The sequence below is a fragment of the Cavia porcellus genome, unplaced genomic scaffold (genome assembly GCF_034190915.1).
Source record: "Cavia porcellus strain 051 isolate PalLab524CR breed Dunkin Hartley unplaced genomic scaffold, mCavPor4.1 scaffold_21, whole genome shotgun sequence".
NCBI lineage: Eukaryota > Metazoa > Chordata > Mammalia > Rodentia > Caviidae > Cavia > Cavia porcellus.
Genome location: NW_026947504.1, coordinates 61,021,018 through 61,093,106, shown reverse-complemented (window position 1 = coordinate 61,093,106; position 72,089 = coordinate 61,021,018). Strand labels below are relative to the sequence as shown.

Sequence of the window (72,089 nt, the reverse complement as noted above, 5' to 3'; positions counted from 1 at the left end):
TTTAGGCAGTGGCATCAGAGCTGAAAGTTTATATGTGATATTTAATTTTCCAAATTTCTCATCAGTGACTATTAAGTGAAACATGAGAAAAAAATGTTTCACTCAGGGACAGTGCAGAGGAAGCTCTCCATGAATATGCATTCCTTCCCACTTTCTTAACACTCTTGGCTATGCAAGGGACAGCGAGGGTGTGAGCTGGCTGGGCTTCCCAGGCTGACACACCAGAAGATGCCAGTGTGGCGCCTGGCCATGCTTCTGCCAATGCACACTCCAAGCATTACCCTTAAATGCTTCCTCAAATGTTAAACAAGGCTGATGGCTGCTTCTGCTCATCAAATCTGAGGTACAAAACACACTGAGAATGCTCAGGGCAATGCACCAAACCCAGAAGGACCCAGGCAATAAGATTTATTCTGTTTCCAGCCTTCCTTCCTCCCTCTCCATCATCACTGTTTCTCCTGGGTAAAACAGTGTGGATAATGTGCTCAAAGAATCATGAAGGCAGTGAAGTAAAGCAAGGAACAAGAAAAGGAAACAGTGCCAAGGGTACGCCATAAAGAAGAGAGCGAGAAAATTGCTTCCTTGATGCGCAGGAAAGAGAAAGTCCTACAGCATTCCCCCCAAAACAGTGTGAATGGCAACGTGGCAGATATAATTTTGATTCATACACTTTAGCTCATACTAAACCTGCAGACCTTAATAGATTGTGAACTCACAAAAGTCTACTATGTTGCTGGATAATTGTGTCCTGGTGGCATTCAGACTACTCTGGGGCACTTAAAATTCTCACATTTCAGAGACAAGTAAAGACCACTGAGTCTTAACACTCAGAGACCTGGAAATAAAGGATCTAAGGAGGAGATGGTCTCAAATCCTTACAGGCTAGGAGCTGAAACAGCTCTTCATACAAAGTCCTCTGTGATGGTTTCCCTTCTCTTTTACTGGCTTAAGCTGTCATCTTTCTAACAAGATGTGGGGAGTTAGCCCCTGGGGCTTCAGATGAAATTTCAGCTTGCCCAGGAGTCCACTGTACTCAGTATTTATGTTTAGCATTAAATACCTCACGCAAAAATAATGACCTTGGCTTGTGGGTTCTGCTGTTTCAGAAACAACTCAGGCCAAAGCTTCAGGGCACCCATGCTACCATGGGACAGAGATGCAGATAAATAAGCCCAGAGGTAATTATTCCTGGCTTCTATGAAACTTGATGCTTTTCTTCATCTAATTAGCTTGGCCAAGTAAAAGCTGAGTTGTTTAGAATTCTTTATAACCTCCTAATGGAAAAGTTAAATGTTTAGAAAACAGAATCATTATTTGGGAGTCTTGAAGTTACATTTCTGATTGAAACAAAATATAGGCTATGATTCATCTTAGGAAATGCCAGCTTTCTCAGTAAGCTCGGATTCTAAAAGTACTGTAAAAGTGATGTGTGAAAACTCACAGACAAGATCAAATAATTTCTTTGTGAACAATGAATGAAATCTATCATTGAGACCTTGTGGACAGGAACATAGATTTAGGAGGTCAAAATTTCAAGCATTCCCATTCATGAACCCTCTACACTAACCCCTAATTAATTACAGGTGGCTTAATGTGAAAAATATTTCCATAACAGAAGGGTGACATTCATAAGCAGACCACAAATCAGTCATAATTCCCTAAACACCATGAAGGAGCTGTTCAATTTGTATCTGTGTTGAACTTCAAGTGTTGCATAATTTATATCGAAAATCCACTCTCATACATCTACTAAAATACCTACTCTGACCTTCGCTCCCAATCCCAACTGCATTAAAAGAGACTATAAATCACTAGAGCACAGGCACCCAATCAAAGCCCAGCTCTCTCAAAGCCAGGCAATGTTCCTCACTTGATGAGTTCATCATCCCCTAGCACAGGTTATAAAAATTGTTGGCATTTTGAGATAATAACTCAAAGGCTCTTCATTTTGCACTGAAGTTCATTGTTCATCCAGGTGAACCAAGTAACCATGTAGGCAAACAGTGCACCCAAAATCCATGAGACTCTACTTACCCCTAACTTAAGAACTCCACCCTCAGGCCCATGCTTCCATCCTGCAATGGACCTGCCCTCAAGCCAACGGAACTTTATTTTCATCATTAGAGACTTCCTATCTAAGGACAGCCTTGGCCAATGGGTAGCTCATATTGTCCTTTCGTGAGAGCAAAGCTTTGCCTTGAAGTCCAAACATTTCTTGATTCCCAAAAGAAAAGGTTCTGTATGCTCAGTTTTCCCAGGAGAATTTTAAAATTCTCAAATCAGCTGTGTGATAATGACAATGAAGTCCACCTACACTCCAAGCCATTGTGCATGTGGAGCTCAGAAACCCTGCAACAACAGGTGCAGCGGTTTCCAGGGATGCATTTAAAAGAGATCCAGGAAGAACTGTGAGAAAGGCTTGCTACACTCTGAAGTGGAACAGCTGAGGACTGTCAGCCATTCTGGTGTCATCCGAGCGTTTGTCCATCCAGGGAGGGATAGAGGGCTCTTAAACTGGAACAATGCGTGAGCTGGCTACAGACCAGGCATCCTATGTGTATGTCAAGAAAGTGTTGTTAGGGTTGATTTTCACCTTTCCTGTTCAAGGGACTCATATGTCTCTACAAGCCACAAGGAACATGTGCTTGGCTCCCGACAAAGGCAGATGCAACTTGCGAGTGTCATAAACACAAGCTGGTCACCTGCTAAAAATAACACGATGGGCTCAGTACATACCTCTTTACCTCCAGTTATTAAAAATTTAGATTTCCCAGGCAGGATATAAAACAAGAAGAAAAAAGATCTATGTGGGACACCTCCTACAACAGGATTAGATCTGCTCTACACCTAAAAAGATAGTATAACGAGAGAGACTCAGGAGGGTTCCTGCTCTCTCTCATTTCATTTTTGTTTTGTTTGGGGCTGGTGCTGAAGTGTGATGGCAGACAACACCCAGAGCCTGCTACACACGAAGCAAGGGTTCTACCACTAGCCGATCTCCAGCCTATTCAAATGTGGTTAAAGGTTCTTAACATTACAGCCGAGTCGGCAAAGAACCAATATATTCCTTCTTCCTGCATTTCTGAGCCTGAAAAACATCCCTTGCCTGTTACCCTGGAGTACAATTCCTTATGGTTGGGCAGGGCCTATACCCGGTGGCGCATAAAAGACCCATCCAAAGCCAAAAGTGTTCTTCCCATCTTCAACCAGAGAAAGAAAGGCAAAGTTTTCAAAGTGCTTTTTTTTTTTTTTTTTACTCCAGTGTTTTAGAAAAAATAAAAAAAGTCCTCCAAGTTTTGGTTATCAGAGCAGCCACCTTTGGGAAAGAAAAGTGGAAATCCAAATGAGAAGCACTAGGCAGGATGCAATGCACACAACTGATTATGATCAAGCAAGCTCTGGGAAGGGTTTAAGCAAAGCTCTGCATCTGGACTCAAAAGGAGAATGAAGAGAAAATGCCAGGGTTTTGAGAAGAGACAAGGTGCCCTGGCCAGCAGGGAGTGCTACAGTCAAAACCTAATCTCTGAAAGATGTTTAAATGGATTCACTGTGGGTCCATTTGCAGTCACCCGGAACAATATGCAGCAAAGAGAAGCCACCAGCATAATTTTATGAAAGCAAATTGTTATCAGCCTAACTTCATTTGTCTGTGTGCCACAGTGACAGGTAGGCACCACAAAGCAATAGATATTATCTTCAGGAACTTCACCTAGGCCCCCAGTTCTCTTGTTGCCACCAGCAACTCAGGGAATTGACCTCCGAATGAGTGACTGGGGGCTAGGGAATTGGAGATGACAGAAAGGTCCGATTTGGGAATGAAGGAGACAGAAAGTGGGGGAAGAAGAGAGGTCTGTTCACATCTGTCCTCCTGAAGGCGCAGACACACAGTGACCTGGCTCTGAGGGCCTGGGAATTGGTGGTGCTGCCGATGGGAAGCTGCAGGATTTGTTTACTTTAGGGAATAACTCTCTAGTAGACTCCAGTTTGTCCCTATTTTTCAGATTTGAAAATGGCTTTGCAAAAATTAATGCTGAAAAGGAAATAACCAAAGTTAGTCTGCTTACTTAACTTTTCTACCAGAAGGAATAGGTTTTCACTAGGTACTGATCGTGGCTCACAGTGACTTTGTTTATTCTAACAATGGAATCTGTTTTCCTTATGGTTACTTCTCTGAATTTGAGTACAAAGAATAGTTTAAAATCCATTCTGAGTTGCTAATAAACCCTGAATAAGGTTTGTGAATGCAAAACTCTAAGTAAACAGGACTATGGATCAAAAGTGACAATAAATTTCATTATTACTGATAAATATTAACCATGGCTAAAGTGACCATCTGTCATAGTTTGCTGAGGATAGTTCCAGTTTGTGCCTATAACCTGAGAAAAATCATTTCTATCTCCCTTCTGCCTTATATAGGGGACCCAAGGTGAATGACAAATCATATGCTCACCTAGCCATGAACCACATATAAAGCTTCTTTTCCTATTGCCTCTCCACTCCTAGTAACCTTCTATCTTTTCAAACCCATTATTTTTCTACCATACAGTATGTAGATAATTAATAACATTATTTGTATTCCAATTACCTCCAAAGAGGATTAAAGTTATATACAAGACATTCACTTGACAAATATTTGTTGGAAGTTGAAAGTTTCCAAGCATACAACCTGAAGATATAGATAGACAGACAGACAGACAGACAGACAAGATACACAAATGAAAGTTTAAAGGACAAAAAAATGATACAGAAGAGGAAGATTATTGACATATTGATCATGCATGAGAGTAATCTAACACCTTCTATATTTGCCTTTGGATTTTCTGATAGTAAAACCAAAAAGTAAATTATACATATGCAGCACTGATCATGTTGCCTGAAGACATGCAACTTTTATACAAAAGATTCTTTTTCTCTTAACATTAAATTCTAGATATTTAGATGTATATTCAGCAAATATGCATTGAATATCTGCAATGTCTCAGATGCTTTTCTAGGTACCAAGATAAAAACAGAACAGACAAAAATTCCTTGCCTGCAAGAAGCTTCCATTCCAGTAGGGTAAGAGAGACAATAAATAAAACACAGGATATGTCATATTAGTCAGCTTTTCTATTACTGATACTCAATATCCAGCAGCTACAAATTAAAGGAGGAGGGGTTTAAACTGGCTCACAGTTTCAGGGAATTCATTAGATAGCTGGCTGGCTCCAAGGCAGAAACATCACAGTGGAAGGCATAGCAGACCAAACATGCCTGATTCATGACGGCTAGGAAGCAGAAGAGAGGAACAGTGTCAGAGAGAAAAAGGTTGGGGACCAGATAAAATGCTATTAGTATGACTCACTAATTCCCTAGGCAGCTACTAAGCCAATCAAGTTGACCATTAATCTTAGCTATCACATCACCCTTTGCCAACTTGACACCCAACACATCTCCTTAAACTATATTTAATATCCAAATAAACACAATACTAATAAATAATTCCACCTAGTATGATGCAACTATCTTTTGGACATCTGAAAATACAATAATCCCTTCTCCAAAATCTTAACAGTATTTTTCAAAAATCAAAGTGAAAGTCTCTTCTGAGCCATGAACCACTGTAAAAATCAAACTCAAGTTTCACATTTCCAAGGTACAATATCACAGGGCAAATATTCCCTTTACAAAAAGGATAAATAAGCAAATAGAAAAAAATAGGATCAAAAGACAACCCAAACTTACCAGGGCAAATATTAAGTCCTGTAGCTCCATGTCTAGCATCCAGAGCACATGATGTGCTAAGATGTGAATTCTGGAGGATCTTAGGTGGCCCATGCCTATGGCCTTCCTGTTTAGAGCCTACAGAGCATCTCTCTTGGGCTGGATTGACTCACAGTATCCAGCTTTTCTTGGCAGATGGCTCTTCATCCCGACATCTCCAATTTCCTGACATCTCCATGGCAACTTTGGCTTCATTCCCATAACTGTACATATTGTCATCTCAGAGGATTCTTGCCTGGCCAATCAGGCCTTCCTCTGAAATGCAAGTGGAAACCACCTGGCCCCAGAATTCTTGCATTCTGCATGCAAGTAAAACCAGCATTACATGAACCACACCAAAATCTACTAATAGCAAAAGTAGGAGCCAGGCCCACTTGGACCATAGCTGTAGGGCAAGGATGGCTGAGCACCGTGGAATAAATCTCAGGGAAATTTTAGGTACTCTAGTAGGTACTCTATTTGTATATGAAAGGTTGACAATTTTGTACCATTGAGCCTGGGATGGGTGAGGTCTTTTGATTTCTGAGATTCCTTTAAGACATTTTTCTTCTCACCCCAGGACAAAGTACATGTTTTTAAAGAAATTATATTAATCTTTTTAGCAACACCTCCCATGGACCCAACTTTACATATGGTTCCTTTGAAATCAAAATTTAAGTTTTTCAAATTTTTCTTGTCTGTTTTTTGCTCTAGATTCTTACTACAAATCTGGTTAAAACAGCCAGCAATACCCATCCCACCACCACCCCTTAAAATTCCTTCTTCAATTAGTCCACTGTCCTTAAATTCAGCCTTAAGAGTACAGTCTTAAGAGTAAAATGAAGATAAGATCCTTGCCAGAAACTAACACAAATAGCCGCCAATCCATTTCCTAACAGAGTCCTATTTTTTAACCTCAGGCCTCCTGCACTTGGTCTTCTCTGTACTCCTATCAGCCTTCTGGTCTTCTGATTTCCTATCAGAATCACCCATTATGCTGCATTTACATATTCTGAGGATTGTGAAGCCTGAATGTTCAATCTTGCCAAACTTCTCCTTCAAAGCAGTTCCACTAGTTTCTGAATACATGTTCAGGTATAGTCCCAGAAGATACCACTTCTGGTATCATTTTTCTATAATATCTTTCCTTCACCAAAAAACAATACCTGACACCCACAATTTGAAGACATAGGATTCAAAGGGGGAAAAATTTAATTTGGCTTATTCAGTACAGGGCCAGCTGGCTTCAAATCAGAAACACCATGGTGAAAGAGCATATCAGAGCAAAACTGCTTAATGGCAGTTTTGGCTCATGGCAGCCAAAAAGCAGAACATGGGAATGGTGCTAAAGAAGAAGGGAACCACAAGTAGTACTTGGGCTTCCACTAACCACACCTAGAAATGTGCTTCATTAATCCCCAAGGCAGCTGCCAAACCAATCAAAGTGACAATTAATCTTAATCAGCACAGTGCTATGGAGAAAAATAAAACTGAAATAAGAAAGGAAACACAGAAAGCCTACATTAGAAATAGGGTAGTTTAGGGGAGAAGCAAAGATGGTGGATAGATAACAGCTGGCTACAGAGGCTCCCTGAGATAGTCAACTTAGAATTCAACATAATACACTGGGGGAGTCCCAAACAGAGGGAGACGAATTCTCTCAACCCAAGAAGAAACTAAGGTGAGAAGAACCAACCAAACATACAGTCCTGGTGCTACTATTGGAATAGCTGAAGGTCAGTGCTCCGGCTGCAGAGCCCAAATCCAAGTGGCGGCGACTTACTGAGCCATCCGAAATCCCACCACTTTGACTCACTAGAAAGGCAGTCACACTGAGGTCGGGGGTCAGTGAGCCAGAGAGCTGAGCTAGTGGGGAACCTGTGGTGAGTGACGGGAATAAAACCATTCCACAGAGAAAAGGGATCCAACAGATGACATTGTGGGACCAGGCAGGACTGGTCCTGGTAGGACCAAGGGGCAGCTGTATCCTCAGTCAGTTGTTCCCTTCCTGAACAGGATTGGTGGAGTGAGCTTGGCCTGGGTCACACGACCTGGCTGAGACCCAATAGGTTATCCAAAATCAATACTCTACGCAGCAGCACACACTAACACAGTGAAGGCCTCAGCTGGTTGACTAACCCAGAAGGGAGGAGCCAGTATATGCTGCCTCTGTTTGCAACTCACTAGCACACTGCAGTGGGAAGGGTCACCTAGCCAGCATACTTCAGAAGAATTGTAATCAACAAAGAAAGAAACTGGGGCTTCCTGGAAGAAATTAAAAAGATGGGAAGAGGAAGTAACAACAAAAAGTCCCCAGATCCAAACCCTCAGAATATTGACCCAGGACAGGTAAATACAAAGGAGACTGAGGACAGAAAACATGCAATATCAGATATGGCACCAGTGGACATAAAGAAATATTTTTGGGACCTCTTAGAAGAGTTCAAAAGGGAAATATTTAGCCAAGTAAAGCAAGATATAAGAAGATTAATAAAAGAAATGTTAAACACCCCTCAAGAAGACACAGATGGAAGAACGGAGGAAATCAAACAAAGGAGAGAACCATTTGATGAAGAATATAAAGAAAATATAGAATACATGAAGCAGATTCAAAGAGATTACCAGAAAATTAAAAACTCTATGGAAAGATGGCAAATCTGCTTTAAAGAAACTAAGGATAGATTATCCAAACTGGAGGACAGGTTTGCAATGTGGGATTATGAAAAGAAAAACTTTTTAAAAATAACAAGGAAACAAGCTGTAACAATACAAAGGCTAGAAGATGACAAGAGGATCTATAACTTGAGAATAAAGAATATGAATGAAGAAGCAGGGGCACAAACAAAGGAACTACAAAGGCTATTCACAGAAATAATTAAGGAAAACTTCCCAAACATAGGAAAAGGAAATGATATGCAGATGTATGAGGCATACAGAACTCCAGCTACCTACAAGCAAAACAGAGCTACACCCAGGCATATAATAATCAAGATCCAGGGGCTGGGGATTTAGCTTAGCAGCATAAGCACCTGCCTTGCAAGCAGGCAGTCATGAATTCGATTCCTGGTACCTATAAAAAAAAAATCAAGATCCCAGAAATTCAACATAAGAACAGAATATTAAAAGCTGTTAGAGACAAGAAACAGATCACCTATAAAGGAAGGCCCATCAGAATCATGGCAGACTTCTCAACACAAACCATCAAGTCAAGAAGAGCCGGTAGGGAAATATTCCAAGCTCTGAAAGAAAATAACCTCCAGACCAGATTGATATACCCCGCAAATCTGTCTCTAGAAATTAATGCAGAAACAGGATGCTTCCAAGACAAAGAAGAACTTGGGAAATTCGCAACCACCAATCCAACTCTAAGAGAATACTACAGGGCATTCTATAGAGAGAGAGATTCCAGGAACAGTGGCAGAGAGGCCTCAATGAATGGAGTAGAAAACAGAATGAAGAAGACAAGCAGACAACTGATGGCAAAAAAAAAAGAGCATAACAGAAATGAGGCAGAGAAGGTTGATTATAATCTCTAATATAGATGGCCTTGATACACTAAATTTAAAAAAAAAAAAGAACCACATGTAGAGTCGATCTGCAGGTAGGGTCCACTGAGATGCTATCTATACGAAATATAATTAACATGAAAAAGAGAACATGGAATGAAAATAAAATATGAGAAAACAATGCTCTATGTGACAGAGAACCAGAGAGTAATAGGGGCAACTAGACCGGTGTTTGTGGATAGGTTGGAAAAACAGACTTTAATAGGTAAAGGAATACAATTAGAGATCAAGTCTCGGAGAGAGAAGGTTCGGAACCACTTAGGTAAATAACAGGTTGTCCCCCCTCCCCCAGTTTAAAACCATGGGTTGTGGTGAGACCCAAAAATGCACAGTGTACCCTGGGGAAGTGAAAGGGGAGGGAGAGTCTTAAAAAACACGGAAGAAGATATTGTTAATAGTGTATCAGGATTTAAAACCCACATTATTTGTGCCACTCTGCTTAGACAGATTTTATTCTGTCCCCGTTTGTCTACTTGCATTAGATTTGAGGGCACAGACAGCTATCCCAAAAACATCAGGATATAGCACAGTAATCATCTTTTAATTTCCTATTAACTTAATCTGGGGCCCTGTATGACTTATACTGTTTTATCATGACTGATCTTAGTTAAATCTGGTTGTTTGATTGCTGTTTGGTATCGACAGATTTTATTCAAAATTGATATAATTGATAGTATCAAGTCTGAGAGTATAGGCAACTACACTGAAGATGACAAGACTCACTATGATACACATTGTGGTTTGATTACTGCCTGTTTACAAAGTTGTGTTTTTATTAATACTGTTATATACTGATATATTCAATTATACTATGGCTGATGATATAGCCAATTCTATTGAAAATAACAAGAGACAACACAGGAACTATGGTAGAACTCCTTGTACAATGGTCTTATATGTCTTTTTCGTTTCATGTGTTTATAGGAATGTTTTGTTTTGTCTTGCTTTGTTTCTTCCTCTAATATAGAAAGGATAGACTCACATGTGTACAACCTATAAACAGTTTATGAGAACTGATCTATGACACATGATGAAATGAACAAATACTTTGAAGAAAAAGAGACACTAAAGTACCCAGAGTTGATCCTGGAATGTCATAATGTGACACCCAGCAATACTATTATTGTTTATTCAGAGTGATATTAACTTGCTTGGGTTTGTTCAATCTCAACATAACTGAAGATATGGATAACTGCAGTTATGTTTAAGTGTATAGGGTTGATAACTAGATTTCTAAGTTTTTGTTGGATAGTTGAACAGAACTGGTTGCAGTCTCACTGTTTGAATCCCCACTTTATATGCTCCACTTTAGTATATTGAACAACTATTTGTAAGAGGACAATCTGTAATCATCAACTAGTGATTTCTTACTGTTTATTTTTTCTTTGAAAGTATGTATTATTTCTACCCATTTTTTGTTTTATCTTTCTTTAAATTTTTTTTAAAAGGCACTACAGTACCCAGGGCTGATGCCAGAGTGTCATGATGTGAAATCCAGCAATACTATTATTCTTTGTTCAGAATGATTTTAACCTGCTTTAGTTTGTTCAGTCTCAACATAATTGACAATATGGATAACTGCATGCATGTTATAAAAAATTCCTTTTAAGCAAATGTATTTAGAGTTAGTTTTCCTGACAATGTATGACTTAATTCAATGTATGTAACCAATCATGTAATGCCCTGTACTTCCTGCTTGTAAGCTATATTTAAGCTGAACTCAAAGCCAGCGCTCTGCTGGTGATTTGGACACTGTTAATTGTCCCTTAGCCCACTGGAACTATGATCAAAAACATTGCCTCTAGATTCCTTGGTGCAAAGAGTCTTCCATCTGGTTTGCTATTGGTTTTTCTGAAATATTATGATCATTTTCCTGTCAGTCTTCAAAAAAATCAAGGACATATTCTTGAACCACAGCTAAGTGAAGGAATTTTTGGAGATAGTCAAGCAGTGCAGTAAAATGTCCTAAAAGATTTTGCCTTCAGGCAGCTAACTTGAACTAGCTGGAACCGCCATAGTGGGCAGATCACATGGTCCTCAACCAGCCTTTTACTCCTCAATTTCAAGCTTGCCTTTGGCAAGAGTTCATGCTTTGATTGTACTACTTCTTGGGGCAGTGATCAGGTAGCAGAGCTAACGTTTTGCTAGGAAAGGAAAGGAGTTTGATAAATTCTCACTCAGATCAAAGTCTATCTCTTTACATGGAGCCTGATCACTGGGATACCAAAAGACCTAACAGAATTTTCCTTGAAGTAGCACCATGAATTTATTCAAATGGACAGACAAATCCAGAGTTTTAGCCCTAAAAACAATGGCCTGGTGCTCAGCAATAATTTGGAATTATCCTAGGTAAGATCTGGTGCTTTTCTGGCAAAAGGACGAATTTGGACAGTGGTTTACACAGATAATGTTGGTTCCTTCTCCAGCCACTGAAAGGGCCCAAGCCATACCAGTCTAGACTAAAAAAATGAAATGTGCAGTTGTCAGAAATGTAATAGAAGTATCAAAAGTATGTATCAAGGCCAGGGATTTAGCTCAGTGGCCTAAGTGCCTGCCTGGATTGTGAATTCGAATCCTGGTACAAAAACAAACAAACAAAAAAGTATATATCAGCAGCAATATAAATGGAAAAACACACTGGTGTTCACTTTTGCCTCTGAAAGTATAAAACTCAGAGTATTTTCATTTGAAACAGGAACTTGGCCTGTCTTGCTCAGTCTGTAACTCCAACACCTTCTAGAAAAATATGTCACATAGTAAGTGTTCAATAAAGTCGGCAAAGGAATGAATCCAACATAAAAATCTAAAAAACAAAACCCATGAGCACCATCTTGTGGAAGGCCTTACTATGACAATAGCCCAGTTCCAGTAACCAGGCCTGGAGTGGACACTGAAACTTCTGTGCCACAGTAAAAGGCCACGGACTCCAGAAAGGAGTGGTCTAGAAACTTCCTGAAGCTGTGTTTACAGATCAAGCACACTACTTGCTTAGATTCAGATTAGGTCAACAGAGATTACAGACCACAAACGTTCCCCAAGCCAACCCATTGCACAACCCCTAAGTGTAATTAAGAACACAGATCTCAAAAGTAATCTTTAACCAGTTCCCCACTCCTGTTTCCACAAAACTTGCTACGACCTAGCCTCAACTCTTCCTTTGTGCTTCAAAGATCCTTATGATATGGTCCAAAGAGCTTCCCTACACCATAGCCATGCCCCGTGTGTCTCTGCACTCCGCCCCTGTGCTGTTTGCTTGTTTGTTTGTTTGTTTGTTTGTTTTTGTTTTGGGGGGGTTATCTGGTCACCTTCCACTTGCAACCCCGTTCCCTCGCTTCACCAGAAGCACACTTGGACTCCAGTAGGGCCTGTCACAGTGGCCAGAGCTCATGACCCCAGATCAAGCTCCTGCAGGTGGACTCTATCCCTTCTTAGCAGTTGTTGCCTTCTGCAGGCAAAAGGGCGCTCGGCCAGGCAGCTAAGGGCTCTCTAGACCGGCTCAAGTGAGTCCATCTCTTCACCTTAGGAGCCACCCACAAGCCCGCCAGCCCCAGGAATCTAGAGTCGCGGTACTGGCAGTCTGACTTGTAGAGTTCGCATTCCCGGAACTGCAGCTTTCACCCTGATGCAAGCAATGAAACTTCCTGGCCAGACACTGACGCTTGGCGCAAACATTTCCTCGAGCTTCGAGACGAGACGCTGGGAAAGCGGGTCTGGGTGGGAGAGAACGCTTAGATGTCCCCAGCCAGCAAAGGAGAGCTCTGAGGAGCTAGGCAAGGAGCGTCGTCTCCTTGGTAACCGAGCGAAAACAGGCGTGGGCGGAGCGAGCGCCGCTGCCGCGCGCAGGCGCAGAGCTCCGATGGGGCGCGCGCTCCGCGTTTCCGCCCTCCGCGGACGGCGCCGGGTCCGGGGCTGGGAGCGGGCCGGGGAGGGGAGGCGGGTCCGGGAGTAAAGACACCTCCAGAACGCGGACCTCTTCGCTTCTAACTTCCCTCTGCCTCTCCGCTGCCTTGGCCTTGCTGTCCCTGGCTTGGCCTGTTTTCGATTATGGCACTTGTACTAAAAAATGAGGACTCCTGGACGAGTTTAAAGGACAGTGTGGATGCGCGGGTGGAAGCCACCTTCTTCGCTGTGGTCTGCGGAGCCCGCATCGATCTCCAAGGGAAATACGCCCCAGACCTGAACTGACACCCTTGCCCAGGCCTACCTCGGTGACCTGAGGCGGGTCACTCAGCCTCTGCCAACCGCGAGGGAAGCTGCAGCCCAGGGGGCCTTCCAGGGCCGGGAAGCAGCGAGGAGCAGACTTAAAGGCTCCTCCCTGGAAGTGCAAACCTGAATACATTTGAAATTTTATTTAAAAAAAAAAAAGCCCTGGGAGATAATGTTTTAACAAGTGCACCGGTGTCTGTTTATACGGCTCAAAACCGCAGTCCAAGGGGGCTCAGCAGAACTTTTTGACTTCAGTGTTTGCCCCTGGCTTGTTTTAATGTAGATCCAAACTGTCACCAGGTCTCAGCTCTCATGGGACAGCAGCTTCCTTTGGCCAAGAATCCTGCCAGTGAAGTCAGTAGCTGTTTACAGCAACAAAACTGACAACAGCAACAAGATGCCTGTCTTTGGGGAGCACTGAGCTTTCCCCCCCTTGATCTTTTTCATGACGTGAAATGTTTCCTTTTTCATTTTACAGTTGAGTACAGAGTCAACCCAAGGCCTTCACACTGAACTACATCCCACCCCCCTTTTTAATTTTCTTTTTTCTCCCCCCCCCCTCCCTTTACACGACTTCACTTAGTTGCCCTTGTTGGGCTCAAATAAATGATCCCTCACCTCAGCCTCCCAGAGTGCTGAGATAACCGGGGTGCCCTACCATGCCCAGCTCAAAAATGAGTGTTTACCCTTTGCCCCAGCATCTGCTGGCGGAACCTCAGGACACCAAGAATACTGTGCCCCTCCTCCATCTCTCCCCTAGCTCCCCCTTGCTGTCTGAGTCCACCCACCACCACCCATCCCTTTGGTCTTTCCTAATCAAGGATAAGTTAAATGGATGCGCCCTGAAACTTGAAATACTCAAACTCCATACTTGGTTTGCAAGTTGTTTCCTGTGAGCTTCTTCCTATGGGTCTCCATTCAGACCACAGACTTCTGTTGAAATCCCTCTGTATGCCAGTCTGGGGCTGGGTTACCACCTTATGGGTGAGAGAGACAGCAAGTGAATGTGAACTGTGCAGTTAGAGAACTGGGGGCAGGAAGGGCTTTCCCACAGTAGCCACCATGTCTGCTTAGAAGAGGTGACTTGAGTTTTAAAGAGCAAATAGGTTTGCTTCAAAATGATAAGGAAACTCAAAGTAAGTCTGAGACCTCAAAAGAAGTCACCATGGAAGAATTGCCTGGAAATTACATGTACTACATCTCCCAGAAAATGAAGCAGCTTGGGATAGAAATGCCAGGGGAACCTGCAAAACGTGAGCTAAGAGGATGCCCAGGCAAGAAAACTGTCCAGGAGACTCAGCTGTCACTGGTAGCTCTGAAGAGGCAGTGTCCCTGTGATCCAGGTGAACACAGAGCCAGCCCAAAGGCCTGGCCCCTTCTAGACTACATCACTAGGAAATTTCAGTCTCATTCTTTGCTTTCTCCTTACCTCCCCTGTCCACTCTCTTCCAGCTGCCTGAATTCACTGTATAATAAATGTCCTCTTATATCTATTCTATTGATTCTGTTCCTCTGGAGAACTCTAATACACACTCTAAACTCCAAAAGTGAAACCAAGTATCTGTGCTTTTCTGTGTTGATGCCTTGGCCTTTTAGCAAAAAGAGATGCTTTAGCAGTCCTGAGCCTGCCTCTCGGCTCCAAATCCATAGATTTTCAGTACTGCCTTGGTGGTAGTTATGACACATTCCTGTTTCACAGCTTCCAGCCATGCTTTCCGAGCTCAGCTATGTGTGTGTCTGTACTCACAGATGGCCAGGCAATCACTGCCCCAGGGCTACCCCTGACCATGTTCATGGACACACTATAAGAAAATACACTGTCAGACCTTCTCACCCAACTCTATATTTCTAATCTCCTAAAGACAGGTGCAGCTCAGCAGCCCTAATTAAGTCAGTCTGTCCAACCAGCTTTCCACAGGCCTCTGGGACCCTAGCAGGCACTTGGAAGACAGCAAGACACCAGGCCCAGAACCCACCAGTGCTGTGAATGCTGTAACCTCTTAAATGTAGACATTTATTTCTTTAGAAAAGTCTTACTGCCACAAAGCAGTCTTTCAAAAATGTGGGTCAACAAGAGATAATGATTCTACCAAGGTTGTCTATTCTCACAAAATTCCTAGCTCCTGGTAGCCTATAGTGTCATGGCAAACAAATCATCCTACCTGAATTTCTGAGGATTCCAGTCTTCACACTGAGGACGACTTCTAACATGGGCAATTTGCTTTGAAGAAACCCGCAAGCAGCCGTAACCTGAAAGTCCCTTTGCCCTTGATCCTCCCGGCATTTGTAATAACTATCTGGGCATATTCAGGTCATAAAATACCTACTTCCTCTATGATTCTGTCCCTTGTTGCTCTCTAATTGCAATCTAGAATCATCTCTGCCTCTCTGGTACAGCATGTCAAAACCTAGACCCTCCCAGACAAGGTAGCTACACCTGATTCTTTAGAGAGGCAGCAGGACAGGAAGAGCTCAATGGTCAGGCAGATGGCAGCGGGGGCAGGGGCTGTTTGACACTGGGTAGTAACAGCAGAGCCTCCTTCCATAAATAAGGCCCCCCAACAGCCTCTGGCTACCTTTTAATCAAGTGGGCACCGCCCTTTCCCTCTTGGTATCCAGGTGTCATAGGTAGTGCTTTCACCTCATATTAAAACCCTCCCCCGTTTTCATTCATTGCATAATCATACTACCTGGTATTTTAATTTCTGTGTCTGTCCTCCCTGCTTAAGCTAGAAGTCTTCTCAAAACCCACAGGCGTGCCCCATGCAAATGTGCCACCTCAATACTTGACACAGTGTCTAGCACATGAAAAGTCTGCAATAAATATTTGCGTCAGGAAAGAAGAAAGGGGAAAGGGATCAGAGAAAGCAGAAGCTTATAATGTTCAAGAGCACATTAAGGTCTGTGAATGATAGAATCAGGATTTGCAAATATTTGAGCAGCCTGGAAAAGTGAAGCAAAGCCAGCAAGATGAAATTTAATACCAATCCGTGTAAATACCTGTATCTACTTCAAACATAAATTTAGCACAAGAAAGAAAACAGATAAAGAACATGAAAGCTATCTTCAAATACTTGCCGCTCACTGCAGAGTAAGTCTGTTGTTTGTAGCTTAAAAGACTAGAGGGCTGGTGGTAAGCCCAGGGAAGATTTAGTGTAGAAATCCGTGTCATTTGTTATGTGCTTAAGTACAGTGCCTGGCACATAAAAATGACGGCTATGGTTTTTGTTATCACTATTATTACCAGTGTCATGATCATTATTTATTATTTGTTGGAGCTGCCCAACAGTCAGCCTCAGGAGTCACTGAGCTTCCAGCTCTGGAAACCCAAGGTTATCGCAGTCAGGAGCCTCCTGTGTAAGTTGACCTGACCCATACCTTCCCGTTTCCATCATCCTGTGAGCCTATGAACGGTGTCCTGCATGTCCTCGGCAGTGAAAGCCATGGGTACAATGCTTGGCTGACCAAACTGTCTTTCCATAAAGCAGCTTTTATACTCCCCACATGGGTGCAGTGTGCTTCCTTCAAACAATCTTTCAAAGCATTTTTTTGAGATCCAGAAATGAAATTGCTTTATGTGAGGCTCCTTTAATCTTAGATACAAATACATTATGTCTTTGAGAATATGCCAAGTTGCTCTTCATACTTTAGAATTAATCGTACTAAAGAAAGTGCTGTTTAATTTCAGCGCTGTTTGCCGGAGATCCATTTGCTCCTTGTCGTTTCACCGTCACCCTTCCTGGAATCACAATTGTGAAAAAATATATCAGGGAATTTAAGCTGCACAATGGAGCCTCGTTTTTGGTTCAATGTCACAGTGTAATAGTGATCTTCTTGATCTCAAGTTCATAAAGAAAAGGAAAGAGCAAGGGGAGCTTGTCTGTTATGAAGAATGATACAATGAAATTGTTTCATTAACTATTCAACTTAATACAATTACTTATGATAAACTATCATTATTGTTCAGAAAAAGGTGTTCTTATAGGGCAACTACTTGTTGGGTCTTCCCAAACAATATAGGAAGATTTTGTCCTTAGCTAGACTACCTCGGGTATAAAATAAATATTTTTGTGTTTAAGTGTATATATGCACATATACCAGTCAAAATAAAATTGGTGACTCCCTCCCCCTACCATGCACTCTGGATCTTCTCCATTAAAACCCATCAGTGAATGACCCAGACACCACCCATGTGAACAGTCATTCATTTATTCTCTATGATAAATATTTATTGAGCTCCTACTATGTTCCAGACAGTATAAAGTGCAATTATGAATAATAAAGGAAAGTTTCTATTCCCAAGTGTAACCCAGAAACATGATACATTCAAGAGTGACAAATGCTATGAGAAAATTAAAATAAAGAGATTAGACACAGTGTCTGCGAAGGGATAACAATTTTAGAGGGAGAGAAAACAATTGGCTGAGGGAAGCCCTTTGGAGAGGCAACATTCGGTTGGAATCCAAGGAGCCAAGAATTTGAAGATTTTCCAGATAAAGATCTTTCCAGATGATGGGAGAGGCAAGTAGACTTGGCCAGGCTCTAGCCAGGAGAGACAGGCAAGGAAGCAGGACCTGTGTGAGCAGGCAGGGGGGGCTTTCAAAGGGAATCAGTGAGAGATTTTAGGCAAGGGAGCAATATAATGACCTACAGTGGTTTCTCAGTTTACCTCTCAATTTGTTTTTACAATTTTAGGGAAGATGCCTGAGCCTGTGTTTGTGTGAGGACAATGGCCACAGTGTTATTTGTCACCTGATGTGGAGTTTGTGAAGAGGAGCAAAATTTTGCCACTTTTGCTTGTGAAATTGTTTGCACACAAAAGCATTCATGAACCAAGGCACTACTGTATTTTGTTTTCAAAGATCGCCTCTAAAGAATGGATTGTTGGATAGCAAGAACTGTACAAGCAGAATTGTTATAGAAAATGGTGGCTTTTGGAAAAGGGTGATCAGATGCTGGTGGTGAGAAAGATGAGCTCAGGGAATCTGGGAGGATACAGAACCGAAAGAATGAAAAAGGAGGAATCCGCAATGGCTATTAGGAGGACTCGGTGTAATGGATGAATTATGCCAGAGGCTCCCTAATTTTCTCAGCTTACAACAACCTTCCTGTCTGGTGAATTTTTTATAGAGCCCCTAGGCCAAAAACACTCTCTATTGGCTCCATTTATTAAATATTACAGCCAAATAAATCAATAAATACTTGCATCTTACCCTTGTGTCACAAATGTATGTCTCAACTTAATGAACAGAAATAGAAGAAAACAGAATGTTTTTATTTATTAGTCACAGTGACTTATAACGGAACACACAGGAAGCTAGTGGGAGTTACCAGCAGCAGGGAGGGTGGGGGTGAACCAAGGAGATGGCTACTCGGCCACCCTGCACCCTGACCCACTCCACCCTGTCATCACGAGCAGGCTGTTGAGCAGGCCAGGGAGAGAAGAAACGCCCCACACAACCACCACCCCCATTAGCACCTGGCCGATTTGGAGGAACTGTATTATTTGGTTGACTTTGCAAGCCTAAAGCTGTAGTCTGAGCAACCATTTAGAGGATAACAATGTGGGATATAGTAACGATTGTAGATTTTTAAAAAATGAAACACAGGTATCCACTGAGCACTGTATAGTGTCTCAGACTTGAAACTAGATTACGTGCCGCCACACTCATTTCCTGTTCCATCCTGATTTTTAGGTACTTGCTTTTTGTCTCAACAATTGCCCCAACCAGTTTTGCAAAACATTCCATCATTGAAAAGAAGATACTCGTTAATAGTTCACATGATGTCCAACAAATATTGCATATTTTAGTTTCCTTGGAAAAATGTGGACTATACCATGGCAACCCTATTAGTCATCTGCAGAGCATGGGGAACCTTAGTGCACAGATTGATCATACCACTTAATGATGGGCAGGGCAGGGAGCCAGCAGGGCAGGGACTGGAAGAAAGGGTTGTTTCCATTCCATGTGTTTGCTAGGCATTCCAGGAGTGCTGCTAACCAAGAAAGGTTAAGAAGCAATAGGTCCCACAAAAATTAATCCTGCACCTGTACTACAGAAAAAAGAATTTATTATCCAATACTATTAGGCAACAATGTTCTCTGCCTAATCTTCTGGATAACTAACTGAACAGTTTTCTTTCAGCTTCCATTGTTGAGAAATCTGGCTTGACATCAGTTCACTCCCTGAAGTTGTAAGTAATGAGCCACGAACCTACAGGGCTGCATTGAAGACTGACCAGTCTTGATCAGTCCTGATGTCTGATAATTCTCATCACCCTCTCCATTAGACTACACTGTGATCCAAGAAACCACAATGTCAAACTGGATCTCCATGAGGGTTTTATTTTACAATAGAAAAAGCATTTTAAATTCATTTTTTCCACCCAGTACATGGCATTAGGTAAAATCCTGGATGTCACCATTAATAGGGCATCCAACAAAATGCTCATACAGAATTTAAACCCCTGTCTTCAAATTCTGAAATCTAAAAAGTTCTGAAAGCTGAAAGTGGTCTTGATAATTCATTTGGCCGCAAAGCCTGACCCACTAGAGCTCAGCTGGAAGGAAAATCCACCCTAAACCTATTCAGGGCTGAAGTTTTTCCTTATCCCTCTTGTGAAAACTTATATTTGCTGCAGAAGTGCAAGTGAGACTCTCCATGGATAGTGCCCTAGATTCCTCTAGGCTGTCTATGTCTATGTCTGATCCAAATTCCACAGCATTGCCGGCCCTGAGGTTTGGAACAAAGGGTTAGTCTTACAAATAAAGGACAGAAGGGAACCCAGAAATCTTCTAGGTTAATCTATTAATATTATAAATGAGAAAGGAAACCTAAAGGTATGTATGGCAAAAGTAGGATCATGTTTAAAATCACACACTTCATTTGGAGTTCAGTAAAACCATATAATATCTTCTGTCACTAGTGCCTGCAAACCAGTCAAGTGAATAGACATCTCCCCCCCCCCCCCCCGCCATAGGCATTGCAACACTAGCATTTTAGGACACTGGTAGTGTAGACAGGGTGAGGGTGAACCCTAAAAATACCCTTCTACTGTGATACCTGTCTGAGATTGAATATGCCATCAGTTATCATTTATCAATAATCTTGCTTTGTTGCTGATAATTTTGAATATCTCAAGGAAGTTAATTAAAAGACTACCTGCAGCACTCGAAAATTAGTCCAGGAAACTTTTAACAGAGTCCTTTCATCTAAATTAATTTCCTTTTAGCAGTTAGGAATTCTATATGTTATTTCTTTATTCTTTTAAATAGTTCCCATGAAAGCTTCTATGTATTTGAAGGAATCCCTAAAACTTTGAGTTGTGATCACTTGGAAGATGCCATATCTTGGCTATCTCCTCTTTTGCAGAATGATTTGTTTAGACTTTGGCTTTAGATACACCCAGTATGGAATCCCAAACATGGTACTTGTGACCTAAGGCCATTAATCTAACTTATGAGTCCTGGTTTTCTTAGTTGGTTAATAGTATAGATGCATTTTACCCAATTTTTGTGAATCTTTAAATGGCAAGGAACAAAAAAGCAACACACTTTATTCTATTGTAGGTGCCTAGTATATTTTTGGTAAAGGACAAAGACCCACTACTTCCTGTTACCTTTTTCTTATTTTTTTTTTTAATCAAGGAAGATTACTATTTAACTACAATGAATGGAACAGGCTGTAAAAGAACTAAAACTAGCACCCAGGAGGAAAGTCTAAGGATTATTCTAAGACGGTTCAGCAAGAAGTACACCTCTCAGCAGCTGAAATAGTTACTGACATCCACACAGCAGACCTGGTTTCACAGCCTAGTGTGGCATTTGTTTCTTCTCTAACCTTGATGGGTCATTTGATTTCTCTGAACTCCAGCTGCCACTGTAAAGCAGGCATGATAGTACCTTGCTACACAAGACTGCCGTGATGAGTAAAGAAGACACCTGAAAACACTTTGCAGTTCAAAGCACTTCAGCAATAGCAGCATAGAGGAGATTTTCCAAATCTGGGAACAGGAGAATGTTCGGCTTTACAAAGGAAGAGGGGAGGCAGATGTGGCAAATTAGAGACCCATCGGTTTGATGTTGATGCCGGGCAGAACTTAAGAACATTTCAGTGTGGTGAACTGGGAGTAGTTGGGAGAGGTAACATGCAGTAGGGACTCTTGGGCAGTAAATGAGGTGGAACTGTGTAGGAGATAATTTGAGTGACTACCCTTGAATGCCGAACAATTGCTGCAACATTCGTTAAATCAAGGCTTATTTCTTTATACTGGTATGTACAGAGCTGACTACGGTATTTCCTCTCTCTTCAGTTGACTCTAAGCAATGCACAGAAGGCCAGCTGAAGTACTGATAGGTAATCTCTGAGGCCAGTCTGACAGTCTCCTGTTTCTTCCCACAGTGCTCTCTGTGAAAGATCCGAGCACAGCAGGATGGCAGAGCCGCTCAGCTCCAGAAATGTCAGCTGGTAAGAGCCTCAAAGGGAAAAGGAGGATGTGAGTATAAGGGAGCATAAGAGGACGGGCTTCAGAGACTCCAGCAGAGGAGCCTCAGGACTATAAACTTAGGAAGTTTGGTTCAGCCAGTTGATGGTAAGAAGAGCTGTATTCTTCAAGACTTTCTTGGATTTTTAACCAAAAAAAAATGTTTATAGTAAGATTCCTTTCCTCGCCACTTTGGTGCATTTTTGGTAGTTCACTTTTTTTTCTTCAAAGTACTTTCTCAATACTTGTAAATAAAGACAGTGAATGCTTCTGCTTCAATCTGACCCTGGTTTTTACATCTGTGAAGTGGAGACAATTAGCATCCATCAGGGCTTGCTGTGAAGGCTAAGGACGGGTCCTGGGCTGCCATGGAAACAGTTAGACTCCCCTCATAGCTTCCCTTGACTGATAACAATCAGTCGCAGGGGTGTCAATAGCCAGCCTTCTCAGGGGACCATGGTTTGCCATTTGTGTCATTGGTTTGGATGAAGGCACAGATGAGACAAGACTGGGAAAGGTAGAAAATGACTGGTCATCCAATACAAAATTATTTCAACAAGTTGGGAAAATAAGAGAGGAGAGAAAACCACTTGTTTTTGGTTTTTTGTGGGGGTGTTTTGTGTGTGTTTTTGGAGTCATTGCTAAGAGAATGGTAACAGAGCTGTTAGACCCACTGCATGATGTAGGAACACAGTGCAGTGGCCCTTGAATCCATGCAGTCACTTGGGGCCATGCTCTGGTTTTATTCTGAGCCACATGTGTGAGGGAGGCCCTGTTGCACTGCAAGAAACCCAAAAGGCAGCCAACATGGTGGGGAAGGTGCTGGAAGCCACGTCATCTACCAAATGGTGGAGGGGATCATGATCCACACATTCATTTCCTAAGTATTATCCAGGCAGGGTTCCAGGCACCTGGGCTACATCAGTGATTGAAACTCATCCACAGGAAACCTTTAATGTCAGGAGTGGACAGCCCACATCACAAGAATTAAGTCCTTAGTATGCTAGAAGGTGAGAATTGCTCTGGAAAAAGGAAAGTTGGATAGGTTAAGGGGCATGAGACGAGTAAACTAGGCAAGTGACTGTGAACAGCACAGAGAGGCACCCCTAAATGAGGAGGTGACTGAAGGAGGTGAGCCCGACAGAGAACTGAGGGCCTGGGCCCACGGACAGGTGGGACAAAGGCAGAACAGGATAGGGACAAAGACCTGACCCTTGGTACTAACTTACCAGACAGCAAATAAAGTTCTTGGGCTGCTTCTGCAGGGACACGTCAGTTCTGGTGGCCAAGAGAGGAGTGCAGTAGAGGAACCAGGAGGTAAGGACAGCTGTGCTGACCAGGCTGGCAAAGTTTGTCCCTGTCTCTCTTGCTGTCCTCTCAGTCCTGGGCAGCCATACAGAGCAACACAAGCTGTACAAAGCAGACCTGCTCATCCCTAGGAAACAGTCTGTCCTCACCCCTTTCCTTCACCTGAGGGACTCTGTTCCTGTCCAACTGCCTTTGTGTGATTTCCAAAGTATAGGCTGTTCAGCAAAGCAGTAGCACCATCATCCCAGTGATGGAGACACAGAATAGCTCAGGAGCAGCTGGCATGCAGACCAGAGGAGACACTCTGAGGATCCGTTTACCCACCACAGCGGAACACGGAGCCCTTCTTTAGGCCATTCAGCAGGAACCCAGGGAGGTTACTGCTCCTTCTTCAGCCTCATTGTTAAATAAGCCATTTATAGAGGGATTGCTTTGTTTGGCTTGCTTGTCTTAGCTACTTGTGTCTTTCTTATTTTTAACTAAGAATGTCACCTTGGAATAAAAGTCAGGATCTAGAAATCTGTGGAAAAATCTGTCAGAAAGGCAGATCTGCTCATTTACTGTGCAGGATGGAAAGTCCCGTAGCAGTGCACTGACCTTGCCCATTAAAGTTTCACCCACTCCGCTGGGTAAGTATGTGCACATGCTCAGTAAATAAACTTGACAAATCATGTGGCACACAACTAATATTCTCTTTGTCCACTCATTTATTCATTAGCAGATTTACAGAGTGTCTATTATGTGTCCACACTAGGCTATGTCTGTGGGTATTTGATGGTAAATTGTGTGAGCATGGCACTTTTCTCCACCAAAGGAACAGCCCAGGGCAAAGCCTTTGCCTCTCTACAGGGACCAAAAAGATAAAAGCAATGCAGGAGTAGACAAAGAGAAAAAAAAATTAAACTCCTTAGTGGGCCTTTGTTTTCTCACTCTCGAAGGAGAAGAGCACTGTCAGCTGTTGGTAAGAAGCACAACTAGACGTGTGTGGTGATAAGCCTACCTGTGAGGGGAGCAACCAAAGACAGCAATGGGGACAGAGGCAGGACCCCAAAGGGCATATCCCTTGCAAAGCACACAGTGCCTACTCAGCTTCAATATTTCCAAGAGGAAAAGCTAGCCCAAGGCTGACTTTACTTCCAGAACCTGCAATGCTTTGTGGATTTCATCAATTCTTAACAACTGTTCCAATTTGGGGGGGCAAAAGACTGTATTTAAACAGAATAAAACCATCTTCCAGCTTAATGGATGGATATGGTCATCTTGAGATGCAAGTCTAGAGGCTCATGAGCTACAGTTATCTAGACAAAAGGTACTTTTCCTATTGTGACCACAGAAATTAACCTGCAGTCTGTCAGAAACTATGATCCAAATGGGTCAAGATGTGAATCATTAGTCAGATCCAGGCTGTCTGTCTCAGGCACTGGGTATTAGGTTGCCATTATGATTCATTTCGGTTTACAAGTTTCTTGCAGAATTAAAGGGAAGATGCCTAGAATTCAGTTTCTTTTCTGCTCTTCGAAATAAGAATGTAGCTGTCTGCAATGCAGCTCCTTTTTACAAGACCTGATAAGAAATTGGAAAGAAAAGGCTTGTAACCCTGAATGACAGCATGCCAATGATAAATGCAATCTGGGCTATCCAGGCGACCAGCAGATTTTGATCTCTTAAGCAGTTAAAAAATCTGAAAGGTAGGGAGCTGTGAAGCATAAGCCTTTGATGGAGTTGTTGTTCCTATGTGTGCTCCTTGCCCTTTGCAGGGTAGAGCTGGGAAGACATGCCATCAAAGGAAACCAAAACTGGACAGCCACTGAAGCCGTAAAAACAGATTTCATTGAGGACTTGTACAATAGGAGCAAAGAGATTGCTCAGGATTGATGGGGGTTAATTCTGAATATGGCAAGGGCAAATAGGGATTTATAGCCTAGGAGCAGGTTGGGACCAGTAAATAGAAAATTAAATGTGAGGAAATATCAGGATGTCATGAAGATGGATGAAAAATATAAGAAGAAACACCAGGGGTAAGGAGAGTTTTGGTTAAGTTGGACAGGATTCTTGCTAAAGACAGGCAAAGGAGATCAGACATCCCCCGGGGGGTTGATGACAGGTGAGGAACCTGATCATATATTGAAGATGATCATTTCCCAGGGGTGGGGATTTCTTCTTAACTTGACCTGGCAGTGCTCTTACTGCAGCAGATTTTGTGAGGACATGCATGGGTGGACCCCCAAGAAGGCTCATGACCCTGACTATAGTTTGGTCAAGCAAAGAGCCTTTGTCACAACTCTCCAATTGCACTCATCATCCCTGGCTCTAGCTTATGAGGAAAGCATTAAGAAGAGGGTCAAAATAGACAGTAATCATAGCTGGTGTGCTTAGGTTTTAAGTCCAGTTTAAAGCTGGGACAGCTTTCTTTAAAGTGAATGAGGCTTCCATGAACACAGTTATAAGTCCCCAAACATTCCCTTTGCCCCACGGGTAGCTTCCTCTATTACTAGCTCATCTGTGATATGTACCTTGCCTCCTCCGAAAAGCACTGGAGACAACATAGAGAGACATATACATGCCATTGAGCCATAAAATGACCAATCAAAAAGCAAATCAGCTGCAGGCAAAGCTCCCAGAAGCTACCATTTCTTAACTGTCCATTAAGTGGCCACTAGAATCACTTTGCTCAAGTTGGTTTAATCAGAACACATTCCTGGTCTCTGCCTTTGAATGGAAGCAGATGACAGTGGATTTCTTGCTCAGAGCTGGAGAAGTTGGGACCTGAGGCTAAAGGATGGCTGTCCATAACCTCCTGTGCAACCTCCTGTCAATGTCTTAAGCCACCGCCTTACCCACACTCAGTGAATGTCGATAGATGGTGCCTAGGGCTGACAGCGGTGCCTTCCTGTTCTGCTCCCTCAGCCCTGCACAGTTTGCCTGTTGTAGCAGCAATGTCCAGGGCATCCCCCTTTCTGGCTCTATGACAGCTCTGTGACTTGGGAAGGTGAGAGCAGTGAAGCCCACGGTCCAGGTCTAAATGGGCTTGTCCAGAGTGAAGTGAACAGCAAAAGGCCACTGTAGGAAGTCATGTGAGTTACCAAGTTCAAAAAGAGAAAAAAGAAACTGACAAAAGCAGCACCTCCTCAGGGCTTCTTAGACTCATCCTGTCTCGGGTTCAAGCCATGAGTTCTGCATGGGCTACAGGAGACTCACTGGGAGAGCATCTCAGAAGCCTGCCAAGTCGCAGGACCTCCCAGGACCTGACCATTTATACAGTATCTTCTTCAGGTTTTCTCTCAGGCAGAGTCTCCAGCTTGGTCCAGATGTCAAACATCCTCGGTGAGTCAGGAATGCCCTGAAGTACCTCAAGGACCCATAATGCCCTCTGCCCACAGATTCTGCTCACTGATCTACAGTCACTTTTCTCCCACAGATGAACTTCTTTGCAGAACCAGGTTTAGGGACCATGAGGTTTCCATGTCCTAGGAACTCATTCCTTGATAGATGACTGCAGAGGAGCCGCAGCCCTGTGCCTCAGGCTGCATCCAGCACTGGCTGAGGATCTGGCAGATGTGCAGCTTCCTGTGGCTGTCAGACTGCAGTCTGTAGTAGGTGAAGTCCTTGCACATTCCTCTCAGGTGCTTGGAGCAGAAGAAGTTGACATGGTGCTCCTTCTGGCTACACAGCATTTTCTTGATGCTGTGGTAGAGCATGAACCCACAGACCATTATGGAGAGGACCTTGCCTGTGGTTCTTGTGCTGGCAGAGGATGCCCTACAGCACCTCGGGAAATGTGCACACCCTCAACCCACAGAAAGCTTTGCTATTGTCTGTTGGCCACTATTGTCCCAAAGGCAGCAGTTGGGAAAGCTAACATCAGACAGTTTGCTGTCAAAATCTTGGAAAACAGGAAGTGCTTGCACTTGAGGTTTCTGTGTGTGATGTCCAGGTGAAAGCAGTACTGGAAAGTCAAGGAAACTGGCAGAACTTCCCAGCAGCATCCCCTCGCTAATCTCCCCAGGTTTTGATAAATTCAAAGAGGTTACCCTGAATCTTGAGCTCTGTGATGATATAGACCTTGCCTCGTGATGACCATAGGTCTTAATGGTGGAGAGGCACTGTCATGATCTTAATTTCTCAGGGAAGAAATTTCTCCAAGTTGTCTGTGGAGTCAATGACTTTAAGCACCAAATTGAACTTTAGGTGTTCATAATAAGTTGATTTGACTTTCATGCAGGATCCTCTTCCTAGAAATAATCCCATGCTGCAGATGCATCACTTGAAGATGCAGCACCATCCATGGTACCTGGAGCACTAGGTGCCTCAGAGGCTGCCCTTTACATCCCTAAGGATATGGACCAGAAGTGACCTCAATTACACTGTTGGCAGTGGGTCCTCTGCCCCAGTCAGACCTGCTGTCTTTGCTTCTCTGAGGCCAAGACTCTAGGATGGAACATTCAGCACTCCCAGGTGACTTCAATGGGTGAAGTCACAAAGGAAGAGTGCCTCGGGGGGCTGAGGCTCTATTTCCTTTCACATGAAACCGTGGAGGATCTGCCAGTGGTTTGGAATACGTTGAAGGGCAGCAGAGTAGCCTCAAGCGTGGCTGGGACCTGGTGAATCTCAGGGGGACAATTTGTAGGAATTCTGCTCTTAGCTGTAAGTTCCCTCCTGGGGATCTATGCAGCCCTTGGGCACACCTAGGGCTGAAGGACAGAAGCCTAGACACAGATCCCACACTGAACGCTGGCAGTTGCTCCTGGGGACACAGTAGTTCATGAAGACAGTACAAGCAACAAGGGCAGCATTAGACAGGAACCTCCTCACTTGCTGAGTGCAAAGACCCTCTGTGGTGGCAGAATCTTCTGCAGCATCTACTTAAGCCATATCCTGGAGGAGCAGGAGGAGCCCCTGCAGGTCTGGCTTGACCTTGTGTTACATCTCAGTCTTACCTACCTAACTTTTTCAGTATTTGGATTAGAACTCGGGACCTTGAGCTTGCCAGGTAGACACTTACCCCACTGAGCTATATCCCCTGCCCCTGTCTTCCATATGACCCCAAGTGTCACAGACTAAAATCCTAGGACAATGAGACACACGTAACAGTGAGTTGGGGGTGGGGATGAAGGGCGTCAGGTTGGCTTTGTTCTGCTCTCCGTGGCCTTTCTCCTGTGTGTCTGTTCATCTTCACTTTCTGACCACCCACTGCTTCCCTGGCCCTACATGGCTGGTGGTCCTTTCCTAGCCAGCTTGCTTCTCCCTGCTGCTGAAGATGCCCCATCTACTGTCTTTTATCCTTGTTCACCCTATTCATGATTAAGTAGCGCAGTCATCCCCTGGAGCTTTATTCCAAGAGCGCTTAGCTCCATCTTTCCTCAGCGCTCTCCTCCATCCAGGTGTGGCCTTTCCTCCTCCCGTAGGCTGTTGGCAGGCCCTAAAAAGGTGGCCAGCTGTGCCAACTTCTGCTTATATGATATTCCCTTAAGCAATTTCCTCATCTATTTTTCAAGACTTTTAGTTTTATGCGTCAGCAAAGCTGAAGCCATCTAGCTACTTAGAGATGGGAGCACGGACTTTCTCAGTCTCTATTAGCAGTGAATAATCCTGTGAAGAGTGTTAAATATGACTTATTTTCCTCCATTGAGAAAAATATATCATATATATGTACATATATATGATACATCTTGATCTTAAGCATTAGACACTGGCCCCACCTAGATGTAAATCATAATTCTTTTCGTAAGAGCGTCCACACTGCTTGTTTCCTAACATTATGTCTTAAATCTAAAATGTATCAAAAGTCTCCCATACTCAGAGGTGGGGCTCTGAGAAGGTGATTAAATCACAGTAGCAGTGTACTCGTCAATGTGTTCACCCACTGATGAGTTCAGTAACTGAACACTCGGTCAGCGTCTCTGAGGAGACGCTGGAGACATGGCCTGCAAGGACACGCTCTTGTCCCCAGGTTCCAGTTCCTTTCTCTGCTTCCTGGCTAGTATAGATTAAACAGCTTTCCACCCCCAGACCCTTCCACCATGCCATAGCTGCATTGGAGCCAGACAACTACAGATTGAATCCTTTAAAACCATGAGCCAAACTACCTCTCTTCGTTTAAACTGTGGATGCTGGTGGATATTTTGTCCCAGTGACAGGAAAGTGGCCAAGACACCTGAGAAATTGCATCAAGCCTTTATGTTAATCGTTAAGAGCTGAGTCCTTTCATGTTACTCTTTTGACATCATCCCATATAGGATGTCTAACAACTGACCTTACAGTCCCTGTCTTCTCTCGGGAGCGCCAGTTTTTCCTCCCCCTGGCAGGTCTAGACACTCACTAGCACCCCCATCCCCACTCTCAAGCTATCCATGAGATCCCTTCCCTTCTCTTTACCAGCTCTTGCAGTCGGTTCTTTTCAGATTCATGCCTTGTGAACCTGCCCATCACAGGGTGGGTTCTCTGGTAATAAACTATCAGATACAAACTGGGGAGATGCAAATATTTCTTGGGTCCAACTCTTGAGAAAAGAAGAGGAAAAATCAGGACTAGGTCTAGGACAGTACTTGCAGAATAGGCTCGGTAAGCTTTGACCAGCTTGCTGGAAAGCTCTGGGGCAACAGTTGCTTTTCAGGAATTTGACTTGTGGCTGTCCTGGTGTTATATTTAGATATAAAATGTTCACCAAAATTTTCATGTGTGTGGAAGGTGGTTGGATATGAGGCATATACTCACCAGTGAACGTGTTCATTGATGCCTTCAGTAGCTAACTGTGTTGGTGGAAAATAGGGTCTAGAAGTGGGTCACCAAAGACACAACTCAGGAGGGTGTATGTATTCTTATCACTGGCTCCTCTCTTTGCTTCTTCTCCTGGCTGCCAAGAGATGACCTCTGCCACACCCCACTGCCATCCTATTTCTGCATTGAAACCAGCACACCATGGATTAAAACATGAGCTAACGTAAACCACTTCTCCTTTAAGTTGTGGATGTGGGATATGCATCCAGTGATGGGAAAGAGACTAAGACCCTGGCCTCTTATAACCCACTGGCTCAGTCACAAGGCAGGCCACCCTCAGGAGTGCATGTCTACTGACAAGATAGCCTGCAGCTGACGCAAAGTTGAAAGCACAGGCGAGTGAGGGCACTCTGTTAACTACTCCCTCTACAGCTGGGCATCACTTCCTTCTTTACAGAAGGGCCTCCTCACTCTAGTTAACCCTATCAGAATCGTGTGATCCAATGGTTCTGGCAAACTTCTGAGTGGATGAATGTGAACTGGCCCATTATGTGTGTCCTTACCATCCTAGCCCGTATCTCCAGCATCCAACACGGCTCTACTAAGATGCATCCTGGTGGTGATCTCTGGATGGCTCCCTAGAACAGAACTTCCCAATCAGAGAGCTAGAAATAGCAGGCCAAGCTGTATCTCCAGTCCCCAGCTAACATGAATTTTGGGCCAGTTGCCTCTATAATGAGCAGCCTCTTTAACCTGTGCAAAGTTAATATCATTTTTTTAAGAGTTTGGGATATACTACTGCAGCGCAACCTCTTCATGTCCCGTCAGCCACTGGCTGTAGAGTTACTGGACATCCGTTATACACCAGGCTCTGGGCTAAGTGTTGAAAGAAAAGTCAGAACAGGTCACAACTGTTTCCACTGACACTTAGTAGAAGAGAAAAACAGAAAGCAAGCAGAAATACACACATAACTAGACACAGTGATCAGTGCTGTGGGAGCGAGCAGCAGGCTCGGGCAGTGGAAGAGGAATGGGATGAGAGAGGAAGACATGAAATAGAGCACAGCAGAGAGCCAAGGCGGTGTGGGAGGTCGGAGAAGCAACAGATACCCTGATTCCGTTTATATTTTCACAACACTCTTTATAGAAAATAACTAGAAACATGGTGGGAGTGGTCTCAGAAGGGCCAGTAACCCAGACTACAGATGTCCTGTACACTGTGGGGAGTCACGGAGGAGACGTGCATGGAAGATTTCAAAGCACTGTATGTTTCTTCTAAAAAGAGCCATCCCTTCCTGTCTTAGAGAAGACCACACTACTGGAAAAACAGACTTTCAAACTATTTCACATAGTAAAATGACTACTTTAGTAAAAGCATAGGAGGCCTAGATGGAGCAGAGGCTCGAGCCCCGACTTCCTGGGGAGTCAACATGTTCACGGTAGCACTACAGCTGAGGTTAAGACGTCAGTAAGCACTTGCTGCATGAGCTAACAGCCAGCGGTGTCCTGAGCAGAGATGCCAGTGTAAGAATGTGTTTGAGAGTCTTCCTTAGCCAGTGGCCCCATCTCTGCCTTTTCCACCCTATGTGTTCCTTTCTCATTGTGCTTGTCATTCTGTGTTTAGACATCTGTTTCCATGACAGTTTTCTTTCCCATATTTGAAGCTCTTAGAAGACAATCTGTCTTGTTTATTGTTAAATATTTCTTGGATGAATAAATACAAATGTTCTCTAATAATCACATTGCTAAAGACTGATCATTCCACTCTCCAGGCCTCTCCTTTACTTCGTGTATGGTAATTCCAAAGACTTTACCTTCTGGTGTGATTTCCCCAACTACCTCACGGAGGCTAAAGCCCCTGATCTCCTTCCATACCTTTTTACAGGCCACCACGTAAGGATCTACATACTTAAAGGGCTCACCAAAGACTGCTGAATGAAAAGGCTGAATAAAATGGATTTAAGTCACTATACAATTAGCTGTTACTAACTAATGGCATTTCATTCCTTTCTTGGTTTCCAGGAAGTAAAGTGACATTGCCTGCTGCTTGAAAGGGCTCGTCTGCTGAATGCTTCTCCAACAAGTCTGCTGGAAAAGATTTGCCATCAGGAGCCTCATTTTCTCATCCTCCCGGAATGACTTCTGAACATTACATACAGACCGTGTCATCGGAGGTAGAGGGTACTGACATGGAGCTGGGCGAGGAGAGTCTGCAGGAGGAACCTCCATTCACCGGCCAGCAACAGTGTCTGGAGGAAGCAGAAGAGCCAGAGGAGGAAAAGTCCCTGGAGGAAGAGTTTTCAGAGGAAGAAGAGTCTCTGGAGGAAGGTAAGTCTCTGGAGAAAGAATACTATCTGAAAGGAAAGGAAGATCCTTTTAAAGAGGAGTTTCTGAAGGAGGAAATGCATGTGAAGACAAAGAGTAACCCTTGGAAAATTATCTGGGACAAAGTGAGTATCTAGGAGGAAGAGAGTCTCTAGAGAAGGAAATGGGTCTGGAAGGGAGACAGTGTCTGCACCCAGGAGAGCACCAGTGAGCGGGCGAGGGCCTTCCAAAGGGAGATCGCTCGAGGTCACCCCAAGGCGGGAAGAAGGAACAAACTGGGGTGCAGCCAGCTCCAGGTTACTAATCCTGGCCATGGTGCTGACGGATAGGAAACTGCTGAGCGTGTGCTGCTCCCGGCTCCAGAAGCCACGCCCAAAGCACTGCAAAAGTGCGGGCAGAGACTACAGAAACACAAAGTGCCTACTTATAATAATAATAACAATAATAATCTGTATATTTTCTTTACTGTGCATGCTCAGTGTGGTGGTTTCAGAAGCTATATACAGTATACACAAAAAGAAGAAAGCAAAAATAATCATCATCACTCAGAGATGATGATCCTTTTTCACACTTTGATTATTCCCTCTCCTGACCTTTAGTAGGTCTAGGTAGTTTCTCAAACAACACATATAAAATTCATTGACCAATGAAATTGCTTTCTTGGTTACCAGGATGATAAAGGAGATATATATATGTGTGTGTGTGTGTGTGTGTGTGTGTGTGCACTTTTATAAAAGGGTCATTCTTTATCATAATACTTTGTCATAATTGTAACCTACTTTTGAAGATATGTTTATGTAGTTATATATTGTAATAATATTTATTTTATGTCCTTATGTGAATATCATATTTTATGAATTTAATGTTATTAAAATGTTTGTTTATTTTTAATCAGCACATGGTAATTATATATATTTATGAGATACAGTATGACATTTTAATGCATGTATAAAACATTGTGATCAGGTCACGGTAACTGGCGGGTCAACCACCTACAACATTTATCCATTCTTTGTATTGTGAGAATATAAAAGCCCTTCTCTTAACTATTTTTAAATATTCAATTAATTGCTGTCAAGCACAGTTACTCTACTTGCCGCATATATAGAACATCCAAAGGCATTCCTCCTATCCAGCCACACTCCCGTGACTATTAGTCACCTTCTCTCCGTCCTTCCCTTGCTGCAGCCTTCTAGGCCAAGCCTCAAGTATCCTTCCTCTGTGTCCCCATTTTCCCCTGGAAGCGACTATATGGCCAAATATTTGACTTTGGAGTGATAGCTCTCGTCCCAGGCTGCTACTTTTCTAATAGTGTCTCTTCAATTGGCAGCATGTCTTTGAGCTGGGTTTATTACTTGGCAGTGACTTCCCAGTGCTATTTGCTCATAGGTCCACGGGTGTCTTGCCTTGATGTCGTGACTGCATGGTAATTAGGTTCAGAAATTTAAGAATCTAGGTCATTTTCATCATTCGTCTGCTGACCTAGAAATTAAAACTGAGCTGTTTTTTCTGGATCGAGTTCTACTTCCAACTACATGCACACAAGGCAGCTTAAATTTTTAAATTCGTGACAATCTGATTGCTAACAACCTAGACCCTAAAAGCTGGGTCCTCTCAGCTGCCACACAAATATTTTACCTTTACGTCCTTCTCCATGTATTCAGGTGCATCATCCTAATCCCCACGGCCCTTCTGGAAGTTTGGTTGTGTACTGGAAAGGTAACTGTTCTATTGCTGGGAAACGCTTTTCTATGTGCCTCCACCTTTAAGCTTCCTCTTGGAATTCTAACACTCTGACTGTTCAGGCATCAAGCATAATTCTGATACTGAAAAACGGCAGTCAGGGTCTTTCTCTCGCACAGTATGAATCAAGCATTCTTAACATGTCCCCTCTATGTGCCGGTTCTTTGTAAATATATTACCCACTAGAGTTGGACAAATACAATACTGTCAAGTGAATGAAACTGTGTATAAAGCGAAAGCTTTGAAAATAAATGACCTGCTAGAAAAAAATTGGAAAAGTGCAGACAAAAAGTACAAAATGACTGCAAAAATGACTTGAAAAGCCCACAGAGGAATGCCATGGCCCGTGCAAACCCAGAGTGCCAGACAGCTTATGCAAGATAGGTGAAGAGGGGGTTTACAGGACAATGCTTAACTTTTCAAAAGGGCTTACATCTGGAATTTCTTTACTTCAAATGACATACTAACGTCTCTAAGATATAATTTTACTGATCCCTATGGCTAACATGAGCGCCTAACCACAGCAACTTCCTGACCCCAGCAGATGCTCAGAAGATGCAAATTAAATCCAATTGTCAAACACACACATAAAAAACGAACTTATAAATTAATTGATATTTGTAAAATGTGCCCTAGAAATGACACATGGGCTCTCATCTCATTCTGACGGGTTAGTTACTGAAGGTTAACAGTGGGTAGTCATGTTGAGAAAGCTGGGGAAGTCCTTGTCAGGCCTTGACAGGAACGAGTGCTGACAGGAAAGATCACCTAGCAATGGCACAGCGTCAGGCAGTGAAGCGGTCATCACTGCTGTTCATTTGCTTCCGTGGTGGCAGGGAAGGGTCTGCCACAGAGAGCACGTTTTTCTTTCTCTCTCCAAGAGCCCACCTAGCTGTGAACACCAGCTCTCTTTACTCACCAGCTGCATTTGAACTTTGGCAAACCACTTAACCTCTCTTTGGCTCAGTTTTCTTCATTGAAATTAGGAATATCAGTAGACCTACATTACAGGATTGCACGAGCATTTAAAAGGTTAAATTACAGATGCATTATGGGCCCTGCCACACACATAGCATTTCAAGTCTACGTAAAGCATTAGCTATTATTAACATTATGTCCCCTGACTTGTGGATCACTGCATTCCCCTCGCCATATTTCCCTACTTTGTGAAGTGGAAATAATCAAAAGATAAAAGGAGGCACAGGAGAGAAAAGCATGGAGGAATGTGCAGCCTCCACCCACCTGCTGTGTGGCAGGTCAGCTTCAGAGATGCCCATCACCCTGGGCAGTTGGTGTGAGGTCAGGCTAACAATCCTTACCTGTATTTTCCTTAGAGCCAGGATTTTCTCCAGGATTTCTGGAGCTGTGCTATAAAATTAGATGGGCAACTTGAATATAGACTCAGCAGCAGTTGCACCTAAATAATAGAAGGTCTCATCTGACTGACCCCCCCGCCGGGGGTACAGCAAATGGGAGCTAACACTGTGGCGTCAGGGGCAGAAGGTCCGCAGGAAGTGGGCCATGACCTGGACATGGCACTTACCTTCCACTTCCCGCGTGCAAAAACATCTTTCTTCACAGTGTGACTGCCATGATTAAACAAAACAGTGTTTCAGAAAAACGCTTTAAAGGAGCTCCCACATTGCATGAGTTGTAGGTGTAAAGACACTGGAAAAGAAAAATGCTAGGAAGAAAAAGTGAATCTCTGGTTCTGCTGCCGTAGAACACGCTGTGTGGTGAAAGGGACCACAAGGAGACCGTTTATGTTGTCGTTGTTTACATTTTTGGTTTTAACACAAGACCTTTCTAGTGACAAGTTTGGCTCTGTGGCAAGGAATGCTGTGACCTCACAGTATATTATTTTGATTCATATAGTTTCTAACTGTTAGCATTTTGTTAAATGTTTATGGAAAAATATAAAATAGTCTCTATTATTCTAGAACAGTTGGTGAGCTGAATACCTTTAAGGCTCTGTTAGTAGTTTTTTAAACTGGAGCCACGGAGCTCCAGCATTCGCAGGTCATTTTTATTCATTTTTGAAACAGGATCTCACCTAGTTGCCCAGGCAGGCCTTGGATTTGTGATCCTTCTGTCTTGGTTTGCTCAGTAGCTGAGATTACAGACAGGAACCACCACACCTGGCTTTGCCCATGAATATTTTGATGCACAAAACGTATTGGATTTTATTTTGTTCACCCTGGCCAGAAGGTCCCTCGTGACTCCTACTGCCTTTTAGCCTGACTCTCACCAGCGTGCCGCCCTTTGCAGATCAGAGTTGGTGTCTACCTGCCATTCCCACAGAAGATAGCAATTCTAGGTTTCTAAGAAAAAAGGTGCCAGAGATACTCATAAAGCAGGGACAGGAGAGCCAGCCATTTCTCACGCAGGAAGGTTCCCAGTATGTGGCTTTGATAGCAACTGGTTAGAGAGCTATTTAGTCCCAGGGCCGCTCACGTCCAGCTCCAGGCACTTACGACATCTACAAACAGCCGCTTTTCCACACAGCTTATCCCAAAGACAACAGATATGCCCAAAAGCCACTCCAAGCCCACTTATTTATCATGAAGTGCCAGCACTGCAGCTAAACCCGAACACCGAGGTGTTAGTTTAGAAAAAGCAACTCTACGTTAGCATCTTTTGTCTTAAAAGAAAAACAAATAACATCTGTGCCATGTTCAGAACCGCGGAGAGGGAGTGCATTGTAGGTTTCGCAGTCTTTATCTTGTGTTATTCCGCTCCACCGTTGTCTCCCACTCCTGTGTCTCAAAAGAGGAACCTGGAGCTGTCGGGGATGTGACCCTTCCAGTGTCCCAGAAGAAAAGCCAGAGCCAGCGCAGCTTCCCAGGCTTGTTCTTCTCTCCCATCACTCCTCTCTTTTCTCCTTTTCTTCTGCTTTTCGTCTTTTTTCTCTGCTGCTCCTCCTTCTTCCTCTCCTCCTTCTCCTTTTCTTTTCTTTCCCCTTATGAAGGCTCTTTTGTTTGTGAGACAAGGTCTTGCTGTGCAGTTCAGGCCGGCCTTGAGCTCACTGTGTAGCCCCGCCTGGCCTGAAACTCTCATGATCCTCCTGCCTCAGCTTCCTGACTGCTAGGATTACAGGCATGTGCTACCACACGGCCCACATTACTTCCTGTTAACAAATTGCATACATTTTTTAATTTTAGAAGAAACAATCTATTTTGTTCATTTATCTATACATGCAAAATTTTAAAAATAGAAAAATCTCCCCTCACTAACACCCAAATATTATAAAGCACATTCACTTTTGTTTTGGCTTTTGTTTTTTTGTCTTTTGAGTCAGGGTCTTACTGTGTAGCCCAGGCTGGCCTCAACTCTCAGCAATCACCCCCTTCAGCCTCCCAACTGCTAGGATTAATGGTGTGCACCACCACCCCTGGCACACCCACATTTTAGTGTTCTTTATTGTCTCTCTGCTTTTAGTGTCTGTATATTTAGTAGTAGTAATTCTTAACTTACGGTCTTATCTTGTTTTCACTGTTCTAAACGTGCTCCGTAAACACGTCGGTATTTTGATTTTGTAACTGAGTATTGTAACTTCACCATTTGCTCACATGGCTTAATTGTTTAGATATTATTTTAATAATAAATATGCCTCAGTAACATTTCAAGAATAAACTATGGGTAAGTGAACATGCATGTTCAAATTAAAGTATTTTGCTTCTCATCTCTAGACTGCTTCCATGTTCTTCCCTGTTACTTGAATTGCTGGTGCTTTTTAGCCCAACTGTACCTGAAATTCTGGACATCATATCATGCAAGGAGAATAACTGGTTAAAGGACACAATCAGATTATTTTGCAATTAAAAATAATTCTTAATATTTATGTCCTCTGTACCTTAGTCATCTCTGCTAGACAGCTGTAGTTTTCCCCTGACAGAAGGAGATCCTTGTGACCACCTAAGAGACTCAGGAAACTTGAATTCTTAAAATCTACAGTTTCTTGATAACTATCTTCTTGTTGAGTTGTCTCTAATTTTATAAAGTTTCAACCTTGCAATGTTTAAAGGAAACTATGAAGAGAGACAAGGTAAAGTAAAATAGGAAATTTCTATAATTTAGGCCTTCTTAACTTCAGCCTCAACATTTTTTGCCATTATTGTCTTTCTGTTTTGTCTTTTTCCCCAATAGAATTCGAGGAGCAGTATTCGACAGCAGTCGTGACTAGTCTTGATGCAAGGTAATAGTTTTCTTTTGGGAAACCCATATTTAGAGATACTGTTTCAGGAGCCTTTGGAGATCCAAGATGGGGAGGCAGTAGGCAGTTACCTGCCTGGCATTAATCCTGACTCGGGTCAGCTGTGGCCCACACAAACAAACACACACGTACCAGAAGAGCTACGTGTGTGTGTGTGTGTGTGTGTGTGTGTGTGTGTGTGTGTGTTAAAGTCAGGTTTGAGAAAGGGAGCTGTATAGGTGAGCCTTCTATGGGATCCTTATAAACAAGAAGGCTGCCTGCCACACAGACCTGGAAGAGCTCCCCTTCTCATGTCCCCACATCGGCCACAAATGGCCCCTCGGCACATGAAGGGCCCTCCTCATTGATCAGAGCCCATGATCCTCCCTTGATAATGGAACACAGAGGTGGTCTTCAGCTCAGATAAACCATGGCCCTGGTTCTGCTTCCTAAGACCAGAGGCCAAAAGCTCCACCTGGACAGATATCCAGGAAGCCCCTGTCCTGTCCCAAGCCAGCATGGGTGCTGGGTAAATGGATATAAAGGCAAAAATGACCAGAGTTGCCGATGTTACCTCAAGAATAGGGGCTGGGGATTTAGCTCAGCGGCATAAGCGCCTGCCTTGCAAGCAGGCAGTCGTGAGTTCGATCCCTGGTACCGATAAAAAGGAAAAAGACAAAAAAAAAAAAAAAAAAAAATGAATAACTCCCTCTGCTTGTTCAGCTTACCTACAATGCTCTGCTATACTACCAGGACCAACATGTAAGCTCAGGTCACCAGACATCAGTCTGTCTTTGCTACCAGCCATTTTCACCACACCTTTATATGATGATCATTTCCCCTGATCCTATCTCTGCCAGTCAGACCGGAACACATGAAATGATTTCAGAGTCAAAATGCTCCAAAAGCCATGGATTTAGCTCAGTGGCATAAGCGCCTGCCTGGCAAGAGCAAGGTCATGAGTTCGATGCCTGGCACAAAAAAGAAAAATGCTCCAAAGACCCCCTGGCATTCCTTTTCTCAGTCCCAGTCAAAAGCCAGAGATTTCTGGGACAAGACGCACGTGGGCCTGTGCATTCTCCTTGATCCTATGCTGCAAGAGCCCAAGACTGGTCGCGCACACCCAAAGCCCTGCCACTGGGCCCTTAAAAGAACTTCCATGGTGGTAATATGCTTATGTTGGTGCCAACTACAGGAACAAACCTTAGTGCTTGATTTTAAACTTCCGTGGCCCTTCTGTGGTCTATGGCAGTGATTTTTCCTCTCTGAGTCAATGGCGAAGGAAGAAGGCCCAGTAGAATGAATATGGTTGTAAGCTAGGAAGGAGGCAGAATGTTCTAGAATATTCAGTGATGGCATTCTGTCCCAGTGACCTCTGATGGTATTTACACATCCTTTCACGTTTTTGTAAAACAGCAGTTGGCATCATGTCTATCTGCTGTCCAGAACAACACACAGTCCAACCTTGTGGTCTCTGGAAGTCCACGGGACCTGGAGGGCAGTCATCCTCTCCCCAACTTCCCAGTATGCCTCAGACCTTTGTCCCTCACATGGCTTCTGCCTGGAGTTAACCAGCACCTTGCTCCCCTCCAACAGGAGCTCAGCTGTCAGCACTTTTCAGGAGAGTAGTTCTGTTATCATCCCATCTATCCTCACTGCCCTTGAACCTGCCTCTGAGGCTGCTGTGGAGTTTGCCATGGAGTCACCTTCTGGCTATCTGATGGTTCCTATGTCCTCCCTGAGACACCAGGCTAGTCAGACAGAATGGGCCTACGAAGGTAAGGGGGCTGCACCCTGCTTGGGATCCCTCCTCCTCCCCCCCGTCTGCTCTCAGCCAGGGAAGAAATGGTCTTGCAGTGTGTCCTATGTGAAATACTATCCCCCCTCCTTAAGGTTTCCCGGCCATCCCAATCCTATTTTGGATAAGAAGGTAACTGCTCTGTGAGCCCTGCCCTCTCTTTCATCCCACCCCACCTCCGCCCCCCCAAGAAAAGGCATCAGCAAAGCACTGGAGCAGATGTTCCTTCGGTCTTCCCTGTCTCCTCCCCTGCTCCCCATCAGTCTCCCTACCCTCCTCCTCTGTGAACACAGATACCCTTCTGCAGAGACACAGGCCATTTCCTTTCCAAATTACAGACCGGTTCCCTAGAGAAATAGGTCATACCCAGATAATCATGTGTACAGCAACCAGGACTCAGCCCATCTCAGAATCAGCTTGCAGGTGAAGTCAGCCTTTACCATTCACACAGTGAATTTTCATGGCCACAACTGGGAACCACTCAGGAGGGAGTTAGCCAAGATTGCATTGAGGGTCTTAATTCTCTGTGCAATTAAGCCCAAAGGCCTTTTGCTCTAGGATCCTTGAGATGGAAGACTGAACTGCATTTTTCACAATTATTAATTATTGAAGTCCAGCCTTAGTGGGATCGATCTATCAATGATTCACAGATTTCTTTTGCATTTGTAGTCAGGACAGCAGTAAATTAGATTCCCTTAGCACCTCACCTCTGTGTCCCCATCTATGCTCACTAAATTTTGTAGCTCAAAATGCAGTTAAACAAAATTAGGAGAGGAGAATAGAGAGGCAGAGTACCTGAAGCCCACATGAGCTAGTAGAAGACAAGGAGTGTTTTTAGGGCCAAAACATGCTCATTTGGGACTTTGGTCAGCATTTAAACTCTCAAATGGAAATGGGAACTAAACTCATTTCAAAGTCAATGACAGATGGGAAAAAAATCTGAGCATTTGCCTAACTATTCATAAATAAGAATCTGAAAATCATTTACTGAGTGTTTAGCTATGTGCCAATGCTAAGTGAAAAGGATGTGGGAAAGGAGAAAAGGAATTTAAAGAGTATGGCAAGGAAGATGCCCGTGCATACCCTGTGGACACAGCCCCAGAGAGGCCCTGTTGATGCCATTGGTGTATTCCTGTTCATTCATAATCTCTTGGGTATTTAAGCTCATTACAGTTCATCGTGTATTTAATTTATGTTGTAAAAATGAGATATATTTGGTTTGTACTGGCATGTTTTGCAGCAATATACTTTTCCAAAGACTGAGTTCCTTAAAACCAATACACATTGATGTTTAGCCTGAATATCTACTGATTAAACATTGTGATTTTGGAAGCTAAAGGTGTGACCTGTGTTGGAGACTCCAAGTCAGACCCAATGACATAGCCAGGTTCGAGCAGTTATTGGAGGAATGGCTGTAAAGAAGTTCAAGGATGGTCACTCTAAACTCTGGCGCCCTGATGTGCTATTTTAAACCACAGAACATAGTAGCAAGGGCTGAGAAAGATGAAGCTCTGATATCTCCTTGTCTACTTGAAGTTCAGGCTTCTAAGCCTTCATTACCTAAACTCTTATCAAGAAAGAGAGGCATATCTTTGTCTGAGAATCATTTACAATGTTATTTTCTGTACTATTGACCCAATAGTGTTTTTTTTTTTTTTTTTTTATCGGTACCAGGGATTGAACTCACAACCATGCGCTTACAAGGCAGGCTGAGCTAAATCCCCAGCCCCGACCCAATAGATTTTGCCCCAGACCATCATATGCTCCCATTTTCCCCAAGCTCACTGAACTCCCCCAAAATTTTTTCTCTCTTCCCCGAAAAATTGTTCAACACCTTCCCACTGTGCCTTTTCCCTATAGAAAAGGGTTCAGACACTGAGTCATTTTAAGCTGCTGTATAACAATACTGTGATTACCTCTGCACATCACAAATCTTGATATCATCTCTTCTATCCACCCTATGTATTATCTGTTCATTCCAGCAAACCTTCAGGGGGCAAAAGAAAGTCTTTCCCATTGCCCCTGATAGAAGAAACTGCAGCACAAAGAAAAGCAAAGAATTCCCTAAAAAGCCATGCAGACTTCTCTTTCTCCTTCTGCTTACAGCTTACAATCCATCTTTTTGGAGCGCTTTGGTGCTCACAGATGCATGATTGTGTCTGATCAATGGAATGGAGCACATATGACAAAGAATGACAAAGTAACTGTTGGTCCTGAGTCACCACCAAATCCCAGAAATAAATATATGGGCCTTATAAGAATACCAGCTAAAAGCCATGGAAAGGAGCCACTCGTATCCAAGGGCAGCCTCCCTAAGTCGAGAAAGCAAGATCCTGCGACCCATTCTACTAAGATCACAATATTCCCCAAAACTGTCTGTGTTTCCCCCATCTTCCCTTCCCTATGGGAAGCCAACACAAGAGTACCTGTGGTAACAAGAGCACCAAATATGCCCCATTTATACTGTAAGACACTCCTTGTTTGGCTGTGAGAAGACAACAGGCAAGCCAGTCTGCTTCCTGCCCAGTTGACCTGTTCTAGTTCTCAGCTCTGTACGAGCACGGACGCTGATAAAAGTCCCAAAGAGCCAAGGAGCCCTGGGAGGAGCATCCACTGTGACAGGGCAAGAATTGTCACACACAGTCTGCCCGCGGACTCCAGGAAGAGAGGGAAGAACATGAGACAGTAACGTGAGGTGACGAAGGAAAGGCACAGGAAGGAACCGGGAGCACCAGCTACAGGAGGGCAGAGGAGCTCAAAACCAGGTCAGGAGATGGAGACCCGGATCTGCATCAACACAGAGATGACTAAATGTTCAGCTGAGGGCAGAGGCCACCCATCCACTTGTTGGAAACAAACGCTGACCATAACAAAGGGAAGTGACAGTGCAGTGCAGCATCAAGGGGCAGCAGGACTGAGCAGAGGTAAGAGCTGGCATAGAGCTGCTGACCCAGGGTGCACTGGACTGCACACCCCATGGCAATGACACGGCCAGGTGCTTGGAAGACACCAACTCCTTGTGCTTATCAGAATCCCTGCCAGAGAGGGCCTGAAATCTGCATTCTGAAGCTCCTCGAAGGATCTAAGGGGCATAAACAATGAGGAACTGAGACTCACTAGGTTTAGGGTGAATTTGGGGTGGTAGGCTACTGTTTTCAAGACATTTTTTCAACATGGCATTGTTCCACCCCACTGGGTACAAAACAGGGTCTCACATGGCACACCCGCTCTCAGCAAACAAGACTTTGATCTCGGTATGGAGCAAGAGAGCCAGATAAATCTTTGAAATCTGTTACTTCAGAGGATGCCATGTCTGACACGGAAGGAATGCTAAAGGCACAGGAAACACCTCACCATCCCTAAAAGGGCAGTTCAGGAGGACCACAGAGACACTATTTATGGCCCCTCGAGTCCATCTATCCAGGCACAGATCAGAGTCATAAACAAAGCAGACCAGAAATTCTAACTCCAAGTACTACATCTATTGCAGAAATCCTGAAGACTTATGCCTGGCACATAGTAAACACCTATAAATATTTGTTAAGTACATTTAAAATTGTTGTTAAAGCCTCCATCTGATCCAAGATCAAATCATGGTGATAAAAAAATATGTATCCTACTCCAAAGAAGCAATCCTAGGAAGCAGGGAGCTATACATAAAATATGTGTATACAAATAGAAATTTGGGTAAGGGTCAGCAAAGGTAAAGGGGTGATCCTGCAAGCCACCAGGCAGGAGAAAAAAGGGACTGGAAGGCCCTAAAGTGAAAACTAGTGTGTTTGCACAGATTTTCCTTTAGTGAGCTTAGATTTTGACAGATCGTGGGCAGAAGTTAAAGATGAGGGTGTTCCCAACCTTGAGTGTAGGAAAACGGCTCTGAGCTTTAACAGGGTCAGGAAAGCTGAATCCCAGGATAAACATTCTTAGCAAAACAAAAAAAGATGATGATGATGGTGATAATGATCACACAGACAGCAACGGAAGGCGGATGGGCTTTTAAAACGCAAAGGGAGTAAGAGACTGCTGAGGTTGATGGTGATTCGGGGAAAGTCCAGTTCTTCAACTGCTGTTTAATTCTGAATCTGCTGTGAAAGAAAATTCACTTCTTATTGGAAAGAATACAAGAAAACTAAGTCAGTAGTAGCAGAAAACAAAGACTAGTGAAAAAATCAAAAGAGAATGGTAACTGCTATCTTTTAACCTCGATAAAATGTGCCCAAGAAAAGAGAAAGGGTAAAAACAGCTTAATCATGTTTCTGGGTTTTGAGGAATTAGAGGAAATTGGAAAAGCTGTCACCAGCCTGGAGCAAATATTGAGAGCAAAATAACCACCAGAAACCAAGGTGGGATGAATAAGAACAGATCACATAATATTGACTTTTAGGTTACTTTTTGACATGGTTATTCCATCAGGTGACTGCGGTAATCCCACAAGCCAAATTCAATCAGCTTCCAGATGCTCCTGGACATGGCACAGCAAGAGAAGGTGAAAGTTAATGTGAGGTGATGAGGCAGTGACTGACTGAATACCACCTGGAGATACTGTTTACTGGGTCACAGTAAACCTGGTTTCCAAGGTACAAGCACAGAGCTGGGTCCGGTGTAACCTTCGTCTGACAGACTTCAGCTCAGATACAGAGGGACTGTTTACATTTGTAGGTGATCTCAGGCATTGGAAGCTGGAGGTACAATAATCAAATTCTAAAAGATTTGGACAGGCAGAAGCATGAGACCGGAGTGAGCTAGGTAAAATGCACTGGTAATCTAGGTGAGATCCATTAGATCTAGCTTAAGTCTCACAAACCAACAGTATGAAGATATATAGAGTTTGGAAATCCTGTTTGCTTTCAGGTGCTTCATTTAACCACAAATTTGAATAAGTCAAGACTGTGACAGAAAAGTGAACACAATCAAATATAACTAAAGGATTATATGAGGGGGTAGTTCCACTCCAGCCTGTACTGGTGAGCAACCTGGATGGCCTGTCCAGTTTGGAGGATGCCACACTCCACAGAGCTAGAAGCAGATTGGTGAGGGCTCAGAGGAAAGACTGGGGTTAGGCAGACCTGGAGACAACATTATATAAAGAACTATTGGAGCACAGTGGGATGTTATGTGTGGGAGATATGCCAGATCCATAAACACTGGATGGTCTGCCACACAAAACTGAGAACTGCCTCTTCCAATTTATCCCGAGGGGCTAGAATAGACCCATTAATTCAAGCAATGAGTCTGGGTGCCAACAAAGAACCCAGATCCCAAATACCCAACATGAAGATGCTGAAAAGTATAATCCTAGGGGAGCATTTCAAGAAAAGGAGATTATTTCTAACAAGTCGTCAGTATGTCATGGTGAGTTAAGTTTTCTTGAGCTTAGAGTGTCTCTTGCCTGTGAAGTGCGTGGCTCCACACTGGAGAGCTCCAGGAGTATTGCTGGTGCACCTGCAGGGCCCCTCATCCTGGCACTCTGGGCCGGACCCATCTACAGTTCGCAGTGCAGCAGCCCACTTTCACTTGTCCATCGTGGGCCTTTCACTGCCCATCTCTGAAGACTGAAATGCGTGTGAGTGTCTTTGTCTGTGAAGCCACATGCACATGTGTGTTTAGGACTACAAGGGAAAAAGATAGCGTTGGAGGAGAGAAAAGAAGTGGGACCACAAAATCCCTGAACATAACAAACAAGGATAATGAAGAATTTTTAAAAGTTTAAAAAAAAACCCTACAGAATGCAGATGTCTTATGCTTTGGGAGACTGATTTGGGGATGGCAATATGAAATGTATGTACCATTGTCTCCTCGTGATTGTCGTGTTTTGAATTTTTTTTCTTTAAAATAAAATGGATTTGGAAAAAAAAAGGAAAAGGGAAAAAACACCAAAAAAATGTTGATTCTGGTTTCCCTGTATTTTTGGTAATACATACACACAGCATAAATACTGATTTCAATAAAATGAAAACTAGGATCAATTCTCTACTAAAAAAATAATTTAAAAAAAACTATAGTGGCCTCCCCACCACAGATGCAGCCAAACCTAGCAGATTTGTGTTAGACAGCCCCCATTTTCACCTCTAAGAGCTCTTGGCAGCAGGATACTAGAGACACCATTTGCTATAGTGCCAAGGATGCCCCCCTGTAACCAAGGCCTAGAAGACACCTAACTGAATGATTCCCATAGCAGGAAAAGTTTCTCCAAATTGGTCCTAGTCCCAGCCATCCTAGGGAACCAAACTGGCCCTGTGGTAACCCAAGGGGAAAGCCAGAAAGAAGCTGTCTGTTCTGATTGCTAATTTATTGGCATCCTAGAGCGAGTTTCCCAAAGCCAAAAAGGAAGTGGAGGGGAGGAGGAAGCACCGTCGGCAATGCCCCAGTCGTAGGCCTGCCCTCTCCTGGCCAGCCTTGCATGCCAAAGAGAAAACACAGATCCGAAACCCGCAACCTGCAGACTGTGAAAAGTGTAAAATGAAAGTCATAATGGCTACTCTTTTCTGTCTAACAGGAAAATCCTCCAAATTGAAACTAAAGACAGAGCAAGGGATCATAGCACTGTCTTCTGTGAAGTCTGATTTGGAAGGTATAATTTGTAATGATTTTAAGTGCCCTGTAGAAGTTACTAATCCATCTACAAGGAGGTAAGAACACAGAATTCATATGTCCGTGGCTAAGGAGAGCTTTTGACCATGTTAGACCAGCCCGGCCTTAATCAAGGCCAATGACCAAGGACTGACTTTGGAATTTAGTATCAAGGCTCAAAATTCAAGTAAGACTTTGAACAAGAGGCAGGTCCTCTGGCATTTTGCAAGGAAAGGAAATATTTGTGACTGCAGTTACAAACGAAGATAAGTTATTCATACTTAGTTCATTCAGTAACATTTACTGTGCATGTACTATATAAAGAAGAACAAAACCTATCTCACCCTCTCAGAACTTAAACTGTTGTGGTCAGGATGACATAAAAGCAAAGAGAGATCATCCATCTTTCATGAACCTGTGCTGCCAAAAGATTAAGGAACCTCTTATCCCAAAACACATGACCTCCACACCGAGTAACCCAGCTATTGAGGTGGTAACTTTTAAATTCATTCCCTCAAAGATTAAAAGATTCAGGCTCACCACACCACACATCCAAACATAGTAAGTTTTCCTACTCTTTTTCAGTGGCCACTGCAGTAGAGAAAGATGACGATGATGGTAAGAATATAACATAATTTATTCAAATATTCCTGCTTTCAATAGAGTATCCTGGGCTGGGAAGCCTTTGAGTGCCTGCATTGCTGGTTCAGCTTTAACAAGTTCCAGAAATGAGCTGAGGACGTACTGGACCCATGGTCCTCAGAACTCCTACAGAAGGAGTATAACAAGACAAAGAAAGTCTCCAGAGAGAGACATAATGGTGTAGGCAGGTCCAGAAGTCCGTTATCCTACTCAAAAGTGCTGGACGAGGGCCTCCTGCATTTACAGAGGTCCAGGCTAGTCTCCCCGGAAGTAGAGTTTGAGTGGCCTACATGCTTCCATCCAGATAGACTTGTCTGGTGGTCCCTTGGTAGCAAATAATTTGGAGCTCTTCTAAATGCTGTCCTTAAGGATTTATTAAATTTTCTTTGAAGAAGGATTAGATGGGTGCTGATGGGGGAAGGACAGGAGAAAATCCTCATGGCATGGCAAGATCCCAATTTGCACAGCAGCTATTCACAAAGCAAAAGCCCCAAACCCATCCCTATCGGAAAACAATGTAAGGGCTATGGTCTGTTATTCTAGATATGAGGATCTGGGGGGAACCAGGGTCACACGCCTGTTGGTGTTAATCTGTTTAATTACCATGCCATTGGAACACTTCCAGGCACTGTTGTTTGATACTGAGAGGTGCTGAGCTCACCTTATTCCTATGACAAACACTCACTTTCCCTCCTCAAGTTAACAATGTTTTATTCAATAAAACCTACTACAATATCCCAATCCCAAATGGGGTGGGAGTGAGCTAGCTGTCAGAGCCAGATCAGGCTCATTCTCGGTCCTGGGCAGCACCATGGAAGGCAGCCCATCTCGCTGCGCCCAGTACCTGACATTCATGTCTAGACCCAGACCTCGCTTCTCCCAGCTTGTCCACTTCTTCTCTGCCACTGCCCATGAGGAGCTTCCCAAGTGCTGCCTCAAATTCCTATGGGGTCTTCTTAAGTTTTCCTAAAAGACTTTTGCAAAACTTCCCACGGTCGTCCCCTCAGCAGACAGTCAGGGAACACACACTCTCGACATGTCTGCCTTTGTAGGAGGCAGAAAGACCTTAGACTGGGTATCAGTAAAGGTAGTCCACCTCAGTGGAGTTCGCGTCCTGTCAGGAGCCCAACAGAGTCAGGGATTTTAATACTGCAAGGTTCTCCCTTTTCCTAGCTTGCAGGGACTGACATCATCCTGAAGCTGAGGGAAACAAGTCACTGTCATTTCCTTGGGGGCTCAATTATCCTGTGTGAGTCACCTTCTTCAAGTTCTTGTCTCAGATGCCACCCCTTCCCAGAAGGAGGAGAGAGAGCCCCACGTTGTAATTATCAGGTCCACAGTTCAATTTGCACCTGTCACAGTGGAGACTCCAGTGATCTCTTGGCCCAGAGAGTCACCAGGAACAAGGAGTCCTCTCTGATGCTCTGATTAGCAATTATGAACCACAGGCAATTCTAGAAATTGGCCATTGACAAAAACTGGTAGGAGATTAAAAAATATTTCTTGGAATTTCTGAGAGAAAATCACGCACAGTGAATCTCCCCTTATAGTAAACTCTAAAGTCCTGCCCACAGCCTACAATCGTCTCTGTGAGCTGACCTGGCCCCTCTTAGCCTCCACTTCTTCACGCTCCATTTAGTTTCATCAATGATGTATGCATTTTTAAAGGGCAAAGGTAAATATCATAAATTGATTTATTTCTTTTGGTTCCCCTTCCAATGCCTTTCCTTTCAATGTGCGTACCAAAATCGAAAGCCATGGATATTCATAAAAAAGCCTTTTGGGAAACCCTACTGGAGGAGCAGGGAATTGACAACGAACAAGTCAAGCACTTTCAGGAGAATGTAAGTTGCATAAAAATCTGAGATCATCTCCTCCAAATGTTAGAGCGGGAGGCACTCACAGGCAGCACCTCTTCTGCACAGTTGTGCGAGGTCCTAAACAGCAGGGCACATTGGGCAGCCATCCGGAGAAGCCCATGGGACAAGTGGACTGGGCAGGGCACTCCTGCTGCAAGCACGGGGCCATTGAGGGCTTTGTCACTAAAGGATTTTAGGCAGATGTGTGACACAGCCACATGGGGTGTGTTTGTTTATTTACTTAGTAGTTTGATTTGACCTAGCTTTTGCCTCTTGCAACTATCATGTCCACATGATTTTTGAATATTGAAGTAGTCAAAAGTCTATAAAATAAATTTTTCAAGTTTCTACCTCCTACTTCCCCAGTAACAGCTACTGTGTAGTACTCTTTGGCCTTCTGGAAAGTTTCATACATATATAAATGTTCAGAGCTTTTTTTAAAATGTGCGTATCCATAAAAGACTTCATCATATATGCTCTGTTCTATAGCTCTCCTTTCTCTTAATAGCATATTTTTGAAATCCATGGTATTCTGTTATATCTTAAGCATAACTAGCACTGTATCATCGGATGCTTCTGATATATATTAAGAAAAGGAGAGAGCACTGAATTGTACATATATTATTGGACAGCAAGTATATCTAAAGAATAAATTCTCAGGAGATGAATGCTGAATCTAAAGAATCTACATCCCTAGCTCAGAAGGTATTGACACATTTCCCGACACACACACAGGTTGGGCCATTTTCCTTTTCCCTGGAGACCACAGAGCATCTCCTTCATCAGTCCCACCAAGGATGTAACTGGGCCCATCTGACACAGTGAAAATAATGACGTGTCACCATGGCCCCTTGCATCTCTTCATTATGAACCGTGCCAGGCATTTTTCACATTGGTGGGTCACACGTGTCTCAGTCTTTACAGGGCCATCTTCTGCCTTTTGTTCACTCTTCTATTATATTACTTATTTCTTCTGCTTTGCGAAGGGCCTTTTATATGTCAAAGAACTTGGTCTTTTTTCTGACATGAGTTTTTTTAAGGCTTTTTATTCAGTTTGTGTTTTATATTCCAAATTTCTTCATGGCATTTTCTGTGACATGGTCTTTTTTCATTTTTAGATAGGTTCATTAATCCATTTTTTCTTATATGACTGCTGGATACTATTTTATATTTAGAAATGTCATTTCACTCTCAAAAAAACTTTATAATTCACTCATTTATTTAGCTGACTTGGGGACCTTTGTAAATATGTAATCTAGAGTGTATCTGGAGAAAGCAGTATGTCATAGGAGAGCCAGCCAGAGTTCCCAACAATACTGAGTTCAATCCCAAATGATAGGATATGTATCCTTTTTTAAAGGCCATTCTCACTGCTATATAGATGACAGATTGAAGGAGTAGGGAGACTGAGAACAGAAGAAAGAATGGACAAACAGATGGACAAATAATAAAGTCCGATTGCCTTGGGGCCTGTCCAATCCATTTGCCATTATGTAGGACAAAATAAACTCTGTAGAGAGGGAAGCTGAGGAGAGGAAGGAGAGCATGATTGTTCAGTAAAGTAGGAAGTTCCATTTGAAGACACACTGAGTTTCAAGCGCCCGTAAAACATCATCCAGACAAAGTCCAACTGAAAACCAAAAAGTCTAGATCCTAGGAAAAAGCTCTCAACTGAAGATTTTAATTTGGAACCTGTATTAGTTGGCTAAGGTCACTGTAACAGAGTGCTATGAACCAAGTGGCTCAAACAACAAAAGTATATTCACTCCCAATTCTGAAGGAAGAAATCCAGACTCAAAGTGTCAGCTGCCGTGGTTCCTCCTGGGGGTCATGGGCGAAGGGCCTTGCCCAGACTCTCTCCTTGGCTTGTAGGTGATATCGTCTCCCTGTCCCCTCACATCATCACCTCTCTATTGTTACATAAGGACATGGGTCGTACTGGATGAAGTTCACCCTAATGGTTTTCCTATGTAAGCCAGGGAACGTTTGGTTTGCAGTTAGCATGAGGGTTTTTAGGATCCAGAAAAAAATATAAAGGGGATGACACCATGTCTTGTTTTTTATCTAAATGCCATAGACTAGAACTACAGCTGAACTGTAGCTGAAACACTGCATGAGCTGTAAAGGCCACTCGCTTGTGAAAGCCAATTATGAAGCACATTGTGAAACTCTGGACACACATGTAGTATTGCTCTAGGGTCCAGTTGACAAAATATGCCACAAAATAGGGAGAATCCTTTCTTTCTGACCTCCATGCCACTCTGTGGTTCAAAACTGCACACTCAGGATAGTGAGGCTGCACTTGAGGCCCAGTTTCCAAAATCTTCTTGATTCATGATAGTAGCCAGTTTTGTATAACCGGAGTGAGTGAGATTCCTGACACAGGCAACTTACAAAGTAAAGGGAGGTTCGTTTTGGTGCATCACTCTGGGGGTTCAGCTCTAAGACCAAGCCAGCTGCTGGTGTGGGCTCTGGTAAGGACAGCACATCATGGCAGGGCTGCATGTCAGAGTGACTGGTCACATCTGACTGAGCCAGGAAGCAAAAAGAGAGAGGGGAAGCGGGTCCCACCATCCTCTTAGTGGGCAGTTGTCCAATGACCTAAAGACCTTCCATTGGGCCCCCATTTCACCTTTACTACAACCATGAGATCAAGCAAGCCCTCAACACATGGGCCTCTGGGGGCTGCTCAACATCCAAACCATAGTAAACAGCACTATGACTTCTCGAAGAGCCTGGTAAGCAGCAGAGGTGGCCCAGCAGAGCCCCAGCAGGAGCAGGAGAAGGAGATGAATGCCACACAGTACCTGCAGTTGCAACATTTGTGTGTGTAAATTGCTGAGGCATCTTTTGAGACATTATCAGAAAGCTCTAGGGTATAAACTAGAAAGAGAGAGCTAAAGCCTTTCTATTTGGATAAGGCATTCAAGATCTGCTGTTTTGACAGCTTAAGTCATTGACAGTCTTTAGTTCACTATCACACACTCATTTTTATTCTGTGATACACAAGCCTCGCTGTGCATGCAAATTCCTTTGGTTGCAACAACCAGTGATTCTCCCCAGAGGGATCTCTGAGCATGGGAGGCCTCATCACTAAAGTATCCAATAAACCTCCTATCATGATAAGGATAGTTCTACTGCATAGTGGGGGCAAGTAAATAATATAAAACCCTAAGGTGCCACATATGTTGGTAAATAGTGCAGAGTGGTTCAGCCTAGATGGAACAAGAACATCAAGTGGATTACAATGACCGTTGTATTTTCTGGTGAATGGAATACAGAATGCAAAAGGGTAGTGATAGATCACTGGCCACAGCAAATAAAGTCACCCCATCTCAACTGAAGGATTGTCAACAATGGGGAGTTTAGAGGCAAGAAAATAGCAGTAAGGGCCTTAACTCAAAATGCCCTAACGTCAAAGGCACTGATTTGAACAATGAGGAGAAGTCCAGGAATCAGTCTAGCCAGACATAGGGCATCAGGTTTTTCCCCAGCTTAGAAACACCAACCGTATTCTTGGATCTGCCCCACTTCTCACAGCTTTGATATTTAGTCTTTCGCGTACCATAGAAGGACAATGAGTTGATGGCAATCCTTTAACACATATTGGACAACATCCATAACAACCTCAACCTGTAGATGAGGTAGGGATGCGCAACTAGCCAACTCCTGGCTCTCTTTTCTAGAAAGGTATCAAGCCTTCACCTTCTATCACAAGAGATCCAAAGAAAAAACTCTTGTGAGCACCCACCTAGAGGAAGTCATTATGAACAGTGCAGACCTGGGATAGAATGGTCAGATTTGGGAAGAATTTTCAAATGCAGACCTGACTAATGCAATGATGTGCTAATTACACTACTTCCAAACAAAACTCTGTCTTGTCACTGAATAAACAAGCCACCCCAGTAGCGTGACCATTTTGAGAATGCAGAAAGCTTGATATGCTCTTAAAATACAGAATTTTTGTATGTGCTATAGTCTTCTCCACAAATGGAAAGAGGAGATTTTATATTCACTCAGTATTTCTTGGTCTACTAATTTTTAAAATAATTCTTGAGGGAAATGGTAGGAAGGAGAGGGTATGATGGTAATGGAAATATTCTTTTAAAGGATTCTTGCTAACCACCCTTCTACATTACTATTTGTGGGTTTGTTTTGTTTTGTTTTGTTTTGTTTTGTTACCAACATATTGTCACTTGGTATCTGGATATTTGCTTTTCTGGATATTTCCTTTTGTAGTTTTACAGCAGCACCTACCAGGCAGTGTTGCATACAATAATCAAAGAAATAGCTGCTCACAAAGAATTGCAAGAGGACTTCGATATTCCCCTGACTAAGTTGCTGGAAAGTGAAAACAGAAGGAAGCTGGGGATCGTGTGAGTAACTGAAAGGAAGAGCTACGGATTGGTGAGCTCTGGGAGGCCAGAACTGGGAGCAAAGAAAGTATAACTGGGGCCAGGGAAGAGAGCAAAACTAGGACCAGGCCAGATGCAAGGGTGACACCCAAGGATCAGACAGACAGAATGATCAGAGCAAGATCAAAACTCAAGAGTGAGCAAATTACACACACGAGAATCACAGGAATGGAACAAAGATAAACAATGGCAGAACTTGGAAATCTAGAGCCAGAAATGTCTTGGAGGGACAATGATTTCATGCAGAAACCTAAAGAACAAGACCAAACCCCTTTAAAAGAGAGGGTCAGGGATCATCAAGACCCTGGGCATCTGTTCACAAGCTCCCTAGCTCCTCCTTACACTGGCTAATACTTGTCCATGCTCTCTGAAGGAGGGAGATCAATGGGCTTCACTGACACGGGGGTCATAGCCAGAGCCTCAGACTATGGAGGAGAGGAGAATGACAAGGTTGCTGCAAAACTGTCGCTGGCACCAAGTGTTTCTAGCTGGCCAGGGCCCAGTTCACAAATGACTCAGAACCCCACTATGCATCCAGTCTCAGGTACAGGACATGCTGTCTGCGTGGAAGACTGGATGTCCCCTATCCACAGGAAGAACCTGGAGAGCAACACAGGGTATGAATGGAGGGCATGGATTTGTGACAGATTCTACAGCAGTGGTGCCAGAGTCACAGGCACAGTAACAAGATGCCCTATGTAATCACTGTGGCAAGTTCAGGCATTCACTAGGTCAGAAAGAGATGGGCTTCCAGTAGTGTCCACTGTGGGCTCAGTAGTTATGGGAAACAGATCCCCAAGACCTCTCCAGAAAGGGGAAACAACAAAACAAAACAACCAGAGAGCAAACCATAAAGAATACCCAAGCTTTGAGATCAGCAGAAACAAACACCAAATATATCTCAGCAAGTCATCCTGCCAGTTACACGCCATTGCCTCCACTTTCTCACCATTTAACCCTGCAACAGTCTCACTGCAACCTGATAGACTCAACAGCTATTCCCTGAGCACCTGCTGTGGGCCAAGCAATGCTCTAGAGGTACAGCAGTGGTACCTCACAGATTCTGCCATTTGGAAACTAAAGGTGGGTCTGTAGCAGGGAGCAAAAGCCAAAGGAGGAACCCCCACTCCTTCCCAAGAAGGCCTTGGGGGCCTCTGGCTGGATCCTGTCCCTGTACTTTAAATCCTGTATCTGTTCAGCATATTGCTCTTGACCCAAACGATAGGTCTCTACCCACCCCACTCCATGCTCCTTATTTCTTTGACAGGTGCCAATAAACTAGGTAACTGCTTCAGTTCCACATAGAGTACTTGAAAGTAAAACATTTGGTGGATTAGACTATGAAGACCCCATTCTTTAGTCTCCCTATTACTTCTTGAGTCCAAATAGTAGCCCATTGCTCTCTGCTAAGGTGAAATAGCAGTCTCCTCCAGGCTATTTGTGTGCTGAAGTTGTTCTGAGTTAAATTACTAGGCTTTCTCCAAAGAAACTAAGCTACATGGCAAAGGCCTCCTCCTCATATCCAGCTAAGCTAGGATGCACACTCTGGCACATACCCTTTCAAGGGGACTCTTGGAGATCTAGGAAACCTGATTGCTTTATTTGGAAGTAAACCAGTCAGAGCCACTGAAATGCCAGAAAGACTCACTTTGTGTATTGACACGGGAGGTGGGAGACTGCGTCATTTAGAAAGGTTGTGCCTTAGTGTGGCTTTCAGGAGCAATCATTTTGAGCGAGCCTACTTAACGTGTTTCCTATTAAATGCAAAGAGTTTCAAACGGCTCTATGTAATTCACAGACAATGCTGTTTTTCCAAGCCATCTGGATGTCACCCCTTACTAGGACAGGGCCAAGCCATAGAAAATCAAGCCACCTGAACGTAACTCACAGAGCCACACTTGCATTTGGACTCCCTGATTGCCCATTGTGAATTCACTGTGAAGAGCTGGGAGTCAGCCTTATGCCCAGGTTGCAGGTCAGCTAGAGGTCAGGCAAGAAGCACAGGTTCGACACCACGTGCTGTGCCTTGACTCCTAAGCTTCCACTGCGTGGGAAAGGTGGGTCGGAAAGCAGAGCCATCCGCCAACTTTCCCCTGACTAGGAGACTCTGAGGCATTCAGCGTCTCCTGTGCTGTGCATAATACTGGAAAGTAAATTTAACCTTGGCCTCTAAAGATGACTCACATTCTTTTTAGGTTGAAGAAAAATTTTGAAATGTTCAAAGAAGCAATCCTACTGCTTTTGAAGAAACGTGAGAGTAAGTAGCACTCTGCCGGTTCCCACCCTGTTCTGGTCTCCTGTCTGCACCTAGCTGCCTCCTCCGGAAAGGAGGCAGAGATGCTTGTTCACTCAAGGGTCTTCTGGCTAACAAGGCTCCAGGTGCAGAAGACAAACATCAAGCAAGACAGCCACAGTCTAGCGCCTCAGTGGGCTTATTGGCTCAGGATAGACAAGACAGTGTGAACTACATACAGGATCGTTAAGATCTATGACCAGCAAGGTGACTACAGGAGAGACAGGAGGGTTCTGGCCCAAAGACAAGGAGAGGGGCTCCAAGAAGACACCTTTTAAAATCTGAGAAAGAAATAACCCTGTTGCCCTGACCCTGAAGGCATTTGGGGCCCAGCTATTAAGATTTGCCAATCATAGAAGTTACTGGTCTTAATGGATCTAATCATGGAAAATGTGGGCTGAGGGGTAAAGTCATCCGGCAACCTGAATGAGAAACTCAAAGCCAACAAACAGAAATGATGAGAGACATAACTCATCAAACATGGCTTGCTTTCTCCCTAAGCCAGGTCCTCTGGTTCCCTTTCAAGAGAGGGAACACTTCCCAATAGCAGGGTGTGCCCCAATACCACTCTTAAGGAATCAACACTGTGGGCTAGGTACTTTCACATACATTGTGATCCAAAATAATCTTTACCATTTGAAATGGAACTAAGAAACTAAGACTCAGAGAGGCAAAGTGATTTGCCCAAGATCATCCAGCAATTAAATAGAAAAGCCACAGTCATGCCCAAGGCCTCTCGGGCCAAACTCAGGGCTCAGTGTGTCAGAGAAGAGAACAGGCCGGAGACCCAGTAAGCCAAGTCCTCATTGGAGGCAGGGGGCAGAGAAGAGGAGAGACTGTCGCCTTCAGTTACTGAAGCAGGAGTAATATGCCCCCCACTGAGGCTCACACAGTGGGGCACGTTATTCCTTTTTTTTTTTTTTTTTTTAATTTAAGAGGAAAAAGAGAAAAACACAAAACAAACCAAAGCGGTGTAAGGGTACACGTAATACAGAACTACAAAAAAACAAAACAAATCAAAAAAACCAAAACAAACAAACAAACAAAAAAACATAACAGTAAGAAATCACCTGTTAGTAGATTACATATTATCATCTTGAAAATAGTTCCTCAAATCACAGTATCAAAGAATACAAGGTGGACATTCAAACAGGGAGACTGCAAACAGCTGTGTTCAATGATCCAAAAACATTGATATAGTCAGCTATTTAACACCCCTAAACACACTTGCTGTTATATCCGTTAGAGCTCTTTTTCTTTTTTTTTTTTCCCTCTCTTTTTTACAACAAAATTTACACATTTTGGATTTTATTACTCCTTAGTGCTTATTACTTTTTTTTTGGGGGGGGGGGAAGAATACAGCCAAATATGGCAAAACAAAGCTGTCAGTCAATACCAAAATATTACTCTAGTACCAAAACCTGAGAAAGACCCAACTATAAAAGAGAACTATAGACCGATCTCCCTAATGAACACAGATGCAAAAATCCTCAATAAAATATTGGCAAATAGGATCCAGCAAATCATCAAGAAGATTATACACCATGACCAAGTGGGATTCATCCCAGGAATGCAAGGATGGTTCAACATACGCAAATCAATAAATGTAAGCCACCATATCAATAAAGCCAAAAATAAGAATCACATGATCATTTCTATAGATGCAGAAAAAGCCTTCGATAAGGTCCAACACTTATTCATGATAAGAACTTTACAGAAAATTGGAATAAATGGTCTTTACCTCAATATAATAAAGGCCATTTATGACAAACCAACAGCCAGCATCATACTAAATGGCCAAAAATTGAAAGCCTTTACTTTAAAATCGGGCACAAGACAAGGATGTCCTTTATCACCACTCCTATTTAATATAGTACTGGAAGTACTAGCCAGAGCAATTAAGCAAGAAAGAGAAATAAAAGGGGTAAAGATAGGAAAAGAAGAAGTTAAATTATCATTGTTTGCAGATGACATAATACTCTACATAGAAGACCCCCTAAACTCCATTGAAATACTCTTAGATACAATAAATAAATTCAGTAATGTGGCTGGATACAAAATACTCAGAAATCAATAGCATTCCTATACACGAACAACAAAATTACAGAGAGGGAAATAAGAGAAACTGGACTATTCACATTAGCAAGCAAAAAAATGAAATATTTAGGAATTACTCTTACGAAAGAAGTGAAAGACTTATACAGTGAAAATTATAATACACTGAAAAAGGAAATTGAAGATGATCTCAGAAAATGGAAAGACATCCCTTGTTCATGGATAGGAAGAACAAACATTGTGAAAATGGCCATTCTCCCAAAACTGTTATACAGATTCAATGCAATCCCAATAGAAATACCATCAACATACCTTATAGATCTAGAGAAATCACTCCTAAATTTCATCTGGAACCAGAAGAGACCTAGAATCGCAAAGGCAATTCTAAGCAGCAAAGACAAAGCAGGAGGCATCACAATCCCTGACTTGAAGTTATACTACAAAGCAACAGTAGTAAAATCAACATGGTATTGGAATCAAAACAGAGCCGAAGATCAGTGGAATAGATTAGAAGATACAACCACAACTACGAACACACTCAACCACCTTATCTTTGATAAAGGAGCCAACCAGGTTCACTGGAAGAACGACAGTCTCTTTAATAAATGGTGCTGGAAAAACTGGCTCTCCATTTGCCGAAAACTAAAGCTAGACCCATGTCTATCACCATGTACTAAATTAAAATCTAAATGGGTCAAAGATCTGAATATTAAAACAGAAACACTAAATCTATTGGAAGACAAATTAGGTAGAAACCTTGGAGACATAGGAGTAGGTAAAGAATTCATGAACAGGACTCAAACCGCACGGGAAATTCTTCCCAGAATCAATAACTGGGACCACTTCTTATTAAAAAGTTTCTGCATGTCAAAAGAAATCTCCAGTATAGTGAAAAGAAAACCCACAAACTGGGAAAAGATTTTAGGGCACGTTATTCCTTAGTTCTGCCCCTGGCCCCGTGGGTCCGAGCACCCCATTGCTCAAGCAGAGGCTGGCTTCAGACAGGAGCACACACAGGGCTCTGCGTCTACAGTGGTCATCTGCTTGTTTTAAAGTTCTGCTCTTCCTGCCTTGGAAGTCTTAACAATTTTAGAACAAGGTATGTGGCCTCAAATATGTAGCCTTTCCTGTTCGGAACCAGCCAATCTGGTGAGGAGAAGCAGAAGATTGCTCAGCTGGCATCGTGAACCATCAAAGGCAGCTCAGCTCTGAGGACACAGACACATCGCCCGCAGCTTGGCAGTGGCGCTATGCGTGTTTCATTTTACAGTAACCCCACAGGCGGCCACAGCTGCAGGCATCGTTACCCCACTTTAGGGAGCCCGGGGCTCACAGACACCCTCCTGTCTCCCCTGGATCTCAGTCTCCCTGACTCCATCTTCCCGTCTCTCAGTCCTTTCTTCACATTATTTGCAGAACAACCTTTCAAAAACTGTTCAAAGTCCTCCAAGAAAACGTCCACATTGTTTACAGGGCTCCCAACATTTCCTCTCCACATCGTTTTTGTCATTCATCAAACGGGCCAAATGGTCTCTGCCTCAGGGCCTTTGCTGTACTTGCTGTTCTTGGCCTAGAGCACTCATGGCATCAGTATTCAGGTCTCTGCTTAAATGCTACCATTTAAAATTTTTTCTTTGCCTACACTTTATCTGACAGAGTGGGCGCGGACACACATACACACACAAACACACACCCTACTTGCGTTTTTGCTAGCCATGCTCAGTTTTTCTTCCTAGCACTCATAATGATCTGGTATATTACATCTTTACCTATCTACTTGTATAGTATTTGTCTCCACTGAGGCAGTTCTTGGGATAAAGAAGCAGCATAAGTATTTCTTGAGTGAGCAGATGAACCAGTGATCTACTCCTGCTTGTCCCTCCTAAATCACGTCTCGCCACTCACCCATTCCCGCTGACACTTGTAACCACGCCACGCGGATGCTGGGACACGGGCACGTGAGAGACCCCCTTCCGCCAAGAGTCACTCAGCTTCAAGCCTTGCTAAGCCCCTCCTCTGAGCTCTCCGGACAGCCTGGATTGGCCCAACGGTGGGATCCGCCCCCACCCAGGCTCTCCAATCCGACCACTCGTAACCCAGCTGCCCAGTGAGCTGAGCTCCAATGTGTCACCCCCTAGCGTCCTGGCTGCTGCCACAAACAGAAGGTCCTCTCCACATCTGGCCATGTCCCTTACCAAAAAGCAGAGAGCAGTACTGTTCCTCCATTGTCCTTACTAGGTTAGTTCCAAAATTCAGTTGTTACAAAAAGAAGCTTGTTGCTATGAAAAAAATAACGCTGCTTTTCTGCCCTCCCTAATCCCTCTTTTTTTTTGAAAGCTCAAAACTAAATAAGAAAATAGTTTTCTTAAAAATATTACTTTGAGTTAGATAGAGGCCAAACATACACAAAAGATTGGGGAATATGCACAAAAACTTTTAAGATTTTCCAATTCCACGCTCAGTCTGTTACAAACTGCCGAGGATGAAGGTGTTAAATAATAAATTATGGATGTGGTTAGAGGAAAAATGATCACAGAGCCCCTGCCCTCAGGCTTCAAAAGAAAGATTTTTGCCCTATATTTGAAAAGACATATTAATACATGTATATGTTTTAAATTAAAACATGTCTAACATGCGCCTTCCCTTCGTTACCAACTCTTCAGCATAGCCCTGTTCATTTAGCGGCCACATCTGTCGCTGGGGAGCACAACACTCACTGCTTTGCAGCTGGCGCATTATTGAGCCACATCCGCAGGACCCCCTCAGGAGTGGGTGGTCCCCGCCCTACCCTTCATCCTCTGGCACTGGGCTGGCACACACTAGGCTCTTAGCAGCATTGCTGAGTGAACTGACAGAAGCACTAGAGCGCTGGAATTCAGCCCTGGCCTTCCTGCATCAAACACTTTGCTCTTCCTGCTGTCTGGCAGCCTTCCTTCCGTGGAAAGGAACTGATCCCCAAGCCTCGATTCCCGTTAGCACCTTGAGCGACCTCTGAGTTTCTTTTCTTTTTCCCAACCTTCGATCTAATCACGATTGAAAGCAGTCATCATTTCATCACTAAATGACAGGTCCAAGGTCCACGTTCACGTTTCATCTATCAACTCAACCAAAAGACGAGAAAGAGACTAAGGAAAAATTCAAGGAAGTAAGTGAAGTCAGAAAGCCTTGCTGTATTTACCACCGTGCCCGTAAGAAAATAGAACTGGATACAGAATGGATAAAGAATAAGACAAAGGTAAGGATGGCAGTTACCTTCACTCTACACAGTTTCTGTTTGCTTTGTTTGGTTGGCTGGTTTTAGCTCAGGCAAGGCACATACACACCATTAGGGCTGTAATTTCCAACACCCAATGTGAGCATAAGAAAAATATATCCAATACTTGGAGATATAGCTGAGCATGTGAGCATGTGAGCTATTAGCAGTCTCAAAAGGATTTTTACCAAACCTTATTCAGAGTTCTGCTTTGCAGGGCTTGTATTGGGCAACTGGATGTAAGGGATAAAACAAAAAAATACACATTATACACAAGCCCCCCGAAATAAATCAGAGTAAATATAAATAATCGCTTACACAGGTTATGGATAAACCATACATCCACACAGTGGAATACCCTAAAAAGAAATGACCTGTCAAGCTATGAAAAGATACGGAGGAAACTTAGGTGCAGCGTTACTAACTGAAAGAAACCAGTCTCAAAAGGCCACATGTTGAATGACCCTAACTGTGTGGCATTCTAGAAAATGCAGAAATCTATGGAGACAGCGGTTGCTAGAGGTTAGGGAAGAAGGAGCGAGAAATAGAGCAAAGAGGACTTTTAGGATTTTCATACTCTGTGTAATACTGCAGTGATGGATATGTATCATTATACATTTGTCCAATCCCACAAAGTACAACAGGAAAAGTGAAGCCTAATGTAAGCACTAGACTTAGGGTGATAATTGGTGTGTCAGTGTGTCATCCAGTGTAACAAACACACCACTCTGGTGGGAGATGTTGATAGTAGAGGAGGCTGGGAGTGGGTAATGGAGGTGTTTGGGGATCTCTGTATTTCCACTTAATTTTGTTGTAGTCTGCTCTAAAACATGAAGCTTGGTTTTCATATGGTATATATTTATCAAGACTGATACTGTAAAGTTTTAAAAGGAAGTCAGCTTTAAAATATTAAGAGTCATTAGCATGAGCTAACAATCAAGTCTGAAGCTCAAAAAAAGGCTTTGGAGTTGGGATTAGAGACCTGGAGACTTTCTGCCTTCAGTGCTGAGAACACACTGTGGCCCAGAGGCTGGAGGCACAGAAGTGGACAAAAAAAAATCCTCTCTTCCCGTGGACTTACGTTCTAGTCCAAAATAGAGCCAGTGGACAAAAATGCTCCTCAGTGTTATGTCAGCCTCTGCTGCATCAAAGGCCTTGCTCTTCCTACTCTGGGTGCCGCAAGGGCCCAGTAGCAGCGTGAGTCTTCAGGTTGGGAGAGAAGTTGCTTCTGTACCCATAGGACCACACGGAAAGGGCTGTTGGGCCAAGAGCCAATAAAGCATGACATGAGACAATAAGTCATGAAGACACCTACGGAAAGGGCACGTTAGGCAGAGAAAACAAGGAACACTTGTGAGCACGTGAGAGCGGATAGGAAATCAGCCTGGGTAAAGCTGTGTTAGCCAGCCGTGCATCACTGTGACAAAATATCTGACATTATCAACTCAAAAAAGGGAAGATTAGTTTGGGCTGATGCTTTCAGAGGCTTCAGCCCCTGGCTGCTTGGTCCTGTTGTTTTGCGTCTGTGATGGGGCAGAAAGAACATCTTGACAGGGAGCACACAATGGAGCAGAGTCACTCAGCTCATGACAGCCAGGAGGCAGAGAAAAGGAGAAGGCGCCAACCCTGCCTATGCCAAGGGCACGCACAGTGACTTAGCTTCCTTGCGCCATGACGCTGCCTGGCATTTCCATCACCTCTTGATAGCAACATCAGCGGGGAACCAAGCCTTCAACACATGAGAGTGGGTACCATTTGATATCCAAAGCATAAGACCAACTAATTGAGACATTGTCTCGAGGACATAAAGCCTGTATTAGTCAGGATAATGCTCATTAGGTGCTAAAATAAACATCCTTTTCCAAACTTAGGTGACTTAATAAAGTATCATTTTGGCTTTGGTTTTAGTGGTGCTGGGGATTGAATCCAGGGCCTCATGCATATGAGGCAAATGTGCTACCACTGAGCCTCATCCCTAATCCCAAATGCATGTTTCTTCCTCACGTGAAGGAGTCCTTTGGAGTGGCTTTCCTCCAGATGGGTGTCAGACAACTGGACTCTTTTGTCAGGGGTCTCCCCATCAGCTTGTAGTTCTTTGTGCCCAGTTGTCTGCATAGAAAGTGAAGCCAAAGTCCAAGCTTAAATTCCACTGATCAGAACAAATCACATGATTCCCCACCTCACTACTGTAGTTAACCTGATTCCATGCTATTCCTACACTCCACTGGGGAACACGTACACTTTCCCACCGCCCATGGAACACCTGCAATGACTGGTCACGCATTAGACCACCAAGTAAATCTCACCAAGCAATAAAGAGTGGAAATCATGATGCTGTCTTTCACTGCTGCATTTTAACTAGTAATAATATAACAGACATTATACACACTGGCAAATGTAAGAATACTCATAAATAACTGGGTGTCAAAAAATCATATCAGAAATTTGAAAAGATTAAGAATGAAGTAAAAATGAAAAACAAGTATCTCTACTCTGGGAAATAGCTGAATCAATAGTTTGAGAGGAACCTTTATAGCTTTCAACTGCTTATAGAAAAGAGGAGAAGAATCCGGAAGAAGATGAAAATCAATGAATTCTGCATCCAGTTCAAGGAATTAGGAAATAAAATAACACAAAAGAGCCATAGATTGTAGAGTGCTGCAATTGGTGGTAATAAGAGCAAAAATGAATATGATAGAAGGCAAAGGAAAGATAAAATAAGCAAACAAAAAAATAAGCAAACCATAAACTGGTTCTTTAAAAACACTAATAAACAGCCCGGGGATTTAGCTCAGTGGCCTACGTGCCTGCCTGGCAAGTGCAAGGTTATGAGTTTGTCCAAAAAACACCACTAGTAAAGTTGACAAACTTCCTGGCAAGGTTGATTCAGAAAATCTAAAATACAAATATTATAAAGAATGACAACAGGGACATAAGGACAGGCACAGCTTTAACTATATGACAAAATATGACAATAAATTCAAAATTTTGCATAAAATGAACAGTTTCCTAGAAAAATATCCTAACAAATCTAATTTAAGAAAAAAATTTTAAAACTTGAGTATACCAATGTTTTGAGTTAAATTGTGTCCCCCCAAAAAATATACTCAAATCCTAACTCCAGTGTCTCAGAGTTTTCTCCTCTGGAACTAGATGGAGATGTCATTTATAGATGTCATTAATTACATTAAGATGCAGTCGCCAGCCAGGCATGGGGGACTGTATAATCTCAGCACTCAGGGAGGCTAAGGCAGGAGGATTCAGAGTTCAGTGCAGCCTGGAAAACTTCGTGACTTAACCAGACCCTGTCTCAAAATTTAAAAAAAATAAAAAATTAAGGACTAGGCGGCAATGTTGGAACTTAGGATGCTGGGAAACCAAGTAAGAAGCTCACCTCCCTGGTAAGCGGCTGCAGTGTGGCGGACTACGGCCCTTCCAGGGGGAGAACCACCAGTGTCTCCTGAGATCCACGCCATGTTGGAACTTAGGATGCTGGGAAACCAAGCAACCAGCCTGCCTCCCTGCTAAGCAACAGTGAACCTACTGGTGCACGGCCTCAAGTCAAACATCCCACTTCCCCCATTAGCAAATGGGAACCAGAAATCTGAGCATCTCCTGGGAGGTTGATCATTGCAAATAAGGGGGATTTCCTTCTATCATCTCTTTGAAGGCAAGTATTTTTTTTCTGTTTTGCTCTATTCTGATTAATGGTACTGCTCTATTCAATATTCTGTTTTGATAAGTTCTGTAATGTTCTGTATTTCATTTTATTTTGATATATGTGATTGAAAGAACAACTATTGTAAAGATAACAAAACATACTGTGATATCTATTACTATTATCCAGTAACCTGCTGTGAAGTTCTGTACCAATTTCACTGTACAATCTTAGTTGGCTTTATTCTGTCTTGTTCTGTTGTATTTTACTGCTTTCAAAATAAAATTTTTTTAAAAAGGCCTGGGCATGCAGCTCAGTGCAAAGACCCTGAGCACAAAGATCACAGTGGAGCACAGTGCACCCCTCTCCAGTTCCCCTTGCCAGCCTCCTCCTCACATAGAGAGGTAAACAACATTCCCTAGCAGGTTGGGTGGGTTCATCATCATGCAGGTCCCAGTGCTGTCGTGACTAGGCCACACTCTGAAGGAGTGCTGCAGGCACCTGTGTGCTGGTCACAGATTTGTCTTCTCTTCCAGGTGCATCAAGGAGATGGAAAGCTATTTCTCTACTCCAGTAAGAAAATCTTCCAAATTCTCTTTCCTAATGGGACTGGCCAGATACAGTATCCACCGGAGCAGAGATGCTCATATTAACACAGACTGGCACAGCACAAGTCTGTGGTTTGGGGCTGGCGTGTGGGGTTTGACCGAGGACTATGTCCTCGCCTCTTTCAGTGGGCAGGTCGCAAGGGACTCCGTGTGCCTTAACCATCTCCCAGCTATCCATCAGGAAACCTGGCTCTGCTCATCTGCTGCACAGATGTTAAAAAGTTCACATACATCATTCTGGAAGATAATACAAAAATGAGGATCCGGGCCCTCGTCGACAATTCTGGCCATGCCACCTTCTATGATGAAAATGGAGATATCTGGTAAGCCTGAGCCCCAGTAACCCTGCCCCAGAGGAGTGGGTTGATGGAAGTGTGCTCCCCAGTCTGCATGACCCTCCTCCTGCCCTGCCTCTCGTGTAGCCAGAGAAGGGGCACGTGAAAGACTAACAGGACGGGCCCTTTCTTCAGAGAAGGGACAAGATCCTCAGGGCACCATGGCCTGTGCAAGGGCAAAAGAGCTAGTGAGGCTCAGCAACCATCTGCTGGCTGCGTCTGCCAGGCACCTCTCCAGAGTCAAACGTCATGAGCATTACCCCCAGAACACCCAAGGATCTCGAGGCAGGGTTGGTGGGGGCTTCGGAGACACATGTATTAGTGTGAAGCCACAGTCAAGGCCACTTCTAAATTCTCCATTATAATCAAGGATAATTCCTAAGTTTCCAGCTCTGGTGAGAGTGGAAAACCTTGTGGTACCAGCACAAGGTAACTGGTCCCTTAAACAGTTCCTCCATCTCTGAGGCGAGTAGGGGTCTCTATTCAGGATTTCCCCTTCCACTTTCATTCTAAGGGGTCACAGGGTGGGAGTTGCCCACTCTCTTGGATCAACTTATACTTTCTTCTTGATACTCAAAGCCAAACTTAAATTTCTTTTTAATTCTAAAAAATTATGTTTGCCCTCTAAGCCTTGGTTTGTAAGAACATTTTCTCCACTCATGGGTATTTTATACACAATTTCCTAATTGACTTCTTAGTTCTGAGAGGTATGTGCTCTCCTCTGAGGGCGGGCTGTGTGGCATAGAAAATGCCACCTAAATAATCTCACCCTGGGTACAGGAAGTGGGAGTGGGGTGAGAAGCTCAGTTTATTATCTTAAATAGTATTTGGCAATGTTCCAATACAAAATTTAGAGTAATCATTGCATTGGTAAAGAAACTTAGGCTCAGAGGATAAATCACTTAACCTGAGTCATACAGAAGAAGATCATCAGAAAGAAATTTTATGACATTTTCTTTCAGCCTTAAAAACTCATTTTCAAAAAAAGCATCAAGATCTATAAAAAATAATTGATCTTATCTCCAAATCCCAAGACCCAACAGAACCCAAGGGGATGGATGCTGCTCGGAGTGCCAGCTGACCCAAACTCAAGACTGTGGCTGTGAAGGTCCAGGCTAAGTCTAGAGATCTGGATTCTGTAACTGTGTGCAGGTGACTCCGTGGTCAGCCAGACTGGGCAGCCAGGCCAGAGTCCCCGTGCTGTGCTTCTAATGCCACAAAATGTCCCTTCCCCTCAAGGCTACAGCATCCACCCAGGGAGATAAAATAAAGACACTCAGAAAGTAGGAAGCCATTGCATCCTGTCATTAAAATCCACAAAGAGCAATGCTCCATCCTCCCCTGGCACCAGGAATGAGCAGCCACTGTGCTGATACCCCAGGTTATTGCTGGGACTCGGGAAAGGCCTCTGCCTTGTACGGGAATGGCTCTGGCATCCGGACCTCAGGACAAGCAGCTGCCACATTGACTTAAAGTCCCTCTTTCGCAAAGCAGCCTTGTTTTGGAGGTTAAAGCTGTGGCCTGTAGCCAGTGGGGTCCCAAGAGCCCCTAGGCTCTCATCTCCATTGCTTTCCTTGGGCCCTGTGACTTGTGTGCCCTTGCAAGATTTTCAGGAACCATATTCATGCACTGTCAGGAAGGAGAAATGCTGGCAGCTTCCCCTTCCAAACCCGAGCTCCTCTCTGGAGAATAAAATGGGCAGGCTTGGTGCCGATGACTTTTCAGCCTTCATGCTGGTCAGTTGAGCTGGGATGACCCTCACAAACTTTAGCAAGTGGGCTGTGCAGTGTGCCATCTCTAGCCAGCCCTCCCTCTCCTTTCTTGTTCCCATTTGCCCCAAAGTAGGATAAGACCCCTCAAAGACATCGCTGTCAATTTTTCTTGCCCTTTCTTCTCCGTGCTGGACAGAGCATAAAGCCTCCTCAGCAGGTGCCAGCTAAACTCATGGTCTCTGGTGGGCAGGGTCTCCTCTCTCCACAGCACAGGGTGCCCCCAAGAGCGCTGCCTCCAGAACTTGACACTCTTTCGGGTTTCATCTTTCTGGCACCTTTACCCCAGAATCACGTGCCCAGTCAGAGACAGACTTTAACCCCATGCAAGAACTCTTTTGGGAACTACTTCAAGGAGAAGAACAAAAAACAAAACTAATTGGGATCTGTTCCTGCCCTCTGTCCAAGACATTAAGGAAGTTCCAATATTTACTGAGTTACTCATAGTATGGGAATTTAATCACCGTACAATGCTATGAGGAAAGTACTATCATCTGTGTTTTATAATTGTGGAAACTGAGGCACACAGAAGTTAAGTAATTTGTCTAAGGTCACACAGTTTGCTAGTGGCAGTGCTGGGCTTTGAACTGAGAGTCCGGCTCCAAAGCCTAGGTTTACAGTTCATCACGGGTAAGTTAAGAGGAGTGACGGGAGGACAGGTTAGGCCCAATGGTGAAAAAATATACAGGGCTCGAAAAGCCAAGAAAGAATGGCTCAAAAGGCAGGCAAGTCCCAGAAATTAGGACTGTGGAGAAATCACCCACCCACCCTCGCTCAGCACCTGTGCCTAAGGGTGCTGGCACAGGCCTGAGCAGGCCTTGCCACTAGGAGCTCATCTTCACGGTTCTTGGCCGTCGAGTATGTAACAACACTGAAAATACTGGATTAGCCAATAATGACCCCACTGCTCTTAGAGACAAGACATGCGTAGCTACACACGTCAAGGAAACTAACGGGGTACAGAGCATCGTCGGGGAGCTAGAGGGGCCCCTCTGAGAAGGGGGCATTGAAGCTGAGACTTGAAGGATAGGCAGATGCCAGCCATGTATGTAGGGCAGGAGACTTTTAGCAAGGTAACAGTATCAGGCGAGAAGGGTGTATGTGACCCAGGGACAGGGCCCCGGCTCTGCCGTGGGGCTCAGTGTCCAGAACTACAGCTGCCTAACATGACCTTTCCATCTAGGTTGAGCCTGAGCAGCAGCTTGGGCTACTACTTCCCCAAAGGCAGGCAGCAGAAGGCCTGGAACTGGTGGGATCTGAGCGTCCACACCCATGCGCCCCCTATCAAGCGTATCACCTTGAAAATCAACCAGTACATCCAAGTGCAAATAAGGAGCCAAGATCAGATCATCTTCTTTTTCTTCTATCAACAGAAACGGGTTTGTTTAAACTTGGGCACTAAATACAAGGTAAGATCTCAACTTCCCCTACTCTCTGCTGGCTAGGACATCACCTACACACAGGCTGTGGCTCATGCAAGGCCACCTTCCTTTACCTGATGCTTGATACCACACACCTTCATGTCACCTGCCAGCATCAGGAGCTAGAGCCCTGCAAAAGCTGACATCCTCAGCTCATTATGAGCCAGACAGAAAAATGAAGATGTCACTTGCATTGTCTCACGTCACCATCACAGCAGCCTGGTCATGGGAAGGCAAGGTCTGACAGCCAAGGAGGACTGGTCCTCCCTAAATGCTCGTCCCCAAACAAATGACCACCTAGAGATCTGATGTCCTCTGCATGGACCCAGCAGGAAAGTAGCCTCTGTGCACTTGTTTCCCAGGGCCACCATAACAAATTGCACAAACCAGAGGCTTCAAACAACAGAAGTTTATTCTCTTACAGTTCTGGGGATTAAATATCTGACATCAAAGTGTAGAAGAAGCCACCACTCTCCCAAGGCTGTGATGGAGGGTTCATCTTTGTATATGGCTCCAATTTCTGTCTCCATCCTCATCATCCATCCTCTCTGTGTGCCATCCTCCTCCTCCTTTCTCTTATGAGGACACCAGTCATTGGATTTAGGGCCGAGGATGATCTCATCCTGAATCTGTAATTACTTCAGATACTTAGGAAAAGATCCTAGTGTCAGAGAAGGTACAGCGGTTTATGACTTGAGTGTATCATCTTGGGGTGGAGGGGAATAATTCAACCCAATACTAACAGTGAGTCTGAACCCCTGGACAAATCCCTTTGGTAGGGGAAGAAAGTGGCCTCTTGAGACCCTTCCTGGGGACCAAAAGCAAGGAGAGGAATAAACTGACTCCCCAGTGAAACCTGAATACAACTCTATGCTTGCCTCAGCTCCCCTTCCGCACTGCACCATGGAAGGCTCTACCCACAAATATCCACCAAAAAGAAGCAAGCCAGTCCTCCAGAAGCCCAATGTCAGCACAGACAGTTAGGTAGACATGTTTTTTGGGAGATGAGGGAGCTGGAGGAAGAATCCCAATAGCCAACCCTGGAAAATAACTCAGTTTAATAACTGAGTATTATTTTTGAGTAGAGGAGAAAACATGGTAGGGTTAGACTGACCAGCTGCCCAGTCACTCAGGACGAAGGGTTTCCCAGGACATGGACCTTTGAATGCTAACCTTGGGAATGTTCCAACTAGCCCTGGCCAACTGGTATCTGGGTTCCCTTTCTGGCGTAGCCACCATTTTTCAGGCTCAATAGTACGTGCCAACATCCTGGCCCTTCTGGGTTTCTCCATCCATCTGAACCCAGTTCTACTGTGTTGAGTCACCATCACACTTCTACCTCAGCAGTGACAAGCTTAAGAGGGAACCGTGGAGTATGGAGAGGGCATGAGGGCCTCCGTGGACCACTGTCTGTAAATAGCAGTGAGGTTCCCTGGGGAATGTGGGCCAGGAAAGGGAGCTGGTACCCAGAAAATGATGCATGGACAGGGAGATCAGGAGGCCTAACAGCCCTGGAGTAACTGAGGGGAGCCGTCACCATAGAGAGAGATGGAGCAAGCCAGCACAAATGTAATGAGTCACAGAGACAAGGAGAAGACAGCTGGCTCTGTGACCAGAGGATCAGCCCAGGCTAAGCAGCCAGGGGCCCTGGGAAGACCATGCCCTTCCACACTCACCCCTCTATTTCCTGGGTGATGCTGCCTTTGTCTTCTGCAAGAGGCATGGATTGGGGATAGCCTAGGGAAGACAGTGTGTGTGAAGACAGGTCATCAGCTGGAGACCTCATGGAATTAGGCTATGTTGGTGCCATTCTTTTTTTTAACTTTATAAGATTTCTTTTTTTTAGTTAAGTTTATTGGTACAATGTAGATATACATAATCTTTGCATCCATCAAGAGGTTTTGTACCTATACATGATAGTGTTATTTATTCTGTAACATGTTCCCACCACAAGACTTTTTAATCAACCTTTTATAGGCCTTCTATAGGCTTCCATAGGCCTTCTAAGGCAGAGGATGACATACTGACTGCCTCACCCCCAACAAAACCCAGATAAACTGCCAAGGAGCCCAAAGTACAAATGGTACTCATCAGTGAACACCATGAGGTCTCTGAGCCCTGAGAGTTCCTTGACCCAGCCCTGAGGTCTAGATCCCACGGGCAAGAAGCTCAATGTCCTGGGACAGTACAGCCTTTGAGGCCAGTCCACCTCAGGGCATGAGCTCTTTCCTCGCTGGTGTGGGCTGAGCCCATGTGTGTGGCCTCAGCCCACATCATCATGTGTGCATGGCCATAGGCACTGGCCAGTCTGGGGAAGCAGCAGAAAGGCTACTTGCAGCAGGGCTGGGGAAATGGATCTGCCCTTGAGGGTGGAAGCTCCAGGGAAGACTCGCCATGGCCACGGGGCACCGGTCCTTGGGTAGTGGGGGCAGTGCTCACACGGCATCAGTCCTCACCTGGCCTTCTATGAATCCCACAGTTCATAAACCCAGAGATGCTGAGCACCATGAAAAAGAGGACAGTCCTGGAGGTGGAACCTGGCCCAATAGCCCAGAAGATCCTGATCCTTCTGGGAAAAATGAGTAGGATCCTAAACTTCCTGAGCATTCCTGCTTTGGAAAACTTCATCAAAGTGAACATGCGTCTGGCGAAGATTATCTTACATTAGGGCACCACCAAACTGTCCAGGCTTCATCCAGCTTCCACTGAGTATCTTAGGAACAGCAAGTACACAGGAGCTTCATGGAAAACCCCGAAGACCCCTTTACATCACTAGAGAGTTGGTGTGTAATTTGGGACCTGTTACATCTGCTTGGTTGGGGAGGGGAAAAAAATAAGTTTTTCAGGGCTGACAAAAATCTGTGGCTGGGCACAGAGACAATTCAGTGGGTATCGCTGACCTGACAGCTTCAGAAGCACATTGTTACTTCAATAAGCATTCATGGCAACACCTGTCCTGCCTCCTCCTCCTGCTCACTGTTGTTCAGAAGTTCTGTGGCAGCTTTCAGCACTTGCCTTGACTCAGGACACAGACACAGACACAGACCATCCCACTCTGCTCCTTGTTGACTATGTGCGTTAGGACAAGTACCTTTATGTCTCCAGTTCTACATCTATAAAGTGGGTCTAG

General features: G+C 43.8%; 1 protein-coding gene across 1 annotated transcript; it reads left to right on the top strand.

The window, feature by feature from the left end:
• Nucleotides 1-49,050: 49,050 nt before the first annotated feature.
• Erich6b (glutamate rich 6B) lies at nt 49,051-71,780 on the top strand. Its single transcript, XM_013140924.2, has 9 exons — nt 49,051-49,137; nt 53,392-53,528; nt 55,763-55,828; nt 56,570-56,584; nt 60,991-61,150; nt 65,363-65,448; nt 65,605-65,757; nt 68,722-68,947; nt 71,439-71,780. Exons 1-9 carry the CDS (start codon nt 49,051-49,053, stop codon nt 71,625-71,627), a joined length of 1,119 nt encoding a protein of 372 aa, XP_012996378.1. The 3' UTR covers nt 71,628-71,780.
• Nucleotides 71,781-72,089: the final 309 nt, after the last annotated feature.

Excerpts from the sequence above, each read along its gene's own strand:
- Erich6b (XM_013140924.2), top strand. The coding sequence starts at position 49,051 with ATGGATATTCATAAAAAAGCCTTTTGGGAAACCCTACTGGAGGAGCAG. Across the intron at positions 49,138-53,391 it reads TCAAGCACTTTCAGGAGAAT|TTTTACAGCAGCACCTACCA; the intron begins GTAAGTTGCATA and ends TTCCTTTTGTAG. Across the intron at positions 65,449-65,604 it reads AATGGGACTGGCCAGATACA|CTATCCATCAGGAAACCTGG; the intron begins GTATCCACCGGA and ends ACCATCTCCCAG.